Raw genomic sequence first — 72,089 nt, 5'->3', positions numbered from 1 at the left:
AAAACAAAAAACTAAAAAAAACACCTTAGTACTCACGTAGTGACAGTATGCTCCCCCTGGTCTGAGTGTCTGTGCTCTATGATATTCCCAGGGTCAGCCCAGAATGCATGAATCATTGCATGTTCATCATGTGTGGGTGACACTTTATTTTTCCATGATTGAGGGAAAAAATTATGAACATGACAGACCACAAGGTAGCCATCTAAGCAGCTCAGAATGCGCAGAGAGGGGATGTCTCTGGAAGAGAACGTGGGCAACGTCTGTCTGTGAGCTCATCCTCCAGAGGTTTCACTTGACTAAGTGCAAGCGCACCAGTGCCGATGGCAGACAGCCTCAGGGGACAACGGCTCTGCTATCTGTCTCCTCTCCTCCTCTCTTTCTCTCCTCCTCTCCTCCTCTCCTCCTCTCCTCTTCCCTTCCTCCCCTCCTTCACTTCCTCCCCTCCTCCCCTCTTCCCCTTCTCCCCTCCCCTCCTCACCCCCTCCTCCCTTCCTCATTGATGCCTCACGGCCCACCTTCATCTGCACATTCTCCAGACAGGAACGTGGAAGAGGAGAACAGAAGGAACGGGAACAGGCTGGCAGCCTCAGAGTGTAGGTATCAGCGCAAGATATGGGAGGACACACAGCTGCTGGATATGACTTCCCACTGTTATCAAGTTCCCTTACCTTGATTCTTTATCAAAACCAGAGGGCATGAATAAATGATGAGTGAGTGAATGAGTGAACAAATAAATAAATAAACACTGATTCCATATGAATGCAGCATAATGTTTGGAATGAAAGACTGACCTGGAAAAAGAGGAGGGTGTTTAGTTAGGACAGAGGGGTAGCGGGAGGTCTGCTTTTTTTTAAGATGGAGAAATTAATGTTGGTGAAGTGGCCAGTTCAGGGAGAAGAGAAAAGAGAACATTGTAGGGACTCTTGGTAGCAAAGGGTAATTATTTGGAGGGATACTATCACTCTTTGATATAGGGTTAAAAACAAAGCAAATTTAGGCTCCACATGCATGCACTGGAACAACTCATTAAGAGGCAAATTCTGAATCAATAAAGAGGTCAAGGAGAGGAACCAAGGTTCCCCATGTCTGAGATGCCCACGCTGGTCCCTGAACCATGAACCACAGGCTGCAGAGGAAGGTCAGAGAAGACAGTGGGCACTGGGATCAATTGCAGGAGGACTTAACTCATTTGACTGGGGTGACTGTAGATCTCAAATCTGTAATCTCCAAAAGCTTCTCATCCTGGCTGATGAAATGTTCAAAAACCACCAACTTGACATTGACTTCTAACTCTTACAGAGATTTCTGTCCCCTCTTCATTTTTATTGTTTTATTGAATTTTGTTTTCTTCTCTCACCTTAATTTCTTAGTGGTTCCTCTTATACCTCTTGTCTCTTAAGAGTAGGCATTCTTAGGCATTCTACAAAGCTCAGTCTTGGGATCATTCATAAACAGGTCCTGTTTGTGAATTTAATTAAACCTGTCACATGCTGTATTTTTAGACTTGTATGTCCAATAGGAGAAAGAGAGAGAAAGAGAGAAAGATTTAAACAAAAAGTGAGATCTGTTTTATATAATGAGAAAAATGACAGCTTCAGGCAAGGCTTGATCCAGCTCAAACTATACCACCAAATTTCTTTCTTTTTCTTCCTCATCTCTTCCAAAATGTTATCATGACCTTTAGACCTGACCTAGTTTTCTCTGGAATATCTGAGCTTGGCCTATATGATAGAAAAAATGGTTATCAAAGTTGCAGACCTCACCTTGTAAAAAAAAAAAAGAGATAGTCCCCATTTCACATAGTCCCACTAAATATCTATTCATACCTTACTGACTTTAATTTGACCAATCCTACAGTAATCACTGAGCATAGAACATGGTACTAATTTATTGGCTTAAGCAATTGGGTGAAGTTACCCCCATTCAATCCTCATAACTGATAACAGGAAAGAGTTCTTTGGGGGATAAAAAAGAACGAGTGTCAGTAAAAAAATGAAAATGTCCACTCTATGCCATTCCGGTTTTCTATCTGTAATTTTACCTTATTTCCTGATATAGTGCACAACTCCAGTTAAGGTAAGTCTTCAGAAAGTACCTCTCATCTTCAAGGACCTCTCCTTGCCTTTCACACTAATAATTCACGCCGTTGTAAAGTAATCCTGCGAGTTACATAGGGACAACAAGATAGGTTATAGGAGAAATTTTAGGAGGAGCTTTATTATTAAGCCGTTGACATGCACGGGGAATTATCAAACCCAAATCGTGCAACCCAGAATATAGCTCTGAGGCTGGTTTTATAGACATAATCACTTACTGGTTGGGGGGAAAAGGAGGGGGGGTATGGTACAACAATCATTTACTAATAAGCTTATTGAGTTTTTGCTATCTTGTTACAATGTTTACTATAGGATCTATTAAAAGGAAAACACATTTCTACACACTAAGACATAGGATAACACAGTAGTAATAAATGTTTTACATACCTGACAAAGACATTCCTAAACGTTGTAGGATTTACAACCTATCCCTGTCGCCACAATAGTGTGAAATGTTTAGTTTAGGTTAAGGAGAGAAGCTAAATGAAGTTACTTTTGCTAAGAGTCTTGGGGTTAGCTTATTAGAAAGTCTAAAGCTAGTCCAAGCTTGCTTAGTTTACAAGTTTTGCACATACAAAGAAATTCAAAATGATGATTATTGGAAAGCATATAAAATGTTACAGAGTACAGGTTTTCATGAGGGGTGGGGGGCTCGTGATCCCTTTGTTTAGAGGTATACATCACTCTCATGACTCCAGGATGGGAGGGTGAGTAAGGATTAGTGTAGGAATGTTTAATTAAGGTACATAAACATTGTTTCCTAAAGGCTCTTAAGAAAGGAGAAGGGGAAGGGGTTTTCAGATAGGTTCTATCTTCTTTGCTCTGTCTAGCAAGTGGCATCAGTCCTTCTGGAGAACTATAGGAAGTAGTTAAACTATGACTATCTGACTTTTGCCCCTGTAAGCTCTTCTTCATGTTTTTTTTTCCTCAGAAAGGAGGGTTTAAGGGGTCCTGACTCTTCTTTTTAAAATACTAAATTGAACAATTTTTACAATGCCTTGGCACCTTATCACATTCCCATCTTTTGGGTCTTACCCCACAATTGATCTTTGACCTTTCTGAATCACATTGTTCTTTCCTCTCAAAGTCCCTTTGGTTTGCATTATTCTTTAATTGCTGTATATATGTGTCTTTCTATCCAACTAGATTATAAGCACATGAGAAGCTCGGGATATGTTTTACACCTTTTATATCCTCCTTCAACACCAAATAGATTATCAAGCACATAGTTTGCACTCAGTAAACAATTGCAGGAGATGTCCTGTTATATTCAAAGGGCAGTATGTTGAAGACAGAGGAGTCCTGAAGTGGGAAATAGGCTTGGGCTTCAGTTCCAGCTGATCTTGCCCAGGTATTTAACCCATGACCCCTCCTCTATAAAACAGGCAGCAGGCAGATTTATACATGCCATGCTCATATTCCATCATGGAATCAGTTAAAATGAAGTGTTTTCCAAGGTAAAGAACATTTGTAAAGGAATTCAGAGGATCTGGCAACAAATTCGGAAGTTTTTAGGGAACTGATCCAGGGGAGCAGAGCTGAGACTGGGCGTGAGCACCTGTAGAATAAGGAGGTGAGAGAAGGAAGCCTTCCAGCTGGGGGAAGGGAGGAGAGCCGGAAGCTCAGAGATGAACATGGTGTTTTCCCTGAAGCCCAAGAACAGCAGCCTACCGTACTCAATCTGTTCAAATGAGATTGAAAGAGAAGCCATTTGTGGTCACTCTTGAGAGTTGGAAATATGGGGATTTTTTTCAGCATTTCCAGTGAATTCCTAACTCTGGTTCTAAGGAAAATCAAGAGTTAGTTGAGAAACATAAAGGTGGTCATTGCCAGTCAAACCAATTGCCTCACAGAGTCACAGAATCATCACAGAAGAGGAAGAAAAGGTAAAAAAAGGCTCTAGTTGAGGAAGTGAAGAAGATACCTCAACTTCCAGCCAAGAAGCCAACTTCTGATGTCTGCAACAGGCTTTTACAATCCCCTTTAGAGGTAAATTCTGTCCTGTCACTACACTCAGCATGATATACATATCAATGCATTCAGCTGGCCCCACATCCCCAAAAGCCTTCATTCTGGAAGAGACTAATTGTTTCTCAGACCTCAGGCTCTGGGGCGGCCATAGAGAGGCTTTCTGTGAAAATAGGCGTAGTGCTAACTAACCCAACACCTGGTTCTTTCCATTGCAATCCTTGCCTTGTTAGCGAGTGGTTAATGTAAACATGATATTCCTGAGAGAACTCTAAAATACCCAACAGGATTGTTACCTAACAATGAGGACAAACAGGAAAACAGAAGGAGGTCATTCAGATTTGTTTCAAATCCCTGGCCATTGGAGTCTAGCAAACAAACATAAGCCATATAAGAATAACACTATAGAACACCAATCTATACTTTCTCTGGGACTTGAGCCACTTAATTTCAGGAAAAAAAATTCTTAGCAGTTATTACCAATGAACTTAATAATCAAATGGTGGTAATTTTGCTCAGTCATCAATTGCAAACTTTCTTTTCTAATTCTACTCAATTAGCAAGTTTCTGGAACTCAATGGTACATTTTTATAAACTTCAATCTTACAACTATCATAAAATGAATAAATAGTATCCTTCTAAATAATAATAATACCAAATAATAAATATGTACTTATTTCCTTATTCTATTTATCCATATTACTTACTATGTGCATGTTTTATTTCATAAAATAGGAGTAATTTTAACAGCACTGTAGTTCCATACTTCTCCAAAAAAAAAAGGATTTTACTGCTAGTAGGAACCTGGAGAAAGACCTTCCCATTTGTGGTTAAATACAAAATAGTGCCACTTTCATAGATTATTTCATCCCACTGTAAAGCTTTACCCAGAAATCACACTGACAGAGGTTTACTTTATACATAGATACACAAATTGTATCAAAAGTATATGTATGGTCAGAATAACGGCGCGGTAGGAAGCAATACCAATAAATCTCCCCCAAAACTCAAGAAGTTCTTCAACCAGAAACAGAAAAACCTATCCTTGGAGCCTCCAGATGTTTTGCAATACACCCGAAGGTATGGTCAAGTGAAAAATTGGCTAAATATATAATCAAAGCCCGAAGGAAATAGGGAGTAAGAAATGCTCCGCCTTCCTCACTAACCTAAATAGGGCTGCTTTCACTGGGAACTGAGAATATAGAAACTAAGGCGGGCAAAGGGGGTGAATAGATCCAGGCCACAGCACAAATGGCCGAACCAGGCTGTGGCACAGAGATTCAAGCCGAGGAAAAACTGTGCCTGTGGCAACCCAGTCAATACAAGCTAACACGCGCACCAAATCCAGACAAAGAAAGACAAGTGGGGCAGCCATTTTCCCTGATTTCCTGTTCAGCGCACGCAGATAGTGGGCGAGAGATTCCTTCAAAAGCCCCGGGAGTGGGTGCCCGTGTTATCCCACAGAGAGGCAGAGTCAGAGGCCTCTGTGTGGGCTGAAAGCAGAATCTCTGGGCTGCCCCAGCGCCCTGAAAAAGCCGCGCACGGGGAGGGAGCAAGAGCCAATTACAACACTGGAACTTTTCCGTGCGGGCGGAAGTTTCACTCAAAGTGTGAGGCGGCCGGCCTGATATCCTGGTCGGTGCACATGGAGAGTGGGCAAGAGATTCCTCCCAGCACCTCAGGAATGGGAGCCCATGTTACCCCACAGAGAGGCAGAGTCAGAGGCCTTTGTGTGGGCCAAAAGCGAAATCTCCGGGCCGCCCCAGCGCCCTGAAAAAGTCACACATGGGGAAGGAGCGAGAGCCAATTCCAACACTGGAACTTTTCCATGCAGGTGTGGGTTTCACTCAGAGAGTGAAGCGGCTGGCCTGATATCCTGGTCTGCGCATGCAGATAGAGAGAAAGAGATTCCTCTGAGTGCCTCGGCAGTACGTGCAAATGTTATCCCAAAGAGGGGTAGAGTCAGGGGCCTTTGTGTGGGCCAAAAGTGGAATCTCCAGGCCACCCCAGTGCCCTAAAAAAGCCGAGCATGGGGAGGGAGCGAGAGCCAATTCCAACTCTGGAACTTTTCTGTGTGGGCGGGGTTTCACTCAGAGCGTGAAACTGCCTGATATCCTGGTCTGTGCACAGATAGTGAGCAAGAGTTTCCTCCAAGCACCCCGGGAGTGGGCGCCCACCAGTGTTACTGGACTGAGTGGCAGACCCAGAGGTCTTTGAGTGGGCAGAAGCCCCGCCTGATTATGCTAGCAGCTCTGACTGACTGAGCCTTACCCAGAGCCCTGTGCTGAGTGGAAATAGACTGGGGACTTGCCAGCTCTTTGAGCCTCTTACTATCCAGGCAGAGGCAGCAGCAACCCCATAGCTGGATTGTCAGGCTACTTATTGAGGAAGGAAAGACTAGGAGAGAGGCTCCAGGAACATGAACACTCTCACTGTCGGAGCCTATAAATGCTAATGAGCCTCGACTGCCAACGAGACTGAAGCACAATACATGACATCGCCATAGAGACTTATCAACTGCAAACCTCTACCTGAGCGTGGCAAAGGGGCAGAACCCGGGGTACAGAGTCACCGACCAGGAAGAGGGAGAGAAAAGAAAAAGCAAGAAGATAACCTCTCAAAATCAAGAATAATCAGCAGACTTTATAACCTATCCCATTTTATTATATTTGTTCGTTTGTTTCTCTTATCTTCATTCTTGATTTTTTTTCTCTCCTCCAATTTGGTCGTTTAACTCTCTGACGGTCTTACTCTCTCCTCTCCTTGAACTACACTACCTATAGGTGTTACATCGCCCATTATCTTTTCTTTCCTCTTCCTTTCTCTCTATGAGGGTTGCACTCCAAAACCCTTAATTCTCTCTCTCTCTCCTCTTTTTTCTTTTTTCTTCTTTTAGTGGTTCCCTCTTTTCTCTCTCTCTCTCTTTTTCTTTTCTCCCTCTATATTAGTTTCTTCCTTTCTCCTTTACGTCTCCTCTTATTCAAACCTCAATAACAAACAAATTATCTTATCTGGGACTCAAACTTATGTTTGTGGCATTTTGGGGGGTTTTTACTTCACCTTTTTAACTCACTAGCAGTGCTCCCATCCCTGGCTCTCCATTTTATCTAATTCTTGTTCCACTAAATAAAATAGTAATTTTTTAATTTGCCCCCCCATTTTCCTGTTTCCCTCTTATTCCTCTCATCATAACTCTTAGTCAACCAACACCTAAAGGCAAATCATTTTATTCTTGACCCAAATTTTTTCCTTATTTGCTTTTTGTAGGTCCATATCCCATTTTTTTTTCTTTTATTTATTTTTATTTATTTTTTTTTTGCCCCTTTATTACTTCTCCCCAATTCAGACCTTGCATTACGGGCATTGTTTGTTCTATTTACTACAATATAATTCACAGTTCACCACAAGATTTTCTCAAGAAAGAGGGGAGAGGAGAGGAAAAAAAAGGGGGAAATAATTTTCTTTTTTTTAATTTTAATTTTATTTTATTTTTCTTTATTTAATTACTAATTTTTTTTGAAAAACCACTCTTTTTGATTTTTTATTTTTTTAACTTTTTATTCTTTATTAAATCTCATTAATACTATCAACAAAACCACCCTCAGATGCCATTAAGGAAGAGAAAATTGAATATCATGGATACAAAAGAAAGAGAGGTAAAAGAGATAGATGAGGAAAAATCTATGGAGAAAAAAATTAATATATTGGAAACCTTGGAGTTAAATGACAGAGAATTTAAAATAGAAATCCTAAAAATATTCAGAGATATATAAGAAAACACAGAAAGGCAATTTAGGGAGCTCAGAAAACAACTCAATGAACACAAAGAATATATTTCCAAGGAAATTGAAACTATAAAAACAAATCAAACAGAGATGAAAAACTCAATTCACGAGCTGAAAAACGAGGTAACAAGCTTAGCAAATAGAACAGGCCAAATAGAAGGTAGGATGAGTGAAATAGAAGACAAGCAACTTGAGGCACAACAGAGAGAAGAAGAAAGAGAATCAAAAATTTAAAAAAATGAGATAGCCCTACAGGAATTATCTGACTCCATCAAAAAGAATAAAATAAGAATAATAGGTATATCAGAGGGAGAAGAGAGAGAAAATGGAATGGAGAACATACTCAAACAAATAATAGATAAGAACTTCCTAAGCCTGTGGAAAGACCTAAAGCCTCAAATTCAAGAAGCAAACAGAACTCCAAGTTTTCTTAACCCCAACAAACCTACTCCAAGGCACATCATAATGAAATTGGCACAAACCAACGGCAAAGAAAAAATTCTCAAGGCAGCCAGGGAAAAGAAGAATACAACATATAAAGAAAGGCCCATTAGATTATCATCCGATTTCTCAACAGAAACTCTACAAGCTAGAAGAGAGTGGACCACAATATTTAAAGTCCTGAAAGAGAGGAACTTTCAGCCACAAATACTATACCCATCAAAGCTATCCTTCAAATATAAGGAGAAATAAAAACATTCACAGATACAGAAAAGATGAGTGAATATATCATCAGAAAACCCCCACTCCAGGAATTACTAAGGGGGGTTCTCCAATCAGATACAAAGAACAACAAAAAAAAAAGCCACAAGTAAAAGCTCCAAGAAGAACACAATAAAACCAAATTTAAACTGTGACAACAACAAAAAGAAAGGGGGGGAGAGGATGGAGATTCACAGTAGCAAAGGATGATGGAGTGCAAAAGTACTCACAAAATAGTGCACTACAATGAACAGGGTAGGAACCCTTTTCATTACTTAAAGGTAACCACCATTGAAAAAACCACCACAGAAGCACATGATTTAAAAAAGATAGTAACAGAGGAAGGATGTATGGAATACAACCAAATAAAAACAAAAGATAGAAAAACGAAAAAGAAGGATCAAACAAGACACAAAACTAACAGAAAGCAATCTATAAAATGGCAATAGGAAACTCACAAGTGTCAATAATTACACTAAATGTAAATGGATTAAACTCACCAATAAAAAGGCACAGAGTAGCAGAATGGATTAAAAAAGAAAATCCAACTGTATGCTGCCTACAAGAAACTCATCTAAGTAACAAGGATAAAAACAAATTCAAAGTGAAAGGCTGGAAAACAATACTCCAAGCAAATAACATAAAAGAAAAGCAGGCATAGCAATACTCATTTCTGATAATGCTGACTACAAGACAGCAAAAGTACTCAGAGAAAAAATGGCCATTTTATAATGGCTAAGGGGACACTGAATCAAGAAGACATAACAATTCTTAATATATATGCACCAAACCAAGGAGCACCAAAATATATAAGACAGCTACTTATTGACCTTAAAACAAAAACTGACAAAAATACAATCATACTTAGAGACTTCAATACACCTCTGACGGCTCTAGATCGGTCATCCAAACAGAGAATCAACAAAGATATAGCGGCCTTAAACAAAGCACTAGAGCACCTGGATATGATAGACATCTACAGGACATTTCATCCCAAAGTGACAGAGTATACATTTTTCTCCAGTGAACATGGATCATTCTCAAGAATTGACCATATGTTGGGCCAAAAAAACAACATCAGCAAATTCAGAAAAATCGAAGTTGTACCGAGCATATTTTCTGATCATAAAGCCTTAAAACTAGAATACAATTGCAAAAAAGAGAAAAAAAATGCCACAAAAATGTGGAAACTAAACAACATACTTTAAAAAAATGAATGGGTCAAAGAAGAAATAAGTGCAGAGATCAAAAGATATATACAACTAATGAAAATGACAATACAGCCCTGGCCGGTTGGCTCAGCAGTAGAGCATCAGCCTGGCGTGCGGGAGTCCCGGGTTCGATTCCCGGCCAGGGCACATAGGAGAAGCGCCCATTTGCTTCTCCACCCCCTCCCTCCTTCCTCTCTGTCTCTCTCTTCCCCTCCCGCAGGCAAGGCTCCATTGGAGCAAAGATGGCCCGGGCACTGGGGATGGCTCCTTGGCCTCTGCCTCAGGCGCTAGAGTGGCTCTGGTCGCAGCAGAGCGACTCCCCGGAGGGGCAGAGCATCGCCCCCTGGTGGGCAGAGCCTCGCCCCTGGTGGGCATGCCGGGTGGATCCCGGTCGGGCACATGCAGGAGTCTGTCTGACTGTCTCTCCCCATTTCCAGCTTCAGAAAGAAAAAAAAAAAAAGAAAATGACAATACAACATATCAGAATCTATGGGATGCAGCAAAAGCAGTGATAAGAGGAAAGTTCATATCACTTCAGGCATATATGAACAAACAAGAGAGAGCCAAAGTGAACCACTTAACTTCACACCTTAAGGAACTAGAAAAAGAAGAACAAAGACAACCCAAAACCAGCCGAAAAAAGGAGATAAGAAAAATCAGAGCAGAAATAAATGAAATAGAGAACAGAAAAACTATAGAAAAAATTAATAGAACAAGAAGCTGGTTCTTTGAAAAGATCAATAAAATTGACAAACCCTTGGCAAGACTTACCAAGGAAAAAAGAGAAAGAACTCATATAAACAAAATTCAAAATGAAAGAGGAGAAATCACCACGGACATCATAGATATACAAAGAATTATTGCACAATACTATGAAAAACTTTATGCCACTAAATTCAACAATCTAGAAGAAATGGATAAATTCCTAGAACAATACAACCTTCCTAGACTGAGGCAAGAAGAAGCAGAAAGCCTAAACAGACCTATTAGTAGAGAAGAAGTAGAAAAAAACATTAAAAACATCCCCAAAAATAAAAGTCCAGGCCCAGACTGCTATACCAGCAAATTTTATCAAACATTCAAAGAAGACTTGGTTCCTATTCTACTGAAAGTCTTCCAAAAAATTGAAGAAGAAGCAATACTTCCAAACACATTTTATGAGGCCAACATAACCCTCATACCAAAACCAGGCAAGGATGGCACAAAAAAAGAATACTACAGACCAATATCTCTAATGAATACAGATACTAAAATACTAAACAAAATACTAGCAAATCTAATACAACAACATATTAAAAAAATAATACATCATGATCAAGTGGGATTCATCCCAGAATCTCAAGGATGGTTCAACGTACGTAAAACGGTTAACGTAATACACCATATCAACAAAACAAAGAACAAAAACCACATGATCTTATGAATAGACGCAGAAAAGGCTTTCGATAAAATACAACACAATTTTATGTTTAAGACTCTCAACAAAATGGGTATAGAAGAAAAGTATCTCAACATGCTAAAGGCCATATATGATAAACCATCAGCTAACATCATATTAAATGTGCACAAAACTGAAGGCTTTCCCCCTTAAATCAGGAATAAGACAGGGTTGTCCACTCTCTCCACTCCTATTTAATGTGGTACTAGAGGTTCTAGCCAGAGCAATCAGACAAGACAAAGAAATAAAAGGCATCCATATCGAAAAAGAAGAAGTAAAGGTATCACTTTTTGCAGATGATATGATCCTATACATCGAAAACCCCAAAGAATCCACAAAAAGACTACTAGAAACAATAAGCCAATACAATAAGGTCGCAGGATACAAAATTAACATACAGAAGTCAATAGCCTTTCTATATGCCAATAATGAAACATTTGAGAATGAACTCAAAAGAATATCCCCTTCACAATTCAACATATGTAAAAGAAGAAATTGCAACAACAAAAAAAATAAAATACCTAGGAATAAACATAACGAAGAATGTAAAGGACTTATATAATGAAAACTATAAACCATTGTTAAGGGAAATCGAAAAAGATATAATGAGATGGAAGAATATTCCTTGTTCTTGGTTAGGAAGAATAAATATAATCAAGATGGCCATATTACCCAAAGCAATATACAAATTTAATGCAATTCCCATCAAAATTCCAATGACATTTTTTAAAGAAATGGAGCAAAAAATCATCAGGTTTATATGGAACTATAAAAAACCCCGACTAGCCAAAGCAATCCTAAAGAAAAAGAATGAAGCTGGGGGCATTATAATACCTGACTTCAAACTATATTATAGGGCCACGACCATCAAAACAGCATGGTATTGGCAGAAAAATAGACACTCAGACCAATGAAACAGAATAGAAAACCCAGAAATAAAACCACATATATATAGTCAAATAATTTTTGATAAAGGGGCCAGCAACACACAATGGAGAAAAGAAAGCCTCTTCAATAAACGGTGCTGGGAAAACTGGAAAGCCACATGCAAAAGAATGAAACTGGACTACAGTTTGTCCCCCTGTACTAAAATTAACTCAAAATGGATCAAAGATCTAAACATAAGACCTGAAACAATAAAGTACATAGAAGAAGACATAGGTACTAAACTCATGGACCTGGGTTTTAAAGAGCATTTTATGAATTTGACTCCACAGGCAAGAGAAGTTAAGGCAAAAATTAATGAATGGGACTACATCAGACTAAGAAGTTTTTGCTCAGCAAGAGAAACTGATAACAAAATAAACAGACAGCCAACTAAATGGGAAATGATATTTTCAAACAACAGCTCAGATAAGGGCCTAATATCCAAAATATACAAAGAACTCATAAACTCAACAACAAACAAACAAACAATCCAATAAAAAAAAATGGGAAGAGGACATGAACAGACACTTCTCCCAGGAAGAAATACAAATGGCCAACAGATATATGAAAAGATGCTCATCTTCTTTAGTTATTAGAGAAATGCAAATCAAAACTGCAATGAGATACCACCTCACACCTGTTAGATTAGCTATTATTAACAAGACAGGTAATAGCAAATATTGGAGAGGCTGTGGAGAAAAAGGAACCCTCTTACACTGTTTTTGGGAATGTAAAGTAGTACAACCATTATGGAAGAAAGTATGGTGGTTCCTCAAAAAACTGAAAATAGAACTACCTTATGACCCAGCAATCCCTCTACTGGGTATATACCCCAAAAACTCAGAAACATTGATACGTAAAGACACATGCAGCCCCATGTTTATTGCAGCATTGTTCACAGTGGCCAGGACATAGAAACAACCAAAAAGCCCGTCAATAGATGACTGGATGGAGAAGATGTGGCACATATACACTATGGAATACTACTCAGCCATAAGAAATGATGAGCAAAATGGTGGGATCTTGATAACATTATATGAAGTGAAATAAGTAAATCAAAAAAAAAAAAAACAGGAACTGCATTATTCCATACGTAGGTGGGACATAAAAGTGAGACTAAGAGACATTGATAAGAGTTTGGTGGTTACGGGGGGAGGGGGGAGAGGGAGAGGGAGAGGGGGAGGGAGAGGGGCACAAAGAGAACTAGATAGAAGGTGACAGAGGACAATCTGACTTTGGGTGATGGGTATGCAACATAACTGAATGACAAGATAACCTGGACATGTTATCTTTGAATATATGTATCCTTATTTATTGATGTCGCCCCATTAAAAAAATAAAATTATTAAAAAAAAAGTATATGTATAAAAGTTTCATTTCAACATTTTTGTAATTGCATAAACAAACAAATCAGGATAAAACAACAACAACAAAAAAACAAGTGTTTCATCTGCAGGAGACTGATAAATTTGGGGATACCTACCAAACAATAGCTACAATAGAAAATACAAATGAGTAGTGGTCATGAAAGCTCTTCCAAGTACGGTACCTACTTAAGCTTCGAACTCAAGGTGTATCAACCAAAGTCACAGCAAGTACACAGACCCCTGTTTCCTTTTTTTGTTGTTTTTGTTGTTGTAAAAAGCTAGAAAAATTCAGTGGAGAAGATTAACACTAACTATCTGGAGAAGCAGAAGGAGGAAAATCAGAAGGAGAGTTTTATCTTTTAATTCTGGAACTTTTCGTAGTACTTAGTGCATGGTCCTGTATGCATGCTTTTTTTTTTATCATTGTTGCTAATTATTTTTAATTTCACTACCATTACAGTCAGATTATAGGCTATAATTGTTTTCCTTTTTGAATTATTACATGCTTTAAAAACAATGACAAGTCACAGATACATATTTTTGTCTGCACATATACAGAAAAGGCAAGTCTGGCTATTTAGGGCCTTGATTAAAGCAATGAGTGTGGGGCCCTCGCAGGAGAGATAGATGCGACACAACACATCTCAAAATTATTTAACTGAAGAACATTTTTAAACCAAATATTTACAGAGATCAATATTCCATGTCAGACATGGGAGAAAATTCTGACTTCGTCTTATTTACCAATTGAAAACAGCCATGAATGGGTCCTTCTTATTGTTAATTAGAGAGAACATAATAAAATGCAGTTGAGCTCTATGTCCTATAAAACTCCTTTTACCTTGATGTGTAGCCTATAACAACTAAATTTATAATTTTGTAGTTTAGAGCATTGACAGCTTTTGTTTTGTTTTGTAAGGAACCAGAGAGTACATATTTTAGGCTTGTGAGCCAGAGGGTCCCTATTGCGACTACTGAGCTCTGCAGGTGTAAGGGAAGCAGCCACAGGTGATACAGAACAATCGGACTTGCCTGTGTTAGTGACGAACTGCACCAGAGTGTTGGACCTCAGATCAGCAACCTCAGCTCTTGAGTTCTGCTGGGAAAGAATTCAGAGCCAAGGAACTCAAATACAGGGGAAAGTTTATTTAGAAAGTCACAGAGGTAGGAGAAGTGAGCCAGCTGGGCTGCGTGAGCTCAGGAAACAAGTTACAGTGGCAGAAGAGGGCCCATGGAGAAAGAGAAAACACGCCTGGGGGAAGGACGGGGGAAAAGTGTCTGCATGGCCCAGAGTGAGAAAGAGTGAGTCAGGGTCAGAGACAGAGACAGAGACAGTGAGAGCACACACTGGGGAGAGAGGGGGAAGGGGTGAGCAAATAGGCTAGAGCCTTCATCTTAAGGGTTTTCCCCTGGAGGTCCCAGGGGAAGATTGCAATAGAATATTCATCAGCTTTCCAGGTGTGTCCTTTCAGGGTTGTAGTCTGCACTGATTGGCAAAGGGTCATTAGTCATCACAGCTGAACCTGGTGTCAGTCATGGCTTTGCTCTGGCTTTGCTGCTTCTTGGGGCCTGGAGCTGCAACACAACTGAAGCCTAGATGTCATCTCTAGGTCTTAAAGCTTAAGGGAGTGGTCATGCAAGGGCTTGTATGGAGGTCCTATGAGGCTATTCTCCGCCCCCCTTGTTCCTCCTCTGTAGGGGTATATACCCCAAGACTAGTGACATGCTAGGAAAGGAAAGGTCAGAGGAGTGTAGGAACTGCATGACCAGTGATATGAAAGGTCAGGGCGAGATCCCACCCTACAATCGTCTGTTGATAGGCACCTGGGGCTTTCAGCTCTGGTGACCTTCCGTACCTGGGTAGCCATTCCTACTGTGTTCGTGCTTATCTAACTGCCCCACTGCATCAACTGTGGCCCCACAACGTTTTTCCTGCAGAAACAGATGGCAGTCTGGATTGGGCCCATGGGTCCTAGATTGCAAATCCCTGGTTTGACACTATTCTTCATGCACATAATTTAAATTAAAACCCAATGGTTCTATAAAAACACGTGGTATTCTGTACATTTGGATCATACAGTCTATAATACTCTAGGCAGCTCTAGCTAGCCGTGAGTAATTCCCACGGATTGCTGACTGCTGAGGGCTAGCAGCATTCCCAGCAACCAGGCGAATTCCTTCAGTCCTAAAAGGGGATTTGGGGACATAACACAATATTGACTGTTATACCTCTCTTCAACAGAGAGCTGAATCTGATTACTATCAATATATTTAGTTATTTGCTCTATGAGAATATACCAAAAGTAATTTATTAACTATTCACCTATGTTAAGGCATTTTAGATAGTTTTTCATATTTTATAATTACAAACAATGTTGCAATTCATAAATTTAAGCATATACTTATTTTTGTATTCTTGGAACTATGTTAATTCCTAGAAATAGGATTGCCAGGTCTTTTATGTTCATGGACTTTTTTTTTTAAATTTATTGTGTTTACATAGATTCTAGTGTCCCTCCGAATGCATCCCCCCTTCCCCTGTGTTCTCCACATCTCCCTTCCCCGCCTCCCTGCAACGCCCTCCCCCTTTCCCTCCAGAATTTGCTTTTCTGCTCTCTATAACATCGTGTTATGTGTGTATAATTTCACCAATCTCTTTCCTTTTTCTGATCCCTTCATGGACTTTTCAATATTGAACCCACTCTGAATTCCTGGAATAAATTTCATTTGTGTACAATGTATTATTTTACTAAAGTGCTGGTATATTCTAGTCACTATTATTTTATTTACTATCTTTGCAACTAAATTCAGAAGTGGCATTGCTCTGTAATTTTTTTTTATTGTAATGACCTCATCAGATTTAGGTATCGTCATTACATTTTTATCTAAAAAGAATTAAGAAAACATTTAACTCCCAGCCTTCCACTTCTGTTCTCCATCTTAATAAATTTTGTAGCAGTAGACATTGTCATAAAATACACATTTTGAAACCGTTTTTGCTGAATCAATTTAAAATGACACAGCAAATTTTAAAACATCTATCCGGGACAACAAGCAAATATGCTCTATATATTAATTTCATTTTAAATTTTCAACAATATCAAGGCTATTCTTGCCTTTTAATTTTTTCAAATATATTTGGTATGTCTTGAAAATTCCTTTCTATTCGTGTCTCAAAATTAATCATGAGACTCCCATTTCTAGGTACTCTTTTTTTGTTGGGTTTGAGAAGGAGGAATTGTCTTTAAAACCTTGAATTTTCTCTTAGTATAATCTAAGAAAAAAATTAATATTTTCTATTATCCAGTGTCTTTAATTTCACTTCACTTTTTTTTTTAAGTGAGAGGAAGGGAGATCAAGAGACAGACTACCCCATGTGCCCTAACCGAGACCCACCCAGCAACCCCAGTCTGGGGCAGATGCTCCAATCAACCAAGCCACTAACTGTGAGGGGGGAGAGGGAGAGAGGGCTAGATGGAAGGGGGAGAAGCATATGGTCACTTCTCATGTATGCCCTGACCAGAGATTGAACGCAGGACATCCATACACCTGGCCAACACTCTATCCACTGAACCAACTGTCCAGGGCCTAAATTTATATTTTAATCAGTATTAAAATTTTAAATTAAAAATATATTTTCTAATACTCAAATTGTTAACTCAGAGTAAATTTTTTAAAACTAATTGCCTTATTAAATATATCCTTTGAGTTATATGCAACAAAAGTTTTTTTAAACATTCTAATACAGACATTTTCGGTGCTATGTACACAATACAGAAAGGTGTTAATGACAATTTAGACACATATGCTAAAGAAAGAAAACATTACAATTAGGAAACCTGTCATAATAAATCCATAATTTTTTATTTTAAAAAACAGTAACATTCATGGTCAAATTTATATTTAAGAGACAAGCAATTAATATAAACATTTTGTATGTTTAACAGCATTATAGTTAATTATATATGTAATTAGTCTCATTTTTATTTGTCAAATAAATTTTAGAAAAATAAGTTTGTGCTAGATTATTTTCTCAAATAAATTACAAATTAATAAAGCAGAATCACTTTTTATGAATAATAGTTTTTCAAGATAATAACTAACACACCAAAGTAATATAGGTATTTTAACCAATATTCTAAACAAGTTTGCCTAGCATGTTCCCATTTGGGAAATGAGGGTTTAAGAAATATGGATTATACAGGGTAACCATGTGATTAAAAGTAATTTTGACGCTATTCACAAGTGATCACCGATTTCATAATTAAATTTTATCCTACGGGAATAATCACACATTCCTGATTCACTGAGAATCACACAGATGTTATTAGGACACATTAATCATAAGGATAAACACGTCCAAATTGTTCAGTTCATTTCACAGGCTCTCAAAAATAGGACCTTCTTTTCCAGTTTCTCTTACAATACATGGATCATACTTTTGAATGCTGATACATTTTAAATTATTTTTGGAAAGTAATAAATCTTTAAGCTTACTAAATTATCTCATTATATCGGTGCTTCTCAATAGTGAGATAGACAGAGCATGGGATAAGGTTAAATCTTTCCTTGAAAGTGAATTTATGTTTATCATTCAAACTTGCTGTTGCTGTGGCCACTGTGCCTAGTCTAGAACATCTGGAAAATACTTAATGCTTTCCTGCAGGCTGAAAATGTGACCATCTCATCTCTTTCCTGTTTGTTATCCTGGTAAAACTATACGTAGCAACTTCTTTCATCTCAGAGTCTGGGTGATGAATCTTATGGTAACATCAGCTATCGAGCAGTAAAATTGGGGTGGTGAGGAAGATTCCCCAAACACAAGCATTCAGATTCCCAGCATAGATCCCAGCAAGTCTGCCCTACCACAGGTCCTAGAAGCCTTAAGAATAAGAGTATAAAACTTGTTATGTAACTGACCATCTAAAGGCGTGACATTTAAAAAAAAAATGACAGCTGATAGACAATAGCCTCATTTTCTAAGAAACATACAAGTAGCAAGTGAAAGCTCTTCAACCTGGTGGTTAAACCTACTCTTGAAGAGGACTTTTTGGATTTCAATCCCAGCACCAAACACTTAATCTCTCTAAACTTCAGTTTCCTCGCCTCTGCAAAAGTAGATGATAATAGTTCCTATATACGATGACATGGAGGTCATGTGATGTATAATATATATCCTCCATAAAGAACACAGCTGACAAACAGGGCAGGAAACCCAACTTCATTCCTGAATATCTCAGGACAGAAATGCACCTTGAGAGCTCCAGTTTCCTTATCTATACTAGAGTAGGATAAACCCACAGTTAATTAACCAAAATCAAGGTAGATGTTACACAAAATAGGTATAAGTTAAGGTTCCGAAATAATTGAGTCATTTATCTATTTTTCATTTATTCAATAAATAGTTCAGAGCATGTGATAAGTAGGTCACTGTATTTTTTCATGAATCCTGGAACACTTACTTGAATTTATTCCCATCTCAAGATGAACAACGCAAATACAGAAGAAGTCCCTAAATTATTGCATAGCCTTGTTCAATTAGAGTTGTTCATTTTCTATAAAGAGGCACAACAGATATTTCATAAGTCGTTTCACATAAATCTTCTTAAATGCCTCAAAGATGAAGATCCAGAGAATAAGGGAGCAGAACTGACATTTTTTTAATATAAATTTGGTCCAAGATGAACTTTCAGTCATCAAAACTAAACAATTAAAACTTTCTTAAGGTTCTTTCTTTTAAAATAAAAACTTGAATTGGATCCTGAGATAGTCTATCTCAGATACAGTATCTAGGATACTACAGGGGTTGACGGGAAGGAGGATGAGACATTCAGTGTCATCCTAATGTCACTACATATCCTAACGGCACTAATGTCAGCGCTGGCCAACAGCACCATGCCAAGTGTTCACATTCTTCATGTTTAATTAAAGTTCATACATTGGCAACTAACAGAAAGAATAATGTTATTATGTGCTGGACATGATAATAACATGATGATGTTATTATCATGGACAATATGTGCTGTCCATGAAAAATAGACAACATAAATCTAAATGGGTTGGAAGCAACAAACCCTGTATAAGAGTTTAGGAAGCAGAACTCTCTTTGCTCACTAGATATCAATACATTATTAAAATTTCTGACAAGACTTCTAATTTTACTACTTTGTGTTTTTCAAAGTAACAGAAGCAAACAATTCAAGTTATAAAAGCTTGCTCATCTCTGTTAAAATATTTTGTATTGATTCTGATGTAACAATTCAGGTTGTTCTAAAAATAAGAACAAATTTATGAAATTTGATTTTCACTTATACATTTATCCATTCAACACACATTTCATGACATTTCTAATGTATCCTCTCTGTGGTAAATGCAGGACACAAATAAAAAGCACACCAATCAGGAAAGAGAAGAATAAATATATATTTATAATACAGGGTAATAAGCACAAAGAGGTATGTAGTTGCTTGAGTATATCAGATGGTACTCCACTAGTCTGAGTGTTTTGCCAGGAAATAACATCAGAGTAAAGCTCTGAAAGCTAACCTTGAATTACTCAGTGGGGAGGAGGTTCCAGGGACAGCATTCTAAACCAGGTCCTGATAAATTCTAAGCCAAGTCAAGACACTGGAGAGAGATTAGGAATTTGGAAAACAGCAATATTCAAAAACAGCCAAGCCTGACCAGGCAGTGACGCAGTGGATAGAGCGTCAGACTGAGATGTGGAGGACCCAGGTTCGAAACCCTGCGGTGGCCGGCTTAAGCACGGGCTCACCAGCTTGATTGCAGGGTCGCTGGCTTGAGCATGGGATTATAGACATGACCCCATGGTCGCTGGCTTGAGTTCAAAGTCACTGGCTTGAGCCCAAGGTCACTGGCTTGAGCAAGGGGTCACTCGCTCTGGCTGCAGCCCCCCGTCAAAGCACATATGAGAAAGCAATCAGTGAACAACTAAGGAGATTAAGAAGCCACAACAAAATATTGATGCTTCTCATCTCTCTCCCTTCCTGTCTGTCCCTAACTGTCCCTCTCTCTGTCTCTCTCTCTCTGTCTCTGTCACACACAAAAAAAGAAACAGCCAAGGCGAGCCTGCAGAAGTGTGACACGGATGCCATCTCATTAAGTCACATAGTGAGCTTTGTGCTTTAGAAAAATGATTTGGGCAGCAATGTGAAAAACGGATGTGCAGAAGCTGAGACTGAGGTAGGAACACCAAGCCCTTGGCTGTAGCGGCTGGACAGGGGGAGGTAGGGAGGCTGTGGGTGGGTTAATGGGCTATTATAGGGGTTGGGAACCTTTTTGGCTGAGAGAACCATGAACGCCACATATTTTAAAATGTAATTCCATGAGAGCCATACAACAACCCATGTACATTACGCATTATCCAATAAAAATTGGGTGTTGTCCCAGAGGACAGCTGTGATTGGCTCCAGCCACCCGCAACCATGAACATGAGTGGTAGGAAATGAATGGATTGTAATACATGAGAATGTTTTATATTTTTACTGTTATTATTATTTTTTTTATTAAAGATTTGTCTGCGAGCCAGATGCAGCCATCAAAAGAGCCACATCTGGCTTGTGAGCCATAGATTCCCAACCCCTGGGCTATTATTGGAAGGCCAAAGGAAGGGAGATTTGTAACACATTTAAGTTAATGGAGGGGAAGAAAATATCACAGTGAGTACTAGATTTTGGCCTAAGTAACTGGATAGTGAGGAAAACAAGGAAGACTACAAAGAGAGAAGATTAACATTCGAGTATAAGCTAAAATCAAAGGATTGAACTTTTTTCTGACACTAAATCTACTTAATATGCTGTAAAATCCTGTTCACTGGAAAGATTAATAGCATTTTCCATCTGATGTATAAATGGGCAGTGTTTTTCCTACTTCAGATTACTTAGTATTTTAGTCAACTGACAACTGGTCATTATGAGTTAATGCATTTATCATCTCCACAAGGTTAGTTAATGGAAGCTCTCATTTTTAATCTAATAACATTAGAGAAGTAATTTTCCAGAGGTCCTCCAGAGAGACTCTGAGAAGCCAAATTTCAACTTTAATTTTCTGAGTACTTTTTCTGCTTACAGTTACTGAAATAAATGGTCTTTTCTAAGAAAAACAGCCAGCCACTATCACTTAAAAATTTAATGTACTATGTAAATATTTCAGATCATTTAACCTTGGGGCAGCAATTTCTCTTACTTGAAAAGTATTTTAGCCTAAGTAGTCGTAGCAAAGTGTTAGACTCCATACTGCGTCTGAGCTACAAATAGTTTTGGGTTTGTACATACTCAGTCACATGGATATGGTTTTAAATTGGACTTGGTCAAACACAGATCTAATTTCTCACTGGACTGAAATTGTTTAGATTAATTAAGTGAACTAATTGGTTCTCTGTCATCGTATAGATATGACCCAAGATAATGTCATCTAATTAATAATGAATGAAACCAACACAAATGCATGGCTTTATGGCTCAAGAATACAATGAAATCTGTCATGATTTAAGGGGTGTATCCTCGTTCAAAATACTTATATGTAGACTTTACACATTTTGCACAAAATACTACTACTACAAAATAGTGGGCAGCTTCCAAGTTACTACTTTCTATGGATTATTCATACTAGTAATGTTCTTAACATTAGTTGGGATGCCATAGATTAAAATTTCACTGCCAGAATTTTATTATAATTTTCTCAGCCAGCACATCACATACATTTCTATAAATTTTTTTTTAACTCATTGAACTCTGCTTCTCCAAATTCTAATCCCCTCATCATGAAGAATGTGGGTTCCTAGCCACCATCTCACATCCCTCTCTGCTTCTTACTGTTCTGAACTCCACTTCCTGACAGCAGTGGGACTCTGGGCCCTCCATCCTGAAGGACGCCCAGCAGGCTGTACAGCAGGGGTCCTCAAACTATGGCCCTGCGGGCCGCATGCGGCCCCCTGAGGCCATTTATCCGGCCCCTGCTGCACTTCTGGAAGGGGCACCTGTTTCACTGGTGGTCAGTGAGAGGAGCATAGTTCCCATTGAAATACTGGTCAGTTTGTTGATTTAAATTTACTTGTTCTTTATTTTAAATATTGTATTTGTTCCCGTTTTGTTTTTTTACTTTAAAATAAGATATGTGCAGTGTGCATCGGGATTTGTTCATAGTTTTTTTTATAGTCCGGCCCTCCAACGGTCTGAGGGACAGTGAACTGGCCCCCTGTGTAAAAAGTTTGGGGACCCCTGCTGTACAGTATTGTCCTCAATGCAATCTACTCTTCTTCAATATAATTTTAACACTCTGCTCAAAGCCATTGACAAAGTTCCATGTCTACTCATATTTCCCTAGATTTGGCTGGACTGATTTTGATCATATTTTGGTTTCATAGGCAATAGAAACTAAGTAGTCTATTTCTGAAGGAAAGTCTAAGGCATTTCCGACATCACAAAAGTGATGTAGTATTTTCTGGGTTTCAGACAAAAGAATTAGCATTGTAAAGCACTAATAGTGCCTTTTTAGAGATGTAGCCAGCCAGCTACAGACACTAAGAAACCAGGTATCAAGTCAAAAGTACCAGGAAACCATGAACCACAGAGGCATCCGTGTAGCAGTGTGACATTATGACTATACGACGACACCCTATGACAACAGTACTTGATGGAACTCAGGAAATCCAAAACCCATGGCTTTAAAAAATGCTCTGCATAGGCCCTGGCCGGTTGGCTCAGTGGTAGAGCGTCAGCCTGGTGTGCAGGGGTCCCGGGTTCAATTCCCAGCCGGGGCACATAGGAGAAGCACCCATCTGCTTCTCCACCCCTCCCCCTCTCCTTCCTCTCTGTCTCTCTCTTCCCCTCCCGCAGCAAGGCTCCATTCGAGCAAAGATGGCCCGGGTGCTGGGGATGGCTCCTTGGCCTCTGCCCCAGGCACTAGAATGGCTCTGGTTGCAACAGAGCGACGCCCCAGAGGGGCAGAGCATCGCCCCCTGGTGGGCAGAGCGTCGCCCCCTGTGGGCATGCCGGGTGGATCCCGGTCGGGCGCATGCAGGAGTCTGTCTGACTGTCTCTCCCCATTTCCAGCTTCAGAAAAATACAAAAAAAAAAAAAAAATGCTCTGCATAAAGACTAAGAATCACTTTACCCTGGTGTCCAAAAGCAGCAGATGTGGGTGGAAGAGAGACTGGGAAATTTGCCTGTGTGGTCACAGAGCAAGTGCACAGTTTTGTTTCTTGAGCTGTAAACCAGTATTTGTGGAGGAAAACTGTTTTCCTTGTGGTAACTGTAGAAAGTAACCATCAATAGCAAAGGCAAAAAGTATTCTATTCTTAATAAAGACACACTTTTTTTTTTCCAACATAGCAGAAGGAAGAAGTTTACATGAATATTATTACAACTAGTTTTGTACATAGTAAGGAAGACTGAGAGAGAAAAAATTTCAAGGCAAATGGCAAAGGCTTCCTTTTTAATGAGTTGTTTGGTTACAACAAGTTTTGAGAGACATTGGCGTATGAACTATTAACTGGTTTTGCTGGTGTCTGTCCTGTTCTGGATGTCCACTGAAGACCAAAATAAAATTTATTATCCTGCGTTATTGCTCACAGAATATACAATATTTAATATAATTTACCTTGCTTTTATGTAAAATAGTTACAGAATGAAAAGATCTTTCGATCTGAGGTAGCACCTATTATTTACAAAGGTACTGTTGAACGTGTTGCTTAAACTTTTTATTCTTTGAAAAATAAAAACTCTGACGTTCTTTAACATGAAGCATAAAACAAAGCAGAAAAACAAACTCTTTATACATCTTCCCATGGCTCTTGGCATGACGCTTCTTGTTCACTGGGCCACTGATTCCTGAGTTACATAAAACAAAGTGAAATTTAATTAGCAAGTCCCCATTCTTCAATAATGACTTATCATCACGTTTGTAAAGAGAAAACTGCTGAGGGGGGGTGACCCAAACTACCACTAAAACTAACAGTTCCTGTTCTAACTATTCAGGAGAACAAGGCCGATGAACTGAGAAAATGTTTTATTCTAGTCAATAAAAAAAAAAAGTTGATATGAACCAAAAATATGGGAATGTGTGAGAATAAAATGAGAGAATCCAGAAAAATTGAGAGAGGAAAAAAATAAAACTAAATGAAAAGTTGTAAAAGAAACTAGCCTACGGTGACAAAAGAAAGAACATATATAGAGGCAATGCAATACAATTACTTTTAGACTGGGTCTCTGGTGGTAAAAAAAAAAGATATTTATTGCTGTATAAAATTATATTTTCTCCCATAATGTGGTAAATAAGCATATCCAAGCACATAGTGATTGACTAGGTCTTTAATAAAGCTAAAAAAAAGAAGAAAGAAAAAGTACCTCAATTAGTAGACGGCCTACGTATATTCAATTTTACCTTTTATTTGGGATACCATTAAGAAGTAAACTTACATTTTTTCTGTGCCTGGGAGCATTATTTTCTACACCATTGTTATCATCTGATTTCCTATATTGAAAATAAAAAAAAAAGAAAATCATTGATGTCTACACTGCATATAATTAAGTCAGGAATCATCTACAGTATGGCCATTAGATAAATACAGACAGAATTAATGCCTCTCAAACATGCTGTACTCAGAATGTTGATTTGTTGCCACAGATGACAATGACAAAGGCCTGTTTATGTTATTCTGAGGGAGAATTGCTTCTCCCTAAGGACATGTGGGGGCTTGGGTATGTGGCTGTAGCGTGTGTGTTGTATGACACACGCAAGCCAATCTGTGAGATACAGGTTTTGTGCTTGGACATGTTTACTCCATTGGATTAGAGGCTAAACATGGTTCTTTATCTCCCCAGTGTGCATCAGAGCAAGAAGACAAGTCTGGGCCTCAGATTGCTAAAACAGGAGTGATTAAACTAGATGACAAAGGTGGATAATGAGTGCCCTTCCAGGTCTGACAGGCAGCTTTAAGCTCATTAAGCTAATAACACCAGAGAATAAATCCAACCACCGAATCAATTATGTCCAAATTGGCAGGGGGCAGGTAGGGAGAACTGTGTGGATTAAATATCCAAGTGGATCAGATAATGAGTGAGCCCCTTATTGAAAAAGACTGTTTTTATGTTATATATTTAGTACTATGTTTAAAAATCATTTTCATCAACTATGCATCATCAGTATTTGACTAAACACACATACATATGAACATTGTAGATAAATAAACTGAGGCATAATATTTATTCTCTGTCAATAAATATGTATCTCCCAACTAAAAATTCTAAAAGGGCATTGGTAAAGCATTGATCTCCAAACCAGTTCAAGTGCCCTTAACACGTGTGTGCAATCTAGAGATACTACTATAACCTAAAGATGAGAAAAACAAAATAGTGTCAGTGACCTCTCTGGAGCAAGACCGGAGGAAGGAAAAGAATGGATGTGATCCCAGTTCTCAAAAAGCAAAAAGTCAATGCATTAGACTAGAGATTGAATCATTTTGACTTGCTAAAATATTCCAGCCTGACCAGGTGGTGGCGCAGTAGATAGAGCATCGGGTCTACGGCCATACCACCCTGAACGCGCCCGATCTCGTCTGATCTCGGAAGCTAAGCAGGGTCGGGCCTGGTTATTACTTGGATGGGAGCATCGGACTGGGATGCGAAGGACCCAGGTTAGAGACTCCAAGGTTGCCAGCTTGAGCGCGGGCTTGTCTGGTTTGAGCAAAAACTCAACAGCTTGGACCCAAGGTCGCTGGCTCGAGCAAGGGGTTACTCGGTCTGCTGTAGCCTAACGGTTAAGGCACATGTGAGAAAGCAATCAATGAACAACTAAGGTGTTGCAACGAAATACTGATGATTGATGCTTCTCATCTCTCTCTGTTCCTGTCTGTCTGTCCCTATCTATCCCTCTCTCTGACTCTGTCTCTGTAAAAAAATAAATAAAATAAAATATTCCAGAAAAAAAATTTTTTAAGTATTTTTTAAATAAAGTTGGCTACATAAATGAAAATAAAATAATTAAAAATGGATCATCTGCTCCAGGCTGTGTGTCTTAAACAAACCCAAAGGTACGGAGCCCTGAGCGCTCTCCAGCTGTCACCGCCAAGGGGCCACTGAGTTGGGAGAACAGGACAACCAGGCAGAGTTGTAGCTCCTTCCAATATCTGAATGACTGTCATGTATATTATATAACTCTAAGTATAAGAAAGGGACCCATATGTGGGAACCAGAAAGAAAGTTCCAATTTATATAAATAAGATGCCCAATTGTCCAGAAAGTGGAACAATTAATTCTCTCCCAATTGCTAGAGTCTGTGATACAAAGGTAACACAGTTTTATTCCTATCTAGGGTTATGAGATTCCTGATATAATAATTGTTATTATTTTAATTAAGTGAGAGCAGGAAAGGCAGAGAGACAGACTCACACATGCGCCGTGACCGGGACCCAGCTGGCAAACCCCCGTATGGGGCAATGCTGTGCCTATCTGGAGCATTGTTTTGTTGCTCTGCAACTGAGCTATTTTTAGTGCCTGAGGCAGAAGCCAGGGAGCCATCCTCAGCTCCCAGGGCCAACTCACTTGAGACAATCAAGCCATGGAGGGCACCAAGAGAGAGTATGAGAGGAGGGCGTAGGAGGAGGGGTGGAGAAGTAGATGGTCACTTCTTCTGTGTGCCCTGACCAGGAATTGAACCTGGGATATTCACATGCCAGACTAGTGCTCTACTACTGAGCCAACCAGCCAGGGCCCTGATATAATTATTTTATGTCCTTAATTTAGAAGCTCATATCATGTTGATTTATTTTACTTATCATATGTGAATTGAGCAAATAACTATTTTGAATAATGTCTGCAAACATCTGAATGACAACTATACAGTCCTGTCCTGCTCTTTAACTGTGGCTATAGCTCTCACACCTCACAGCACCTGTTGACTGACATACTTGACGTGTGGTATTTTTTTGGTAATGGCTCAAGCTGCCAATTTCCTAGGTTTCTTCTAGCTGATTTCATCATGTCTCATTTCCCTGGTCCCCAGTCCTTGGCTCTGTTACTTGGATTTTTTCTGAATACGTGTTGACATACTATCTTCTATATTATTGTTGTCTCAAGTGTACAATGTAGTGAGTGATTCAACTACACTGGATTGCTACATAAGGTATATATTTATATACCTTACCATGTGATCACCACAATATGTCTAGTGGTCATCTATCACCATACATATGAAGCTATTACCATATTGTTGACTGTTTTCCCTGTGCTGTGCATTACATCCCTGTGGCTTACTCATGGACCTAGACGGTACTGTGTCAAGTAAAATAAATCAGACAGAGAAAGGCAAGTACCATATGATTTCACTTATTTGCAGAGGCAGATTAAGGTCGGTTGAGGCCCCAGGCACAGAAGAAAATATTGGGCGCCTTACATTAAAGTAAGTTGGGGTTTTGTGAGGCCCTTCAGAAGTCGGGGCCCAGGGCGCATGACCAGTGCACCTGCCGTTAAATCCTCCTCTGCTTATTTGTGGAATCTACAAAAACAACACAAACAAACAAATTGAACAGAAACAGAATCTTGGAGAACACACAGGCAGTCGCCAGAGTGGAGAGAGGATGGATGAAAGAGAGGAAGGGCAGTAAGATGTACAAACGTCCAGTTATAAAATAAACGTAGCTCAGATTTTAATCCCCATCGTGGTCACCTCCGTCGCTGAACCCCATGCTCAGTTCTCCGGTTTGGGGGAACTAGCCACTCCCAGAGTCAGCACAACAAATTACGTCCCTGGTAACCTCCTTCCCATATCTCCCTATGCTCAACTCTCCACAAAGGGGGCTACACGGGAGCTAGCACTCATTCCGTGTGCTTTCAAAACCGATGACTACCAGGATTGTAGGCAAGTCTTTTTCAACAAAACAGGGAATCAGAATCAATGATTAGCATTTTAAAGAAATACAGATGCCCAGACACCAACGCCAGAGGTTCTGATCCAGGAATCCAATATGCTGTGAGTAACTGGATGTTTAAAGAGCATCCTAAGTGATCAAACTATAGCCACGGTTGAGAAAAAGCGCTTCACACCTGTGGGCATCAGAGCTCACGCTGGGCACCAACAGCCTTATCTTGCTAAGTACTATCATTAAACACACTTTTTGAGGAAAAAAATGGAAGCACAGAGAAATGAAAACAAGGCCTACAAACAGGGAATTCCCGTGTCAGCAGGCAAGCCCCAGATGCTTGGTCCCAACACAGACACTGACCGAACCGGGCGCACACCCTTGTGATTCTCCTCCTGTGAATATTTTATTCTATTTTCGTTTATTTGCGTTTCACTCAAGTGAAAATTAATCTATAAAAGGAGAATACTTACAGCTGTTCAATTTGTTCAAATTCTTTCCCATCATCTGTGTAACAAAAAAAGAAGATACATATAAAGATCGGTTAATTATTCTGATGGAGCATACATAGTCAATTCAGCGTTCCCTGACTTAGGAACACACTGCCGTTTCCTTTCTCCTGCGACACCAGACAGCACCTCCAGCACGTTCTGTCTCTCCTGGCTCTCCACACCTCGCCTAAAATTTCCATCAATGTGGTCTACTGCCTTAAATTTTAACAACAGGATTGGCTGATAGAGTAATTACAAAAGTATTCAAGCTATTAAAAATGTAGCAGAAAATCAGGGAGGAATACAGAGTTTAAGATACATTTTCTTAGGGAGGACTACTGTAATGGTTCCTCAACCTGTAATCCATCAGGTACAGGCTATGAAAACAGGAAACACACTGGACAATGTCTCTTTAATGAGAACGCCAGAATGCTTGATAAAATGTTTTTAAAAGCGTTATCTAGGTGTAAAGGTAACTGCCTTTGAAATCTTTTATATTATGCTATCACAGAATTCTCTAATATTCCAGTACTGAAGCACATATCACCTAATTGGTGTGTAGGTACCAGTAACAACAAAGAAAAGGCAAGGCAAAGAAATATGTGAATACTAAAACATTTTGTTTTAGTAAGTTGAAACAGGACAGCCATCTGTACAATCTCATAGCTCACCATCACCATTGACAGTAACATAAAGATCACTCCGAATAACAAAAACTAGATTCCCCCCCACCAAAACTCCAAAGCCTCTGTAATGTATTAAATTATAACATGAGAATGTTATTTGAAAAGAATAAATTCTACCTGGGGGGTTTCTTTTCTTTTGGGTGCACTTTTCAAAGAGCATAATAATAGACACTAAAACAACCACCTCAGCAGCTACTGCAAAAAATGGTTTGAGGGGCACCCAATAGCTCAGCACGACAAGTTCAATGGTATCTTCACTCTCGCCTAATTGGAATGTGGCATGGCATCGGTACGACCCCTGGTCCTCTTCTGAGAGATCCAGTATCCTGAGCTTCGTCTCACTAGCATTGGCTCCAGTGATCACATACTTATCGTTCTTCTGAACATCAACAGGAACCTAATATAAGAAGACATTAAAATCCATTTCTGTCACATTGCATACAAGATATGTGTTCTAAAGGATCTAGTTTTGAGTGAAAGCTATAAGATCATGCCAAGAAAACTGCTTACCAGAAGAGGGCATATTAAAATTTGTAAAAAAAAAAAAATTCTACATAACAGAGCTCGATTCTGACTATGAGTTCCATCTCCGAGAGGTCGCAAACAAAGGAAGAGTATCCTTTGCCCTGTGAATACTTAGCCCTGAATGTTTGAAGCGACAGCCTGTAGGTCATCATGGTTAAATGCCATGTGAGAATTAAAAACCCAGAAAATTCCCAGCCACCTGGGTTTCACATTCTAATTCTTGACAAGTTGCTCAAAGAACTGTCTCCTTGGCAAACAGAGATAAACATTAAATCAATGATTAAACTAATGAAGCTATTAAGTCTGACCCTTCCAATAAAGGTAGGTCACTGGCGCCTGACACTGGAAGTCCCTGTGATGGACTTTTCCGGCCTTTTCGGGGGATGGAGGAGAATTGGTAGAAGTTTCCCTTGAGTGTGGTGCATGTGGTGGTCTGTCCACTCTCCATCTTTCCATATCTGACCTTGCCTCTCTCAGGCAAGCTAGCTTCTGAGATTTGCTGGGTTTTCCCAGCCTCTCAAGAGCCACACAAAACTGTTTGGTGGCTTATTTATTTAATACACTTCAATTAAATTTTATTCTCAGGCCGCTCGATGCCTTCAGCGCTCTGTCACTCAATTGCACTGCTCAATAAATGCTGATCTGCATGCAAATATTCTTGGAGGTTTTCTGATGAAGAACTGTGAGTTTATTATTTGCCCCCCTCCCGCAGTATAAATAACCTGGCTCCCGGTGCAGAGCACAGCACTGTTATACTTTTTACAAATGTATCCTCTCTAACTCAGTGCTGATAAACCAAAGTACATACTGCATGAGTAACGAGTGTCCAAAGTGATTCTCATGCACATAGGTGGTGTACTTTTTAAGAAAACATTTGACCTAAAGTTTTAACCTGAACCCACTTCTCTGTATTTTCTCACCTCCTAATGTGACCTCTGTTTAGGGCAAAATGAAGAGAAAATTAGTATAACAAGTGGAGAGAAGCACAGACTACATTCTAAAAATTTAGTATAATTCGATTTAGGATAGTTTTTGTCAGTATCACACATGTCCAGATAAATTAGACTGCATATCTCCAATACCACAATTGATATATATTATTTTTAAAAATTTATGTTTTTAAAAAATATTTACATACACAAAATGATTGTCTTTCCTAATCCTAAAGAAAAAAATAAACAGAAATATTTGTGATTTAAGTCTATTAAGTGATTTGGAGCCATTTCTTTGAAAAACCAAACCGGTATGATCACAAAATCAGTTACTCTCATTTTTGAGTCCTGTCTCAGTCCTCCTTCAAACATCTATGATAGCATCAATTTTGTCTAAAAATAAATTTAATATTTCATTATAAGATCAGCACTGTCTCATATTGATCCCTCCAGAATTATAACTTGCCTTTACAGAATATAATTTCAATGATCATTAGCAGCAGCAGCACAATAAATGGGTGTCCCCTAAAGGACAATTTCCTAAATTTCCATGCTAGAAGAGGCTATCTGGGAGGAATAGAGAGAGCCGGAAATTATTTCTTGAATACTCCTATTTTTCTTAACATTAGCTCTTTGCATATCCTTTACTTCCTTAGTAGAAATTTTAAATATTTGACTTCTTTTAAATCTCCAGAATGTCAAAAGAGTTACTGAAAGACCCAAGGCCCAGGTTCAAATTACCAAGTTTTTCTTCCTTTTCTCAAATGGTGTCATTGTACTGCATTCTACAACAAGTGTTTCCAGAGACAGAAGCAGGAAAAGAAGATTGCTCTTTTAAATTACTTTCATGAAACGATAAAGGGAAAAAAATCATTTTGTTGGGTTATTACTAAAGTCGCCAACTAAAAAGGATTTGTAACTTCCTTTCAAAGAATTTAAATAAATTGACAAATCTAAAAAAAAAATGCAAAGTACCAGCTAATGAAACAGTAAGGGTATCCTCAGATGTATAATGTAATAAACTAAAAACATTAAATGACAACTCTATTGATCACTGTCTTTTCTTTTTGAATATATACTAAAGATAAAGATAACAGATTTATAAACAGTCCTAGCAATTCCGAGGCTGTTATAATTTTATTTGTGAAATAAAAGTTTTATTTGTTTTCTCCAAATTAAAGAAATATGGTCTTACCTGTGCACTCTCATTAATACTGTACCAGGTCCAATTTACAGGAGAACAATCATGGCATTTACATATCAAGAGAGCTGAATCCCCTATATAAGTGATTAATGATTTGTGTTTTCCATGAAGTTCAGGGACTAAGAAAAATTTAGAGAAAAGTATATTACTGAAAGAGTTTGAATAGGGAGGATATACTCCAGTTGAAGTTAATATCTTTCATTTTCTCATTAACATGGCTTTAGTTAGTTTTAGTTTTATATACAATGAAACTAGTTCATGGTAGTTAGGGTGTATAATAGCAACAGTAACGGTAGACAGACAGCTCAATATAATTGTGCATAATGTAGAAATAGAAGAATAGCCTTCCATTATTGAACCTAATACCAATCACAAGTACTGTCATAAGCTGCTACCTGCTTTGGATAGGAAAGAAACTTGGTGTTTCAGCCCTATTTCTTCCCACCTGCTAAATTACTTTGGAACAAATTTTTTTTTCAAAGTTTTATCCTTAGCTGGCATTTGACTGAGGTGACAAGATTTTCAAAATATAAACTATTTAGCTCAGGGGTCGGGAACCTATGGCTCACGAGCCAGATGTGGCTCTTTTGATGGCTACATCTGGCTCACAGACAAATCTTTAATAAAAAATAATAATAATAATGGTAAAAATATAAAACATTCTCATGTATTACAATCCATTCATTTCCTACCGCTCATGTTCATGGTTGCGGGTAGCTGGAGCCAATCACAGCTGTCCTCCAGGACAACACCAAATTTTTATTAGATAATGCATAACGTACATGGGTCATTGTATGGCTCTCATGGAATTACACTTTAAAATATGTGGCGTTCATGGCTCTCTCAACCAAAAAGGTTCTCAACCCCTGATTTAGCTGATAAAGATCTATGAACTATCATAAATCAAGGACTTGGAGAATGTGGGAACATGAAAAAAAAACAGTAGAAAAGGAAAAGAGGTAAAACAAACAAACAAAAAAACACTTTCATAAGGTTTTATAAAAAATGTATATTAATATTCATCACAATAAATTTCTGAAGAAAGTTGAAAGTAGATGTCATTAATAACAATAAAAATGAGCACTGAATTTAGAAAAAAAGTAAGTGTTAAGTAATGACTAACTTGGCCAATAAATTTTAACATAAAAAAAAAGCCAACATGGTGAAGCCAGTTCCTTCCGACTAGCCTCACAGGATATGCAGAACGAGCCACTAAGATTCCTTTCGTTGGTTTTCTCTTCCTTTTTCTTTGTCTCCTGGTTGCAGGTGTTTGGTTTTCTGTTTTGTTTTTCTTTTTTGGTTGTTGTTCAGTTTGTGAACAAATTATGTCTAAATTTTTAATACTATGTTGACAGATTTTATAGATATTGTTTGGTATGCATTTGTTATCCTATTTTAGATTTTATTTTGGGGGGAGAGAAAGGGTGGGGAATAGAAAGGTCAATTGAGTTATGAACATCAAGTTTCTAGATGAAACACGTTCCCCAGGTTCTCTTGGCTTTCTACTACCCCAAGATAATTTGGCCTGAGCTGGATGTATGAACTGTAAAGATGGAGGGGGGGGGGGGGAGGTAATTGGTAATAACTAGAAAAGAAACCCTGACTTGTGTAACCACCAGAGAAGCAGTAAAAGTGGAGCTGGAGAACAGGATTTCCTTATGGGTTCTGTCCTGAGGTGGTTACTGCTACAATGATCAGTAGTGGGAAGTCCTCTTTTTTTTTTCCTCATTGTTCAAATGGGACCTAAAACAATTCCATCGTCACCCTCTCCTCCCTCAGGACTGCTGACCAGGAAAATGTGAATGAGGCACTGCTAATAAAGTGAGGCAACTGACAGGCAGGTGTGTCACCCGCAACAGTGTCTGTGCTGCGGTGACCATAAAAGAGATAGCAGAGGGATCGACAAGTCAACGGTTCTCCACTGTTCAAAACCGAGGACATGTGTTTCGATGAAATTGAATTATCGGCAGTTTTACAGTAACCAAAGATGTGACTTTGCCAATCATGATTTATATTCATGCCACTGATAGTGTATAAAGACCTAGGAAGTTACCTCTAGGGTGTTCCTGGGAAACTAGAGAGATGAGTTATGTGGCTAGCTGGCCTGACGTCACTCCAACCAGAGGAAGCTGGTGAGCTGGCCTCATCTGAAAGTTTTTTTTTTTGTATTTTTTTTTTCTGAAGTAAGAAACAGGGAGGCAGAGAGACAGACTTCCACATGCATCCAACCAGGATCCACCCGGCATGTCCACCAGGAGGAGATGCTCTGCCCATTTGGGGAGTTGCTCCTTTGCTACCAGAGCCATTCCAGTGCCTGAGGCGGAGGTCATGGATCCATCCTCAGCACCCGGGCCAACTTTTCTCCATTGGAGCATTGGCTGGCTGTGGGAGGGGAAGAGAGAGAGAAAAAGAGAGAAGGGAGAGGGGAAGGGTGGAGATGCAGATGGGCGCTTCTCCTGTGTGCCCTGGACGAATATCAAACCCGGGACTTCCACTCGCTGGGCCTATGCTCTACCACTGAGCCAACCAGCCAGGACCTGAAAGTATTCAGAGCACTCCTCATGAGGGGCTGCTGGTCTTCCACACTCCCTACTGGTCACCATTCAGCTGAGGGCCGTTAGGGAACATTGGGTTAATGTGTGGCCATTTCAAAGATAGCACAATGTGACAGTGACGTGACAAAGATAAGATTTGGGTCCACAAAATATCTGAGTTAGAATGACGGCTCCAATGTGACCAGTATTGAGGACAAAGGCAGGCTGTGTCCCCCCCACCCCATACTGCTGTACAGGACATGAGAGCGTAAGTGCTTGGTGCAGAGTAAACACCACAAAATTCAGGTTGTTGTTGTGATCATATACTGGCACTGCTTTTTCTAACTGAGCAATTTGTAATGCTCATGGCCTTTCTCCATAGCGGTCGTCAGCCCGCTTGATAGGATGAATTACCGTCATATGCAAGAAGAACTGGGCCAACTGACCGCGTGCAGCAGGGAAGGAATAAGACCTAGAATAAAAAAGGAGCACCGGAAACTCATCTGAATTCATCTCAAAGCCAACAGAATGTAGGACAACAACCCAAAAGGAGGAAAAGGCTCCATCCAAATCGAGTCCTTTCCAGACCACCCTGCCCATTTGAGGAAGGGGATGAAAACAGAAAAAGGATGAAAAAGGAAAGATGAATTCATAGGAGGCAAGGCCCAGAAAATGAACAAATAGTAGCTTGGAGATGCGGGTGAAGGCACCCACCCACACCTGGAACAACTGTTCAATGAAACTATGAAACAAATTCGACTGCTTGGGGCACAGAGTCAAGTGCTTGGCAAAAGCAGTTGCGTTAAATTTTGTTTGTTTGGCCCTAGCCAGGTGGCTCAGTGTGGATAGAGCGTCACCTGGGCACACCAAGGTCACGGGTCCAACCCCCGGTCAGGGCACATATGAGAAGCAACCAATGAGTGCACAACTAAGTGGAACAATGAGTTGATCCCTCTCTCTCTCTCTCTCTCTCTCTCTCTCTCTCTCTTCTCCTCCCTCTCTCTTAAATCAATAGAAAACATTTAAAAATATTTTTTATTTAAGGATTACAATTTAAGTATAAATTGGAACTCTTTAAGACAGATTGCCTCAACACTGCTCCTTAGCATCCGAGAAATGAAATGAAATTGGTCAAAACTTAAAAGGAAAATCTTATTTTTCACCTATGTAGTATATGGCACCTATGTAGGACCCTAACTGTACATATTATTATAAAACAGAAGAATAAATGAAATGTCCCATTCACCATATAACTGGCTTTCAATAAAAAAGGCAATATAAAATAAATATTTTGAAGCAATCATAAGCGATCATTTTAAATCAAGAAAATAATTGCTACTCACTTGCCATTTTAAAAATAAAAGTAAAGATGGTGTCTTTCCTAGGGTCAGCACTGACATTTGTTTTCTTTTTCTTTTTCACATGTAAGTGCCTCACTTGGGCTTTGATTGTGCAGGTACCCACTTCAAAGATGGCTGTCTGAATACATACCTGCCAACCCCTGGGCTAGGTAACAAGCCATCCCCACCCACCAGAGGCTCCCTTGTTTGAGAAGTGTTTGTTGATTTCAGTAACTGACCATGTGGGCCACTTGTTGGTTTCCTCTTCCTGGGCTTTATATTCCCACCTCTTTTCTTTAAATTCACTAATAAGGCATAAGCCCGAGAAAACCTAGGCCCCTACCTATGACCCCAGCAGAAGTAGGACCCCAGGCCCCATGATCACTTGTTCTCTCTCCATGACCTCTGTGTAATTTCCAGGTCTTGTGAGTAATATGCCTGCATCTTTTCAGAGTTGACTGATGAAGAGCAGGTGTCATGTAAGAACCACAGTAAGAACCACAAGGGTTGTTCTTGCTACAACACTGACTACAGATGGGCTGACACCTGTACAAACACTTCTCCATAAATGCTCTGCCTCGTGAGGCCCAGCTGCTCTTGTTAGTTGGGTTCAATGTGCTCAGTTTGTGGCTACCCCTTCAGGGCTTAGTGGCAGACTCAGACAGCATGCTCATGGAGGGAAATAACCAATATAAGAAAATTAGACGCAACTCTAGGATCCAAGAGAATGGGTTGGCCATCTGTCCTGATGTTAACACAATCACTAAAATTTCAGCCCTCAAGAAATGAGACAGAAAGTTTAAATGTCGAAGTGGTAAAAGCCTCCACGAGTCTGAACCGCAGAACATTTAATTGTTTTGTTTTGCTTATGGTAGAGCCAGTTTGCTCACTAGACACCGGACATGGTGGCGACCAAGGGCTGAACAGTGGTCTGTGGACGTGAGTCCCCGGGGACCTTGATATAAACTCCCTGGTCTCATTTAACCCGCTGGTGTTCCGGCCCTAGAGGAGATAGACGGTCCTGGACTGGTCGTGTGGCAGGGCAGCCCTGCTTCCTAGGGCTGGGCCTTTGGGGGGGGGAAATAACTCAGCCCCAGGCTCAGCATGTTTTTCTGGCTCATGAGGGCGTACCTGCTTCTCTGCCATGTAACCACCAAATTGAGCTTGGGCAGTAAAGGGGCAGACAGATGTTTCAGTATAAGGCTAATAAGACCTGAGAAACAAGAAGCCATCTGTGTGGTCAAGCCTTCCGAGGATGTCAGAGAGGTTTGTGGCCAAGGCTGGCTAACAACAACAATAATAAAATGTTACTTTGCTTTGGCTGTCTCTTTTTTGTGTGTCTATTTCTATATCTGAGATTTCGTTGTGAGGAAGAATGACTGGACCAAGTGAGAACCAAGTTATTCTCGGGTTTCCTAACATCTATCAGCTGAACAGCACTCTCTAATCACACGTCATTCCAATGTACCCAACGCCTAGCCTAGTTTTACTACTAAATGAAGTGTAAGAACGCAGAAGGCGCTTGCAATGTAAAATCCCACTTGGAAAGGTCGACCCACTTGAGGAGGGGCCTCCGCTGAAGACGTGCCCAATTAAGCAGAGGTCTAAAGCTTGGCTAAATAGAGATTCTTTTCTGACACCGCGGATTCCTGCAAACCACCAATGGTGCTGGGCTGCACCCGAGTACGACCTGGAGAGATAGCGCATGCGCATGCTCGGCACCGCTTGTCAATAACGCAACTGTGAGGCGCACCCCAAACCCAATGCTGCTGCTCGAAAGGCAGACCCTGAACTGGGCTGGGCTGGGCACGGCCCGGGACCCGAGCAGTGCCTCTGGTGCCCCTGCTGCCTTGGCCTGTTGCTTTCCCTTTGGCTCTCCCACCTCTCCATTTCAGCATTTCTTTCTGCACGTGGGTTAGGTCCTGACCCAGCAGGACAATCTGTGTTGCAATGTGATGGAAACAGGGAAGCTGACTCACAGGCTAAGACTGAAAAGTGGGAGAGGAGCAGCGTTGTGGGGGAGCACGAACCCGGAGACACTTCTTCAGCCAGTGACTAAGAGGCACAGGCTTGTGGAGCACAACTGCAAGATGGAAGGCACTTTTCAAGGAACTCGGGGATTTTATGAGGGTCACCATGCGATGCTGTTAAGCCATCTCAATTAAATATTTAGATCAGGATACAGGCTGCAGGTAAGGGGCAGGGACAGGAATGCCAGAGCGAAACAAAAGCAAAATTCGACTTTCTTTCATCTCTCCCGTTATGGTTGCTGTTGTTGTTTTTACCGTCCCCAAGATTAAAGGCTAACATGACAGTGACCACTGCGCCCCTGTGTGCTATATGGCTGATACCAGCAGCGTGGATCTACATGGGAAAAGGCACGATGCTCATTGGAAAAACTGCTCCAGAGGTCATGGGTGGTTCTGGGCTGCTCCTAGCGTTTGGAAATATTTATGACTAGGAGGACGGTAATATGGTATTCTAACATGTCCTGTTGACCTTTTTGGCACTTTGGATAAACTAGGACATCTGAGAGGCTTGGCCCTGGAAGAACCTTTTTTTTTTTTTTTTTTTTTTTTTTTTTACAGGGACAGAGAGAGAATCAGAGAGAGGGATAGACAAGGACAGACAGGAACAGAGAGAGATGAGAAGCATCAATCATCAGTTTTTCGTTGCGAGACCTTAGTTGTTCATTGATTGCTTTCTAATATGTGCCTTGACCGCGGGCCTTCAGCAGACCGAGTAACCCCTAGCTTGAGCCAGCGACCTTGGGTCCAAACTGATGAGCTTTTGCTCAAACCAGATAAGCCCGCACTCAAGCTGGCGACCTCGGGGTTTCCAACTTGGGTCCTCTGCATCCCAGTCCAACACTCTATCCATTGTGCCACTGCCTGGTCAGGAAGAACCCATTTTTAAAGACGGTGACATTGCTGATTCAGATTACTCTCTAGAAAAATGGGGTCCAGGGTCTTAACCAATGAAAGTGAAAGCCCAATGGAGTCGTAAAGTTGGAGATTTCTATCTGTATATCCATAGACTAGGAGAAAAATCAACCTGGCCATTTTTCGCTGAAGGATATTTATGTATTTTCAAATTTAAAAAGGATCCTTCTATATGGTCAAAGACAGCAGACTTCCACATCGGGGTTGGAAGCTGACGTTCCAGCAGATTCTACTGTGCTGCATTGACTTGTTGGGGGCTTCCCAATGAAAACAGAGGGCCTGGCCAAGACAAGTTTCCTAGACCTCGTTAACTATCAAAATCTCAGCATGATTTCCCCAAAGTTCTATGTTCTATTACATGTCTCTTACCACCTAAATTCCTGCATCTTTCTACTAAGATTTTAACACTAATGAATAGTATGGACATTTTCAGCAACTTCCTTGGAATATCTGACCCATTATGGACAAACACTGTGGTCATCATTCATCTTTCTTGGGTGAGAAGTAACCACCAATGTTCCTTGTCGTCCATCCTGGCATCAGCATCCAAACATACCAAGTCAGCAGGTTTTCTGCATTGTACTAATCAGGGAAATTACAATCTTGTAGTAATAAATCAACCAGCTCCCATAGAGGCAGAAGCAGGGACTTTGCTGATGAATTGTTCTGAGAACTTGGGCTCGTGCGGTATAGCTGACTCAGGCAATGAACAGCAGACTTTATTCTTTTTGGAGGGGGCTCAACTTAAAATAGAGGATAAAGCAGGCCTGTCTTCCACCCTCAGTTGTAGTGCTGCTAACAAAAGATCATCTTTCTTCTCAGGAAAAACCATAAGCAACCCAGGTGGAGAAAGCATAATAGGACAACGGCAAAAATATACGGCATTCTATAAGCCTTGGAGTGCTAATTAAAGAACTATGATGAGTTGTTCTGCAGATGCCAAATATCTTTAGATCATAACCAAATGAAACTATTTCTCCAAACAATATTAATTTAGATGAACTACCAAGAATTATTATTTCACCAAAATGACCTAATGGGCTCAACTTATCAATTGTATAAGTCTCTTCATGGTATAGTTACAGACTTTAAAGTTGCATTAATGTTAAATGGGCTTTAAAAACTAATAAACTGAACTAAACTCCTTCAAGAAAACTATTTTTAAAGTAAATATGAAGGGGCTCTGTCATCCCTCAAACACTTGATTCCAAATCTAGTACCAGCCCGCCAGCCAGTAGCAGCAGTCTAGATGTGAAGTCAAGAAATCTTCCTCAAGACTGCCTGACATTAGACCCACTGGTCTACTGCAAAGGAAAATGCTCCTGTTAACCTTCACATCAGAGGTAAGAACGATCACTCCCAAATAACAGCTTAGGTAACTTACTATAAGAGCTAATAAGAAAAATGTAGGATATGCCATATTTAAACTTTTAACAGGCATCTAATGCCTATTTCTAGAAAACAGAACCATTCAGATGGGGGTTGGGAGAAGAAGCAATTTTTAAAGCTGCGTTTCCTGCCATCACAGTAAACCTCACGATTCGAGGAATATGTCTTTAAAGCTTATAGGTCTTTTTTTACATAAATATTTTAAGGAGATTCAGTAAAATGTTTACTAGGATTGTGTGTATGTGTGTGTACATGTGTTCAATATCCTTCTAACTCATTGTGAAGGAAGGAAGAGGGGAGGGGGGAGGGAGGAGGAGAGAGAAGGAAGGAGAGACAAAGAAGGAAAGTAGAGGAAAGGGTAAAAGGAAGAACTGTGTACAGTTTATCCTTTACTAAGTTAAATCAGGCAAAGAAGGAAAGAAGGTTAAGAGAGAATGTTCATGATCAAAATCAAAGGATAATAACTGCTTCTGCTTTTGCAGGGACCAAATTGCACAAACAAGACAATTTATTATACTTACCAGAAGAAACATTTACAGAATCACTTGAAGGAAATGAGTCAGTGAGTGCAGAGGGAAAGCAGGGAGGGATACAGGAGCAAACCATTGTAAATCACAGCGATGATGAAGCCGACCATTCTGCTACTGATGGGACCTTGGGGATAGTATCTAGATTTTGTCAGAGCAGCTGGTCAGACTTAACAATTTTTAGGAAAAGAAGAGAATGATTTCTTAAGTATCCAGGGAAATTAATGTGAAGCAAAGCCCAAAATAGTTAATAGGGCAACAGATCGCATTTCTCAAATCCCAGTATGGACACAGACTTCACTAATCTATCACAGAATGTAGGCTCCTATGAAGATAATTATTCAACTTGAAGGACTCGTCATTATTATGAGCTTGAGACTTTTAAAGTTTTGGTTTAATGATAGAAAGAGTAAAATACTTTGCTTTGTCATTCCCACGAGGGAGAGCCACTGACACACATTCTCACAGTCTAGGAGTGTAGTAACTCACACACCTGGAGGGCAATTATCAAAGCTCGGAGTTTGGAAAGATAGATGGACAGGATAGATAGATAGATAGATAGATAGATAGATAGATAGATAGATAGATAGATACATACATACATACATACATACATACATACATACATACATACATACATACAGAATCAGATAGATAAGATAATCCATAGATTCAAGAGCCTGCTATGATTCACAAAAACCTGGCAGTCTGGTCCTCCTCCTCCTCCTCCTCCTCCTCCTCCTCCTCCTCCTTCTCCTCTTTCTTCTCCTTCTTCTCCTTCTTTCTTCTTCCTCCCCCTCCTCCTTCCTCCTCCTCCTCCTCTTCTTCTTCTTCTTCTTTCTTCTTTCTCCTTCTTCTTCTTCTTTCTTCTTTCTTCTTTCTTCTTCTTCTTCTCCTTCTTCTTCTCCTTCTCCTTCTCCTTCTCCTTCTCCTTCTCCTTCTCCTTCTCCTTCTCCTTCTCCCTCTCCCTCTCCCTCTCCCTCTCCCTCTCCCTCTCCCTCTCCCTCTCCCTCTCCTTCTCCCTCTCCCTCTCCCTCTCCCTTTCCCTCTCCCTCTTCCTCTCCTCTTCCTTCTCCTCCTCCTCCTCCTCCTCCTCCTTCTTCTCCTCCTTCTTCTCCTTCTTCTTAGAGAAGGGGAGATAGAAAGTAGACTCCTGCATGCACCCTGACTGGTATCCACCCAGCAACCCCCGTCTGGGGCCAATGCTCTGCCCATCTTGGACCATGATCAAAACTGAGCTATTTTTAGCACCTGAGGTCGAGGCTCCATGGATCCATCCTCAGCGCCCAGGGTGGATGCACTCAAACCAATAGAGCCATGGCTGCAGGAAAGCAGGAGAGAGACAGAGAGAGGGGGGAGGGGAAGGGTTGGAGAAGCAGATAAGTCACTTCTCCTGTGTGCCCTGACCAGGAATCAATCCAGGGACATCCAAATGCCAGGCAGACACTCTACCACTGAGCCAACTGGCCAGGGCCCAGTCTGGTCTTTCTAACTAAAATCTGTGCTTCAAACTGGGGCAGGAAGCCGAGTGAGAGAGGACTGGGAAATACTGATCCTACCACTGGGAAGACACTAGGAATCATCATTTGAAAGCCTGCCACTTACGATTCAATGGAAAGCATAGAATTTTCTTGGAGATGTATTGTTTTGTATTGTAATAATGATTTAAAATTGGGGGATTCAGAATTCTAAGACTAGAACACTGACGTTAGAACTGTAAATTATTAGTACTGACCTTTGAAATTAAATGTGCCCCTTTGTTCCTTTTCCTCTTGAAGGAAACAAGAATAATTTCCCATTTGTTCACTATTAAGGATGGTGAATCTAAAGATAATTTAAGTTATTAATATAGGCTTAGTTCTCAAAACACTTAATGAAAATGAAAGACATAACCATTCATCAAAGTTCTAAAATAGAAAATAATTCTGTAAATATGCAATTCAAGTATTAGCAGAACAATCAGGTGACAACAAAGGAAAGAATGCCAGTCAACAAAAAAGATTTTGAATTTAGTAAGTTCATGTAAGCACACAGGTTAAAATGTGGTCTACTCACGTGTATTGGGTATATAGGACGTTTCCTGTTGCGCCGATGAGATAATTATGCTTAAGTAATTTGTCATCTTTCTTCCAAGTCACGTTGACTGAATTTACATCCCCAGATGTTGTGAACAGGCATGTGAGTTCTATATTAGAAGGTCTTTGCAAAGTGATATTTTTTTCTACTGCAGCATTGGAATGTTCTAGTAGCCACAAATGGAAGCAAACAAACAAAAAAGAAGATGATGTTTTAAAAGCTACGTTCAGGAGAAATCCAACATATAAGGCAGCTGAAGTCATCAACAGCAATGTTTTCCAGACACAGTTTCTTATGGTGACATTCCCTTCAAAGATTATTTTTCTGTCAGGTGACAGTCTCTGCAAAGATTATTTCTCTGTTAACACATATGTGGCTCCTTTTTCGCTCTCTCACAGGCACAGCGGAAGAGAAAGTTTTGTGCAAACAGTAAGAGAATGGTGGAATCCTGAGGCTGTGATCTTAATCTCCTTAAAATCTCCAGCTGAAAAGGACACAGGAGGAAGAAAACACACAGAGCTGGCCCGGCTCTGACACAAGCAGGGCAGTTGTGACACCAAACAAAGCTAGTGGGGGGGGGGGATGGCTTTGGTCTGCGTTCTGTAGACAAGTTACTCCGTTACCTTGGCTGTTACAAGAATGTTGGGTGTGTGGTGTGGGTGTGTGTGATATGCTAACCCGAGCCTACCCAGACTTCCTGCTCCTTAAGAATGTGAAGGAACTGAGTAAAGATAGAGATCTGAGACAGAAGAATTTAAATATGCATCGGTAGTTCTAAATTTTTACTGAATTTGAAATATCAGTTCAAAGCCACAGGTAATGTATCTATAGATAAATCTATAAATATAGATAACCCACTTATGAAGGATACATGGAACCAACTTTTTTTTAAATAGTGACATATTAAAAAAAAAAAGAAAAGCAAGTATACTGCTCTTTCTAAATGTAAATGAACCAGTGGTAACCAAATATTGGGAAGGAAAATGTTCTCTTCATAGAATTCCAGAAAATACATGAAGACTATAATACAATGGTGTAGCAACATCTAACAAATCGTGGACCTAGGTATAGTGCACCTACTGCTAAAATCTCTACAAGAGAATTGTGTGTTGTCTACAATAGAACTGTCCCTTGGAGGAGGAACACCCCACTACCTAGGAAGCAATCTGTAAATAAAGGGACAGGGAGGTCCGGAAACTAAGTGTCTAGATCCAGTTACCAGTTTATAGGAAATACAGAATATGGGATGTTAAGCCAGTAGCCAGGGCTACCATCACAGCTGCCTGGCCCATGCAGGTTCGCATTGGATTCGGACATTCGGTAAAGAAACAACGGAGCCAAAAACTGATGGGCCATCATCTTTGATCCTAGCTTGCACCCGGCGGGCAAGTAAAAACACACACTGGGCTCCAAAACCCACTCACATTCAGTGCTCACAAAGCTACTGACTTATCCGAGTTTCCTAGAATCAAAGGTTTCTAGCTCACCAGACTTATTTACCTCTGTTCCCCATCTCCTTCCTTCTCCCTGCACAAACTCTGCACAAACTGGCCTCTCACTCAGCACTCCACCATCTTGGCTGCTTTTCCTGACTTCCTCCACGTGGCCCTTCTGGGCTCACCTCTCTGCTCTCCCCTCTAATGTTAATCTCAGGAACCAAGAGTGTAAGCTCCCGTTCTGCCTCCATTTTACAGTGTAGAAATCAAAACCTTTAATCCAATATACAAAATAGGGAAGTCTCTAATACAAAGTCACTTTCTAAGGCATGATGGGATTGCACCACTCCACATCAAAAAGGGTGGGAAAGGCTTAGTCCTAAAACCAAGCCCCAGGCTACAAGGATCCTGCCTGCCCCCAACACACATTAATATCACCTGGGCAATGGCTTCTGTGTGGCCAGCACCATGTTTAACAAAGTGAGCATAATATATTTTATCTGCCCAACATGGGAAAACAGGTTAAACTACACCCCATGAAAGTAGTCAACAAAATCCGATTGTGAGAAAACTCCATAAATGATCTGGGTTGTTTTTTTTTTTCCAACAAATTAATGAGAAAAGGGAGAGAGATAAGCCTAAAAATGATAAGATACTTTGAAAACATGCTCTCAAAAAAAAAAAGGAAAACTAAATTATAACATTTACAAATGTACCCCTGGGTAATAAAAAATTTTTGAAAAGCAAGGAAGCAGCCATCTAACAATCAGTGGTGCAGTGGGTAGAATGTCAGTCAGCCTGGGACACAGAGGACCCTGGTTCAAAACCCTAAGGTCGCAGGCTTCAGTGTGGGATCATAGACATGACCAGAGTAATGATGGCTACTCTTAAGGGGAAGGACAGTGTTAAGCCAAAAATGAAGCCAGGCCAGACTTGGGGATAAAACAACTTATTGATGCATCTGCCTATGGATAGGCAGAGACCCTAAGTGGCCTCGGCCCTAGAGGGAGAGAAGCCCTAGCTTATACAGGACAGGATTTGGTGGTAGTTCTGAAAGCCACAGGGCAAAAACAATTCTGTTACCTGTGGCCATTAAACAATGTGGGAGGGGTGTGATTAATGACTAAGTAACAGATTGTTCAGATAAGTGATGGGAAGGTCCTAACTGGCAGAATGTCCAAGGAAACAGGTATCAAAGCCAGAGGCCCAATTCCCACGGGGGGGGGGGGGGGGACACACACAGGTGTGCTTTCTTCTGGCTGACCAGCCTTAAAGAAAAGGTTGTGTTTGTGAGAGCAGACTGCATTGTATAAACTTATTTCTCAACCTTGTGTTCAATAGTATGGCATCATTAAAGTAGAACACAGAACCAAATGTAGAAAGAAAAAGAATATACAATTTAAATAAATTAACATGAAGTCACTTTATTATATTTCAAACTTCACAAAAATGCTTCCTTAAGCAATGTTCAGGTGCAAGTTTGCAAACAGTTAGTCCAGCGTGTGTGAATTGCTTTGTGAGTACACGCTGGAAATAACTGCTCGTGGAATTCCAAATTTGCTGAATTGAATTTTATGGTCAAAGGGAAGATAAAAATAACATCTTTGGTATAGTTAGACTTCAACAAGATTCAATTATATAGGGAAAAAACTGAGTCAGTAAAACAAAAACAATTTACACATTTCAGCATATTTTCTGAGCATCTACTCTATGTTTAGAAATTATACGAGGCACTAGTAACAGGAGAAAATGTTGCAAGATTTACTGTATTTAGTCCTGAGTTTGTTTCTTTTAAATTTTCCTCACTTCACCTTTAGCTCTGGAATACCCTGGAAAAAGTAGTCCCCTCTCTCTATAAGAAATACACTTCGTCAGTCAATTCATGCAGGGGTTCTCTGTCTTCACCCGCATTCTCACTTCAGTCTATGTCCAGGCATCTAACACACACTGCAGAACGTGCTTTCTCTTAGGTTCAAAATGGCCCAATTGTTTCACCTGGCAACTTCTTTCCAGAGCTGATGTTTGATGCCCCTGAAATGAGACATTGCCAGAAACAACTTTACTCCTGGAAATTCCCTTCACTCTGCTTCTATTTCACAACCTCACATTTGGCTAGCCCCACCAGCAAGCATTCCCACTTACCAGTGAATGCTGATGTCCACTGGGACTTTGCTTTCTAGCCTCTTTACTTTTCCGTTTTACGTCCCTATGTTGGATTTAGTGATTATCTCTAACACCCTATATTTACAAAACTCGTAGCTCCATTCAGATTTTCTTCTTGATCCCCCAGGCCCCCTAGCTCCAGCTGTCTCCTGAACATCTAAACACAGGTATCCTATGGGCACCTCAAACCCGCTCTATCCAAGGGTGATGCATTCGCCTCCTCTTCCCGACCCGTCACACTGAGTCACATTCGGCAGAATTCAGTTGATTCTACCTCTGAAATGTCAAACCAATTTGCCCAGTTGTCTCCAACCCTCCTTACTATAGGTCTTTGATGGGATTCAGGTCACACTAACCCCAAAATAATGGCACCTTGGTATACTGAGAATTCTAAGCCGGAGAAGTCAGAGAAAACAGCAGAAGCAGAAAAGTCACTCTGGTCCACCTCCACTTCTCCCTTCTCCCCCTGAAACAGGTCATAGAACTCTCTAGTGAGAGGTGCTTCCCTACACTTGGAGGCAAAGGGGCACAGAGAAGAACCCTAACAAGAGTCCTTGCAAGGTTCTCCCCACTTCATTGCACTATTCTCATACCCTCTGACCCATTCTGCTCCTCCCTGACCGTCCACTCTTCACCAAACCCAGCCTTACATACTCAGGTCTGACTGTTTCTTTGGTCCACCATTTCCTTATGAATGCGCCTGTGTTATGTACAATTTACATTAAATCTGTATGCTCTGCTCCTGTTAATCTGTCTTCGTCAGTTTAATGTTGAGACCCAGTGGGGCCCTAAGAGGGTCTAAGAAAACGTTTCTAGCCTTACACCTCCATTACCTCTCACCAGGACAATGATCTCCTAAGCTGTCCTGGCTCAGTTTCTCTTCCTCCACATATTTTTATAACAACACCAAAGTTGTGCTTCTAATGCAAATCTCAGATTATTTACTGCTTTGATTAGATCCTTTTCTTTTGCAACAGTAAAATAAAAATGTATCTGGGTTTTTTTAAATTGCAGTAACAACACAACAGGAGTTCTTCTGTCTTAGCAGATTTTTAGGTGTACAATCCAGTTTTATCATGGAGCACACGGTGTACAGATCTCCAGAATTTACTCATTTTACATAAGTCTCAGTTACTGCAATTTAAAAAAACCCATAGTGCCTTTGACTAATACCCTCTCATCCATCCCCCACCCCTCGCCCTGGCCCTGACACTACCATTCTATTCTTGCTTCTGTGAGCTTGACTATTTTAGATTCCTCATCTCATAATAGCCAACATGTGGAAAGAATCCAAACGACCACTGATGATGCGGTAACCCGTACACACAATGGAACTTCACTCAGCCTTTAAAGACATGGAAACCTGGTAACAACATGGGAGGACCCCAGGACACCACTACAAGTAAGACAAGCCAACCACAGGAGGACAGACTCTGCGCCATCCCACCATGGCGAGAGGTCTGCATTGCCGCAGGCGGGGCACTGCTACTGCACGGGTCCTGGAAGGCTGAACTGGTTTGGTTTATTGCCTTGTTGGGTGCAACAGGACATCTTAACTTACAAAGAAGAAAGGCGGCTCAGGAGGTCAGCATGCCTAGGACCTGTGGTTAGATAGACCAAAATGACTGTAATAGAGCTCAAATACTCCTTTGAAAATGAATGGATGGAGCAATCAACCTAAACAACTAACGGAAGACTAGCTGAAGAGCAGTCTTTTTTCTGTTTGTGTGTGTGTGTGTGTGTGTGTGTGTGTGTGTGTGTGTGTGTGTCAGAGACAGAGAGAGGGACAGATAGGGACAGACAGGAAGGGAGAAAGATGAGAAGCATCAATTCTTCGTTGTGGCACCTCAGTTGTGCATTGATTGCTTTCTCATATGTGCCTTGAGGGGGGGTGGTACAGGGGGAGCTACAGCAGAGCGAGTGACCCCTTGCTCAAGCCAATGACCTTGGGTTCAAGCTGGTGAGACTTGCTCAAACCAGATCAGCCCGTGCTCAAGCTGGCAACCTCGGGGCTTCGAACCTGGATCCTCTGTGTCCCAGTCCAAAGCTCCATCCACTGTGCCACTGCCTGGCCAGGCGAGAAGTCTTATAACCAGGGATTCATAGAAGACTTCACATCAAGATGGAAAGGAAATTTGCTTCTAGGCATGTTCAGAGGAAAGACGACAGGAAGACGCAAGAAAAGGACATCTACAAGTCTGGTGGCGAGATCCTGGAACAGACCTTCCCTCACAACCCTCAGAAGGAATCAACTCTGCCAACACTTGATCTCAGACTTCAGACTTCTGAACTTTGAAAAAATAAATTACTATTGTTTAAGCCAGCCCCTCTCCCCAACAAAAAAGAAAAGAATAAGAAAAAACTATAAATGAAACTTCTTCACAATAAAGACCACACATAAAGTTTACAGTAGGAGACATTTGCAACTTGTATAAAAAGTACAGATTAGTATGTAAAATTTATAGCTGTCTAGTTTACATCAATTTAAAAAATATATAAACCCAATAGAGAAATGAATAAAGAATTTTAACAAAAACAGTCACATAGAAGTATGTCCAATCCCCATATGCAAACTAAAACAACAGTGATAGAGCTTTTCACACTCATGATGGCAAAGATAAAAAAAAAAAAAACTTTAATGATATCAAGTGCTGATCAAGATCTAGAAAACATACATACTCAAATATGCAGGTGGGGGACAGGTAAAGTGTTAAGATACTCTGGAGGGAAATTTGCAAGAACCTATTAAAATAAAAATGCACCTGATTTCTAACTCAACAAGTCTACTTTGTGGAATTTATCCAAGGGAGTGCTCCCACTGATGCCCAGAGAGAGAGATGAAGTGCTCACTGCTGTATGGTTCACAACAGGGAACAGTGGAAACGAAACGAACTAGACCCATTAAGAGAAAGACGTCTAAGTAAGCTGGTATATTTTTTATACTGTGTATACAAGAAAAGAAACAAGCTAGTTCCATGTAATACGCTAGTTCTCCAAGAATTAGTGATAGTGATAGCAAAAAGCAATTTCAGAACAATATCCATGGGTTGATATCACTAACACCAAAGAATACAAAACACTACTGGATAGTAGAGTATGACGTCTAAGGAGACAAACACATGCCCACCTTGAACAGGGGCAGAGAGAGCTGAGACAGAGCAGCGGGTGGTCAAAGGGCCTTTGGCTTTCTCCGACACGTTTCATTCTTATCCCCAGAAGTTCTATTTGGCTATTTTATTTTTTCAAACAAGTCTTGTCATTTTTTTCTTTTTTTGCTAGCAGGACATTATTTTCTCGTGTGTTAATATTTCTTCTTTTATGTCCTTACCTAGAATTTCTACATCTAAATTTCTGGGCTGTTTATTCCTCCTGCTTCTTAGCTCACACCCAGTGTTGGTGCTGCTTCCTCATTCCTTGCATTTCTGTCTTGTGAGCTGATCCTCAGTAGGGACTGCATGGTGGGGGTGGGCTAGGGAGACAATTCATCCTTCCATAGGTGTTTTTCATTTGCTTTCCAGAAGAAGTATCACCTACAAATGTCATTTTTGTTTTACCAGCTTGGAAGTGCCTGTGTTATGCGGGAAATGTAAATTTGTGACCTATACCTCATCCAGAGCAGGCCTTTGTCTCTGAGTGCTCAAGGGACTTCTTGTTCTGATGGATCAGAAGACTAAAACCTAGACTCCAACTCTCATCGCCCTGTGCTGATCACCTAATTCCCCCCTACCCCAACCCAGCCCCGGGTCAAACCTTTCCTTGTGTTTACAGCTTAAGAAGGATCAGCACTCTGGGGTTTTCAACGCTTTATTCCTACATCTGTGTCTCTTACAACTCAAGTGTCTTAGCAACAAAAACAAAGAAAACTAACATGACGTCAATTGACAGGTTTAATGCCTTGGTTACCAGTTTCCATTCAAGGAAATTGTCTTTACTTTTTTGTGTACTTAGCTATTTATTTTAAAAAAATGTTTGCGACATTTTATATTATTTTCTAGATGTGACAGGAGGATTTTTAGATTCTCTAATTTACTAGACTGCTGGAAATAAGATAACACTTTTAATATTTTTAAATGAACTGCTTTTTACTTATGGAATTAAAAACAAATCAAAATATGCTGAACACATAGCAGAGAAACAGAAACAGCACTTCTCTCTCTCTGCTTGATGGAAGAGGTAGCTTTTGACTTAACTCTTAGAGATTGGGAGGCTGTGAACCTCAGCAAGAGGGAGGGGAAAAGGAGGTACTACAACCAATCAGGTCCCCTGTCCCACTATATGCTAGGACTCCCACACTGGTTAGTGGGCACCATTATCTAACTTTAGAGAGATTTTTTTATTACATGTTAACAACCTTGTGATTATTAAATCACTCATCTTCCCATGTTGAGGGCATGGGGGACAGTTAAGTCATCTCCTCTCTTTTATGTACAGAGCAGTGGTTCTCAAGGGGTATTGTGCCCCCCAGGGGACATGTGGCAGTAACTGTGAATGTTTTCAATTGTCACAGTGTGGTGAGCGCTACTCCAGCCTAGTGGGTCTAGACCAGGAATGTGGCTAAGCAATATTCCCAACCCCACAACCCTGCAACCAAGATTTACCAACCCAGAACGTCAGTATTTCTGCTCGTGAGACTCCTGGTGAGAAACAAAATTTGCTTGCAGCTACTGCCACTGTGTCCTGTGGTGGATCATTCATCTGTCTTCTCTCCCGCTCACTCTCTGGGAAGGTTAGGATTCACTTTTTAAATCTTCTCTGTACATCAATAGTCGTTACACAAGATTTGATGACTGGGAGCTGGTCGTCTGCCTTGAAGAATCATCAACATCTGCACTTTGTTGGAGTCAGTCTAGAATCTTCTCTGCAATGAAGTATCTGAGCAGCCAAACAAAAGGGACCCTGGCTTCTTTTCTTTTTTTCAGGCTCACTGACTGGTAGCTAGCCCCCGGTCCAAGCAGTCCTAACCCATCTGGCCTGGATGACTCTTGAGCAACACGGCTACCTTACTTGATCTTCTCAAATTTTACTCTACACCTTACTCTACATATCGGTATCTCCAATGACTGCTTTGTCTACGTCATGCATCACCAGGACCATGCCAGGTCAGCTGATCACAACTCAAAACAGTGAATAAAATGAGACACTGAGGAGAGCCTAGGCCAACATTATCAGAGCAGGCAAGAAACTGTCAGCTGATGTTTTGATTTTAATCTCTGGTTAAACTATAACACATTGATTGAGATACCAAACACCACAATATGCAGAGGGAGAGACAATTAAAGGATTAAGAACTCACCTTTGGAGAATCTAGATGGATAAAATCTCCCCACTTGGTAAATCTACATTATACCAGAATTACTTAGCTGTCTTTAACATTATTTTAACAACAACAAAAAAAAAATTTCCATTGAGAGAGAGGGAAGGGTGGAGAGAAAGTATCAACTCATTCCACTCAGTTCTGTTTAGTTGTGCACTCATTTATTCTCATGTGCCCTGACCAGGATTAAACCAGTGACCTTGGTGCACCTAGATGACACTTTATCCACTGAGCAACATGGCCAGGGCCTTAAAAATGTTAATTTTAATTTATTAAAACTGATTTTACGGTGAGGGAAACATTGATTTGTTCCACTTAATGCGTTCATTGGTTGGTTCTTGTATGTTCCCTGACCAGTGATCACTCACAACCTTGGCGTGTTGGGACGATGCTCTAACCAACTGAGCTAGCTACCCATCCATGGTTATTTAATTGGCTTTATTTTTTAATTCATTAAATATAATATTTCACTTTGATTTACAGCAAAATCTGACAAATTAGTTACTATCCACCTTGTAATTAGACACCCATCAAAATCCAACCACCAGAGTGAGCCTTTTGTTCAAATTAAGAACCTACAAGGATACGTTGTTACCACCCAAAGTCCATAGTTCCCAATAGGGTTCACTCATGGACAAAGTGTATGATGGAGTCATTACCATTGTACTATTCAAGATAGGTTTGTTGCCCTGTGTTACTTTTTCAAAAGTTAACAGAAAACGAGGGCAAATTTCTAATGAAATGTCCATATTTCCCCATCTTCAAACAGGCAGACCTGAAGATTTCCAGGTAAGGCAGTTTTTGTTATTTATATTAAGTTAGAATGTAACCAGTGATGTGATGATTCGGCCAAATGAAATAGAATGATATCACTCATAAAACCGTTCCATTTTGATTCTGAGGTTACTTTAGTAACAAGCATCACTCCAGCTCTCTTTGCCACCATTAACCTGTACTCTTTGCTTTAAAAAAAAAAAAAAAAAAAGAAAAGAAAAAAAATAAAGAAAAGTAACAATATGAAACATTTTAGTTACTGTAAACAAGCAATGAATTCCAGATATTGACAGTGGCAAACTTAGTACAGTGTAGTACAGTGATATACTAAAAGTAGTCCCTTGTCAAAAGATCAGTTTTAAAAATTCAAGGCCCTGGTCGGTTGGCTCAGTGGTATAGCTTTAGCCTGGCAAATGGGCATCCTGGGTTTGATACCCGGTCAGGACACACAGGAGAAACAACCATCTGTTTCTCCACCCCTCCCCCTCTCCTTTCTCTCTATCTCTCTCTTCTCCTCCTGCTGCCATGGCTTGGTTGGAGCAAGATGGCCCTGGGTGCTGAAGATGGCTCTATAGCCTTGCCTCAGGTTTTAAAATAGCTCGGTTGCCAAGCAACGGAGCAACAGCCCCAGATGAGCAGAATATCTCCCAGTAAGGAACTTGCCCAGTGGATCCCAGTTGAAGCACATGTGGCAGTCTGTCTGTCTGCCTCCCCACTTCTCACTTAAGAAAAATTAAAAATAAATAAAATAAAATAATCAAATAAAAATTCAATGATAACAGAAAGGGAAAAATTGTTGTATTCATAGTCAAGTCAATTATACCTTGACAATATATTCATTATCTCAGTAAATACAGTTTCTAAACAAACCTAATTATAAATAACGGCAGTTAAAATAGCTTCATTTAGCCCTAGCCAGATGGCTCATTTGTTTATAGCATCATCTCAAAGCACAGAGGCACCGGTTCAATCCTCAATCAAGGCACATACAGGAATAGATCAACATGTCTCTCTCTCTCTCTCTCTCTCTCTCTCTCACTTCCTCTCTCTCTAAATTCAGCAAATAACATTTTTTTTTAAAAATTGCTTCATTTTCACTGTTTTTGAAACTTTATACATTATTTCAAACTAGCATAAGTTCCCTTAAACTTGGTATACTTATTTTGAAGATACCATTAAAAGCCAGTATACTTAAGCAGTAAGAAGAGCTGCATAATACAATGGTTAACAGCATGGCCCCTGGGGCCAGACACCCTGGCGTCAAAACTGAGCTCGACTTGCCACCTGTGACCTTGGTCGGGTCTCCTTGTGCCTCTTCTCCATCACCTGAAAATTATAAATAATAATAGTACCTACTGCATTGGGTTGTTATAAGGATCACATTAAGTTTCATTCAGAAATAGGTATGGTCACACGCCACGTAAGGACTTCTCGGTCAATGATGGACCACATATGCCATGGCGGGAGACCACAGCCGGATGGCAGGCTGTGCCGTCTAGGTGTGTGTGTAGGGACACCCTATGAAGTTTGCACAAGGCTGACACTGCCTAACAACACATTTCTCAGAGGACATCTGGGTCTTTAAGCAATGCATGATTGTACATGAAACATAGTTAACACCATGTTTCTATTAAGTAAATAATTAGCAATACTTTAAGAACACAAAACAATAAACAACCAGGCTTTCATGGATCAAAGGTCATGTTGTTCATTCCTGCAGGCGCAGAACCCTGTGCTTCTCAGTCAGCCTAAAGCATCTTTGGATAAGTTAAGAATGGTAAGAACCAGGCCAATGTTATCATGTTGGTCCAAAATTTGCAACTAATGTATTACACTGGAATTTCTCTACAAGAAACATTTCATCTTAAAAGATAGATTGGTTGGTAAAAATAGCCAAAGCGAAACAGAAAATAATATTAAATATAACTGTTGTAGGGCCCAGTTATTGAAGAACTTGAGCAATGATCTAGTCAATATTGGTACAAGTCAAACGGGGTTATGACAACATGAAAACATTCCATTAAGAGGGTGGGTTAAAAGTCCTAATCAGCCCTGGCTGGATGGCTCAGTGATAGAGCATCAGCCTGGTGTGCAGGAGTTCTGGGTTCGATTCCTGGCCAGGGCACACAGGAGAAGTGCCCATCTGCTTCTCCACTCCTTCCCCTCTCCTTCCTCTCTGTCTCTCAATTCCCCTCCCGCAGCCAAGGCTCTACTGGAGCAAAGCTGGCCCGGGCACTGAGGATGGCTGTATGGCCTCTGCCTCAGGCGCTACAATGGCTCTGGTTGCAACACAGTGACGCCCCGGATGGGCAGAACATCGCCCCCTGGTGGGCATGCCGGATGGATCCCGGTCGGGCACATGCGGGAGTCTGTCTGACTGCCTCCCCGTTTCCAACTTCAGAAAAATACAAAAAAAAAAAAAAGCCCTAATCAAAGTAGTGAGAATAAAGCCTATTGTTCCTGATATCACATATCCATCTTCAGGCTTGAATTCTGTATTCCAGCAGAGCCAGTCCCTAAAACCAAACTTCTGGAGGAGAAGGCAGCCAGGACAGCAACCTACTTGTTAACGTAACCATCTGAGTCACAGCCAACAGATCCAGGTTTCCCAAATGGATGGCAAATCTTACCTTTTGTTAAAGTGAGAACAAATCCAGACTGAAATGAAGAGAAACCTAGTGTAATGGAGAAAATGCTCCAAACTTGGGATCCGAAAATATGTCAAAACGAAATCAAAACAGGCAGTGGTGGGATTCAAATAATTTGACAGCTGGTTCTCCGCTCTAATGACCATTTTAAGTATAAAAAAAAACAAAAAACTGGTCTACCGAAAGGTAGTTTCTTATCTCATTGCATGTGATACTTAAGAACAACAAAAGAGGTGTACAAAACTAGAGTATAAGAAAGTTTTAAAATATTACTGAAAAAATATTAAGTAATACCTGACAAAAAATGACAAAACTGTTACTTAAGATATTTCCATATTGCTTCTTGATTGGCGTCCTCACTTATAATTTTCTTCACCTGTGGACGGAATGAACATGACTACAGGCACTTAGACTACGCTGTTGTGCAGATGAATGTCAAAAAAGAGTAAGGAATGTCAATGTGTGATTTCTACATTGGGCGGCTGCCCAGGCAGCCACCTCCGAGAGAACCCTGAAGACAAGTGCCATTTTAACAACCGGTTCACCCAACTCAACAAAAAAGTAGGGATTGGTTCTGCCCAACCAACTGGTGCAAACCAGCTGAATCCCACCACTGAAAACAGGTATTTCTCACAGGGAGGGGGAAAGCAAGTGAGCAGGAACTTTTGAAAGGAAATTGGGGAAATTATTGGGTGCATGCAGATAGCACAAATGGGCTGTGCCATGCATTTAGTGACTGCCAGGTTCAGGGGCTTGGAGGAAGAGAATATGGCTTGACCAGAGTTCATCAGGTCAAGGTGAAGGTAAGGACGCGATGCGCTGTGAACTCTTGATCTCTTCCTGACAGTGGAAGTATTGGTTTCTATAGCACTGGTCAAATGAAAGAGTAGTTAAGTTAAACCCTCTGAAAAGGTTAAGGAAGCAAATCACCAGCCTGGTATCATCTAAAAAGTCAATCCTCATTCTTGCCCGGGCACCTTGCTTGCCCAGGCTGGACTGGCAGATGAAGGGTGTAATGCTGCCCACATTGCCTGCTGGTCAAAGGATTTGCAAACATCTGTTTTCACAAGAATTTCTCTTAAACATTTCCCCCTGACAGAGGAAACCAAGATCTAGAACATGCCAAAAGTAAAAATCAGCAGCTAACACAGGAGTGTTTTAATCACTTTCACAAATAAGAATGCACTCTAAATATTGGAATGGGCACTCTGGGGACAAACAGTAGTTGCACATTGTCTCCTATAAATGCTTTGCACAAACATCCCAGTGTTCAATGCAAACATTCCGCTGGAGTGAGATGGAGTGGAGAAAGCACACCTTTTATTACGTGAAACAGAAGCACAGAAACAGCTCTTTTGACGAGAGGAAAGGTAAAGACTGGACAGGTAACTGGATAAAACTTGCTACTGACTCGATAAACAGGTTTAAAATCAGAGAACTCTGAGATTACTTCTGAGACACTGGAATCCAACACCGTGGCAAGAAGCAGCAGAGTTGAGCTCTGCTTCAGAACTCCTCACTTGTGTTTCTACAGCACTGTGACTTACTCACAGACAGCATCTTTAAATGAGCCACCTAAAGGTCTTTCACTAGACACCTAGATTCTCCTCTCAATGCAGAGTGATCTAAATGGATACACCAGCAAGAACTGATAAAAATAAATAAATAAATCAGAGGATCTGCAAGTCAAAATGAACCCCTGCTCCTCCCAGCTGTCCCTTCCTAGGAGCCTTTCTTAGCCTCCCACATCTAGATTAGCTGCCTCCTCCCTGCACAAGACACACCATCCTCATGGTATTAGAGCCCCACATTCCATACTGTAAGGTATCGGGTACTATATATAGTATACTGTACATATACTGTAATTGTGTAAGGAACTGGTGTGTTTCTACCACCAGACCACAAGCAGGGATTAGTACTTCATAAGGCAATATACAGTGGCTTAATTAAAAGTAAAAAGTTGGCCCTGGCCTCTCTCCCTTTCCTCTCTAAAATCAGTCAATAAATTAAAAAATAAAAACCTATTTCAACAATATATATATTACAGTAAATATGCTGCATTTACCAGTCAGTGATATGTTATGACTCTCCAAGGAAAGGTTGAAGTATCGAACCTGCATCTCTTCTCGCCCAGCTAGACTTGGAAAAGGTGAAGCTGTAAGAAAAAGAGCATGTCGTTGTGTTTTCTTAACAAGATTCAGTGACAATCTAATACAGTGGTAGTCAACCTGGTCCCTACCGCCCACTTCCAGCTTTCATGGTGGGTGGTAGCAGAGCAACCAAAGTATAAATAAAAATATAGATTTAACTATAGTAAGTTGTTTTATAAAGATTTATTCTGCCAAACAGTGAAAATCCAACATAAAGTACTTGGTAAGTAATTATTATTATATGCTTTAACTTGCTGTAACTCTGCTTTATAAATTTTATAAAGTAAAGTTACTTCCCTACTTTATAAATCACCATTACTGTGGAACCGGTGGGCGGTTAGAAAATTTTACGACTAACAGAGATACAAAAGTGGGTGGTAGGTATAAAAAGGTTGACTACCCCTGATCTAATAACCAGTCTACAACAGCTAAAATGTTATATACGAGTACTGAAAAATTAATATTTTCAGAAAGATCAGATTAACTAGGTCTCAAATGCTCCACAGATATTCAGAAATACATCGGGCTATCAAGTAAACAAATTTCCAATTGTTTCTATGTTCTTTTCTTACTAAAACATCCCTATTGATTTACATGAAGTAGCTTTTTTTCTTTTTTTAACAAAAAACTTTCAAATTCTTATCCTATACTTTGTAGTTTATTTATAAAACGTGAATGAAGACGTTGTGGAATTCAGTACAAGCAGTGGGAAAAGAAGGGCATGAAGAGGACAGGGGGGCAGATGAGAGACAGAGGGGCAGGTGAGAGACAGAAGGGCAGGGAGAGACGAGGGCAGGGGAGAGTCAGGGAGCAGACTGGCCATCAGGAAGGCCTGAGGAGCATGAACAAAGAGCACCGGGCACCAGAGGGCAGGGGCAGAGGGGTGCACAGTGAGTTCCTGCTGCTCCTCCTTCCAGCTGTGGACACAGTTCCGAGTCCTCCACCAAACGGACTTATGGATTCCCTCCATCACCACATCCTCTTTTGAACACTTTTATCAAAGAAATCAGTTTGCATCTCCACCTCTCGCTGGTCTCTGAGCTTCTTTTCCTTACACTGGCCACTGTTTCTTTTATTTGAGGTCCCCAGACCTTACCTCCTATGAAAATGATTCCAACTCTGTCAATCAAGTCAGAGAAGAGAAGGAAAGGCTTATTACTGACATATTTAATTTGGGGGCCTATTTAATTGAAGTAAATTGGGAAGGAAAGAAAGAATAAGTAACATTAGAAAACTGCCTTGAGTGTTAAGATTTTCTCTTTATCTAAATCAAAAAATAAGTTCAACTGTACATCTGTTTAAGAATAGCATTTTCTCTAAATTATCCCTCCAATTTATGATACTTAAAAACTATGGAAGGGCCAAGACTTCATTTAGAGATGGGTATAAGAAAAAGGTATCATTCGGATAAACATCATTCTCTCTCTCTCTCTTTCTCACTCACATAATGTATTGATTGCTATCAATATGAATGATTTAAATTATTTTAACAAATGTTAATCTTAGCATTCTGATACACGACAGTATAAATGTGCAAACCAATTATAAAAACACTAAAACCTAGAAATGGATAATAAATACCATTTATAAAACAGATTTTTAAAACTCAAAATATATTTTCTCATGGAAGCCATATATATATAACCCTGTCAAGCTGTAAAGGCCATTTAAGCCATGATATAGATGAACTATAGCACTAAAATAGTTAACTACCAATTTTGCTTATAAGCAATGTATTTACCATATTTTCCCATGTATAAGACGCATATTTTGGGGGAAAGATTTGGGGTCTATAAACTGGGTGCATCTTATACAAGTGGTTGTGGCATTTCAAATGCCATAGATGGAACTGAGGACAAGGCAATACATGAAGATAGTGATTTGTCATCAGACACAGAAGAGGACAAGCTACTGGATGGGAGTTTTTGGGTTTTTTTATTGATTTTTTGAGAGAGAGAGGGGAGAGAGAGAGAGAAGGGGGAGGAGCAGGAAGCATCAACTCCCACAAGTGCCTTGACCAGGCAAGCCCAAGGTTTCGAACCGGCAACCTCAGTGTTCCAGGTTGACGCTTTATCCCACTGCGCCACCGCAGGTCAGGCTGGATGGGAGTTTTGACAGTGGTGAGGAACTGTATGAATTTTAAGATGAATAAAACTTGAGTTCAATAACTTTATGCAATACTTTTTTCCCCAAAATTTTGGACCCCAAAACTAAGGTGCATCTTATACATGGGAGCATCTATATACATGGGGAAATATGGTAGTTCTCCTTCTGAGTTCTGGGAAGACAATATTCCTATCCCATGTCTGTAACTGCAATGGAAGAAAGACGAGGAGGAGGAATAAGTGTCCCTTAATTCCCAGACCCTGTACTCCGGAAGGAGTTTGTCAGGAAAATTAGCTTCCTGATGGGGATTTCTAAGTTGGGAAGTTGGGGTCAGAAAACCATTCAGACAAGAAACTCAAGGTTGTTTTTTTTTACACAGTATGGGAATTATTGGCCAAGAAGGACATTTTAGTTCAAATAAATTAAGGAACAATGAAAAAGCCTAATGCCAAGAGCCATCTGCATTTCTACACAGCCTTGTCAAGCTATTTTTTAAAATTTAGGTCATTTAGGAATATAAATATATCAATCTTTTCTTTAAAATATCATTTTTGCAATAAAATGTAAATTCTTATGTTTCAACCTACCCTTGCATAGATCATTAAAACACTGCTCACAAAAATCAGGGGATCGGGGAACGTGCAGATCCTCCAGGACTTTCAGCCTTTTGTCTAGTGCATTTTCACCAATGAAATAAAAGTTGGTTTTGCACCTCATTTGCATAATTGGACAACTTTGACTTGTTTACTTTTCTGATGTTCTTGTTTAATAAAAGAAAAATCAAATGCTTCTTTTTATGGCTTCATTTTGAAATATCCCCTATTTTTTGTGAGCAGTATATTTTAACAGTGAAACTTATGCCAAATCAAACTTTTTAAAAAAATAAAACCCCAAAATTGTGACTAGGATTTCTGTTCCTTCTAAAGACAGTAGGTTTTTGCCTGACCAGGTGGTGGCGCAATGGATAGAGCGTCGGACTGGGATGCAGAGGACCCAGGTTTGAGACCCCGAGGTCTCCAGCTTGAGCGCAGGCTCATCTGGTTTGAGCAACAGCCCACCAGCTTGGATCCAAGGTTGCTGGCTCGAGCAAGGGGTTACTCAGTATGCTGAAGGCCCGCGGTCAAGGCAAATATGAGAAAGCAATCAATAAACAACTAAGGAAGGTATCGCAACAAAAAACTAATGATTGATGTTTCTCATCTCTCTCTGTTTCTGTCTGTCTGTCCCTATCTATCCCTCTCTTTAGCTCTCTCTCTGTCTCTGTAAAAAAAAATAAAGTTAAAAAAAAATAAAGACAGTAGGTTTTTAAATTGTTTCAACCTCTAGCTTAGTCTTTGATAAGACTTAGATTTTATTCAGTGTGTCACAACTGAGGATGATTTTTGCCCCCGGTGGGACATTTAGCAATGTCTGGAGACATTTTGGTTGTCAAACTTGGGGAAGGTCAAGTACAGCATGTTAATTTCCTGGGGCCACCATGACAAATTACCATAAATGTGGTGGCTTAAAACTACTGAAGTTCATTCTCTCCTGGTTCTGGAGGCTAGAAGCCTAAAATTAAGGTTCAGCGCCATAGCCCCGCTGGAGGCTCCATGGAGAACCCTTCCTGGCCTCTCCCTCTCTTCTGCTGGCTGCCAGCAATCCTTGGTGGCCCTCAGCTTGTAGCTGCATCCTTCCAGTTGACTGCTTTCATCTTCATCAGTCATCTTCCCTCTGTGTGTCTGTGTCTCCGTATCCAAGTCTCCCTCTTCGGCCTTTCATAAAGCCCATGGTCACGGGGTAGAGGGCCTACCCTGATCTAGCATGACTGAATTTTACCTTGATCACATCTGAAAAGACTCACTCTCAAATAAGGTCCCTTTCACAGGTACTAAGGGTCAGGATTCAGACATTTCTTTTCATGGAACACAACTTAGCCACTATGTAGGGATGTTGTTGAGTATTCGACAATAACAGCCCTCATAACAGAGAACGACCCAGCCCATGATGTCAGTAATGCCACACGGCTGAGGAACCCTCATTTCAAAACAGGTATGCTCCCAGCCCTGGTACTTCAGCAGGATGATTTTCACTAATCTTCAATGGCCCAGGGCCCTGAGGTGCAGATATTTGAAAGCATGAACTTTTCTGGCAAACTTTCTTTGCATTTTCTCCACCTACCCCCCCCCCAAAAAAAAAAAAAAACCAGAAAGGGGCTGGAGCTTCATCATCTTCAAGCTGACCCACCTCGAGCAGAACCTTGGTGAGCCGACCACCACCCTCCTCCTCTCCTGAGCGGGCCTCCTCCCCTACCTCTACTTGGGCCCCACCCAGAGAGGGGGAGGCCACAAAGATCTGTCTCCCTCCTCAGCTCTCTGCTGACAGGGGCCTATTCTCAGGACCTTTCAGGAAGAAGCACTAATTGCTGGATACACTTTTCAAATATGAAACAGGAAACCAGTGAGAGCTATTGGCCAGCTCCAGGCTCTTGGCTACATCACAAAAGCACTGGGGGTTTCAGTATCAATCAAATATTACCTCTAAATTCCCTTTCAGGATCTCAGGAGTAGCTAATTATAAAGGTATATTTTAAAAAAAAGATTCTGTCTTGGGAGTAAAGATATATTAGTAATGATACGACCACAAGAACTTTAAAAACGCCAGAAAAAATAGTTTTCAATTAAAAGAACAACACCATTTTTTTAAAAAAGATAACACCTATTATTTCTATACTAACAATAAATTAGTTGGGGTTTATTTATGCGTGGATAGTGACTATTATTAGGAACAGAGAGTTTATTTTTAATAAAACACTGTGAGGTGTTTTTCCCTTCTACGTCAATGTGTGGGTCCCAAATGATTTCTTTCCACATTTCACATTCTGTTACGAAATGTGTGAGGCCAGCTATACAGAAGAAACTTCAAAAGATGGCCATTTAGGACGAGCCACCATAACACATAGCCTGTCACTGTCTGAGAATAAATACTCCTTTCGAAATTGGTACCTAATCAGAAACACCTGTGACCATTTCTCAACTATCCCCTCTTGTTTAACACCAGGCTTCCTCAGAAAGAGTAAAAAGATGTTTTGCTTCTTTTCAAATAATCTTGAACTAAAACTTGCAAGTACAGAATGAAGAATTTTCCCCCTGGACCATCTGAGAAGAAGTTGCTGACCTAATGACCCATTCCCTTCTCAAACATCACCGTGCGCTTACTGCAAAGGACACCTCCCAATACAGCTGTTCACACAGGGGAAGAAGCATGTCTGTCTTACCCCCTCACCCCACACTTTATCTGCATTTCAACAGAAGTCTTTTTCTCCCTCCATCTGACCACCTTGAGTCTCTCCTGACTTGTGTGACCTTGTGCTTATGGAGGTAACAGGATAACTACGCTGTAACATGACCAGGTTCAGAGCAGGCACCCTTGGCAGGAATATCACAGAGGCGATTGTGTTCTCATGGCATCTTATTGGATGGCACACCACTTTTATTTCTCTTTCCAGATACTGTCCGCTTTGACCATGTGATGGAAGCAGGATCTGGCAGCCTCCTCCGCTATCAATTTGCTCTTTTGCCCTTTTGGTTAGTAAGAATTTTGCGTGACGTTCCTTTGAAACTATATAATATGCTGGGCCTCATCAAACTTTTACTGGATCCATTTAATTAATTTATACCAGTACGTACTTACAAATACCTATATTACCCAATGACAATTATTTGGTGGGTGCTGATGTTCAGCGTGTCGTAGCTTTGCCTAGTGGGAGCCTCCGTCTGCCTTCTGTACCCTTTGACATGACCCGTCCTTCTTTTAGCACGTCACTGCTTTCTGGCACAAGATGTCCCAGGCTTACCTTACACTTCCCCCCACCCCAGTCTTAGCCTTACCACCTTTCCCTATTTGATCAATCCCCCTGTAGAGAGCTACTCCCCCACTGCCACACCTGGTCCCGAGGTCGTCTGATCACTCAGGCTCCAGTGCCCCGCACTGCCTGCTCGCCCCTGACCAAGATCAGACACCACGTGAGCCATGCGGGCTGCCCTTACATAGAGCCTCCTCACTCTGCTCAGCTCGGCAGCCCAACGCCAGGGACCCCTCTCTGCAGGGGCTCTCACCTCACTGTGCTGAGGCTCCGGCCGGCCAGGAGGGGCCAACCTTCTCCCTGGACACCAGCCCACCTCAGCTCAGCCTCTAATTCCCTTATAGGGGTCCCTTTGGCTTCCACCATCCAACAAGAGAGGGTGCCTCCCTGCATCCCCCCACTTTATGGCTACAGGACCCATTCTGGGAAGGAAAGGAAGAGGGGATGAGATATGGAGTCAGAAGACTAGGAAGAGGAAGAGATAGTTTTCTTTAAAAACGTTTATATGATGTAACTTTAATTTTAAGGTAGAATTTTTGATGTGGTAGCCTAGCCGGATAGCTTGGTTGGTTAGCGCATCATCCCAATACACAGAGGATGCAGATTCGATCCCCGGTCAAGGCACATTCAGGAACAGATCAGTGTTTCTCTCTCTCTCTCTCTGTCTCTCTTTCTCTCTCTCTCTCTCTCCCTTCCTCTCTCTAAAATCAAACAATGAAAAAAACAACTTTTTTGAATGGGAAGTCACATGCCTTCCGTAAAAATAGTCTTTCTGATGCATCAGATACAACCCTATTAAAGATAAGATTCTGGTTCCTTTACACATTTTAAAGGAAAGGTAAAAACTGCTAAAGTTTTTTATGTAAATAAAGACTAACCCACCATCACGCACATCTAAGTGCTTGAATAATATTTCTTCCAACAAATATTTGTTACTAGGCAGCTGCTCCAGGGGGAAGGGGAGGCATGGAGCAGGAAGGGGCTTCTTTCAGGAAGCGTGTAGGCCACGTGACTCTAGAAGCTAAACATCATTTCAAATTACTCCCCCGCAAACATTTTTCAAAGGGTAAACATGACCCATTCTCTCGATGTGTTCCATATAATAGTAATAACATCGATGCCTGGATATTCCTGCTTAAGTCACAGGTCTCCTTTGCAAAGGGATTTCCTATTTCTTAACAGAAACAGGTTAAGGGCGAGGGTGAGCCTTCAGCCCCAAACAAGCACGTAGCTTGATTCCAAATGTTCACAGACATACTCAGTTATCTTAGAGCCACAACTATGCACTGTGTTTAAGAAAACAAGCTCTGCGGCTGGATTGAACCATGCTAAATTTCCTGCTCTCCTACTTAATTAATTATGTATACTTGGGCAATCATTTAACCTCACTAAGTTCCAATTTCCTCATCTCTGAGTCAATAAAAACTAACTCAGAGTGCCATAAACGGCCTAATGCAATGTGTGCGCAGTGAACACCCTTGTGTTCTATAATAAATATGAAAAAATCATAGCCACCTTTAATCTTCAATTTGGCCCAAAATGGCTGGTGTATATAACACCTAGGTATCAAAGTCGTTCAAAGCATAAACTAACAGTAAACTTCATCATGACCTTGAGCAAAGAGGAAACTGAATTTCACAGAGACTGAATACAGAGTCTATGAAACCAGATGAGGCTGCCTGACAGTGTTTACTTAATTCTTCATTAAAATTATATGCTAATTCCATGCCATTTATATGGCACGTGCCTCCATCATTTTGGCAGAAGAGAGGCTGAACACATGTCACTGACACTGTATACAAGTACAGACATTTGCCAAAACATATATGTACTGTTTCTGCTAATTTGCTCCACCTTCTTGTGTTGCTTTTGAGAGGTCTACTCTGAACGTCCGCTGACACCTGACTCCCTGGTGCCAATGGAATAAACGACTCCCCAACAGTGCACCCTCTAGGCCACATCCTTGTAAAGCAGTGGCTTTCCACCCACTTCAGTCACATGATGAAAATCACAGAGGATTTGAAAAGCTCCTGAGGTCCAGGCTGCATCCCAGGCCAGCTGAATGGGAACTTGTGAGGACGGGATCCAAGAAGTACTTTCAAGTTCCCTAGTAATTCCAACAGGTAGCCACATCAGGCACCCAAGTTCTGAGACTAACCCAGAACACATTGGTCCTCATAAGGGCAGTAATCTGGGGTGCATGAAGGGTGGTTCAGGAACAGAAGAATCAAGGACAACCTCAAGGGGAAAATGTCCTTGACAATCCTTTATAGGTGGTCTGAATGAAAAAGAGACATGAGTTTAGAAACTGAAGCAAATCAAATTGTTCTGTCCAACTTGTGGACAACTAGGTTATTTGAAGGGTATTTGTTTAAAAATGAATAATCAAATCCTTTGATGCTCTTTCCATCTTTACAGTATATTATGAAAAAGCTACTATAAGCCCATAAAAATGAATTCCTATAAAAAGCTGAAAACCCTGCATAGGGTAACCCTGATTTTAGTTAACTGACAGACAATATACAGCAACTTGAGAGGCGGTCTGTTAGCATAATAGGCTGCTAACACTGAAATTTGTGACACAGGAGAGTACATTAGAGAATAAGTTAGATGAAATATTTTCAGTGTAAAAAATAACTACAAATATGTGAAGCCAAAAATGGCAAATTTAGTATTGGTTTTGAGAATGTTTTGCCCCCAAATCCCTCTTTTAAAGTGTCTTTTTTTTTTTATTAAATGTAATAGTGGGCGTGACATTGGTCATTAAGAGTATCTAGGTTTCGCCTGACTTGTGGTGGTGCAGTGGATAAAGCGTCGACCTGGAAATGCTGAGGTCGCTGGTTCAAAACCCTGGGCTTGCCTGGTTAAGGCATATATGGGAGTTGATGCTTCCAGCTCCTCCCTCCTTCTGTCTCTCTCTTCTCTCTCTGTCTCTCTCTCTCTCCCTCTCTCTCTCCTTTCTAAAAATGAATAAATAAATAAATAATTTTTTTAAAAAGTATCTAGGTTTCAAGTGAACATCTCTATAGCATTTGAACTGTTGATTGAATTGTGTGCCCATCACCCAAACTCAGATCATTTTCCCTCACATACATTTGTCCTTCTTAATTCCCCTGACCCCACCTCCTTCCTCGGGTAACCATTTCACTTTTATCTATGTCCACGAATCTCAGTTTTATATCCCACCTACGTGGGATATATGCAGCTCACAAAAATTAGGGGATATTTGATAGCTTCATATTCATTTTGAAATATCCCCAATTTTTGTGAGCAGTATATACTGGTGTTCCTCTTTACTCCCCTCCTCCTGGTAACCACTTTGCTTTTATCTATGTCCATGGGTCTCGGTTTTATATCCCACCTATGTGTGAAGTCATACAGTTCTTGGCCTGAGTTACTTATTTCTCTCAGTGTAATGTTCACAAAGTGTCTTTACCAAAACAACAAGCACAAAAAGCTTCACTGTCCAAGACCATGGTGTAAAAGAATTCCCTCTCTCTCTCTCTCTCTCTCTTTCTCTCTCTCACGCACACATTCCAATGAGTTGTGGCTTTGTTTGGTTGTTACCTTGTTTCCCATCCTCAAAGTCAGCCCGCCCCCAGGGAGAGCGTAGGCACTATTTCAGCCTTACCATCCATTCCAGTGAAGGGAGGTGGCCTTGGTGGAGGTGGCTTTCAGAATGCTGCCACTTTCGCAGAGGCCGGGCCGCACCCCGACATCCTAACGTCCTCTCCTTAAGAACCCTGAGACGCTGCCCTACTGCCAACGTCCTCGAACGCCGGGCACTGCAGGTTCCAGACTCAGCCGTCCCCCCCACCCCACCCCACCCCGAGCGATGGCACCTGAGCCGTCTCAGTCCCCTGCTCCGGGTTAGATAACTGAAGCGTGGCCAATGCGAGGCAGCGGCCGCCGCTGTCCCCCTGCGCCGCTAGCCACCAAGCACCCCTCCCCAACACGGTGCCCGCGCGCTGGCCCTGCCCCCCCCCACCCCCGCCCGCCGAGACGACCTCCCCGCCGACTCCCGCATCCATCGCACCTGGGGACTGGCCGTCCGGCCGGCCTGGGCGCGCCGCGGCCAGCAGGCACAGGAGCAGCAGCGGCTGGGGCGGCGGCGCCCGCGGCCCCCGCAGGCCGAGGAGGGCGCACATGGTGCCGGCGGGCCCTCTGGGTCCTCGGCGCACCACCTCCCGCGCCTGGAAGAACTGTGCACACTCGCCGGCGGCCTGGCGCTCGATGCCAGTCTCAGGAACCGACATGCGAGTCAAGGCGGAATGGGAGGGGCCGGCGCTCTGCCCTCCTCCCCGGGTCGCCCTCGCCGCACCCGCAGCCGACCCACGGCTGTGCCCGGCCCTCCGTTAATTGCGCGGCGCGCGGCCCGATCGCTGCCGACGCTCCCGGATGTGCGGTGGCCCCTGGTCGGCGCCGCCCCTCCCGCTCCCTCCCGTGGGGCGTGGCAGGTCTGGGGGCGACCTACGGCAGGTGATGTCTGTCTACTGGGGGAGAGGCTGAAAATTCATCGATACCATATCCTTATCCATAATATCTGCAGGCTGTTCTTTGCAGTTCGTTTGAAGCAGGTTCACATATTTGCTTTGATGGAACAGATGGGAGGATGGAGAACACTTTTCTTAATAACCCACATCCCGGGGGTATTAAAGAGACTTCAGTTTCCACTGGTAGAGCCGCTGTCTAGCTGCCCTGCATCCCGGACGAATCTCTGTCCCTGCTGGTGCCCACTGCATACCGCCTCCTCTCTGGTCCCTGAAGGCTCAGCCAGTTCTTTCCAGATGAGGAGTCCCAAGGACTTAAAGTGTGTTTAATTTTTCTTTCTTTTTGTTTGCTTAGCCTAACAGGTGTTGAGGAGCCACCTAGAGCTCACTCCAGAAACAAAAACTACCAAAAATAGTTACTGTAAACTCTGCAGCTGTTGAGCTGCGCCAGGCTGGACACTGTAGTGCTGTTTATGTGGCTTGGAATTTTCAGTGCTCCAGACCAAATCAATTAAAACAACTAAAAGCTATGGCTTTATCAGAGAGGGGAGGAAGAATATCCATTATAACATAAAAGACTAGTAAATTCTAGTCTTTTTTTCCCCCCAGGATGAGATAACACATTAAAAGATGTAGGTTTTAGGCTCTAGCCAGGTAGCTGAGGGTGGTCCCAATACAGCCTGGTTGCTGATTGATTACAGTCAGGGCACAAAAGAGAATCAACCAATGAAGCTTGAATTGGTGGGAACAACAAATCATTCTCTCCCTCCCATCCTCTGTCTCTAAAATAAGTCAATAAAAAAATTTTAGACCTGGCCAGGTGGTTCAGTGGATTAAGCATCGTCTGGACATACCCATGCTGGGGATTCAATTTCCACACTTGAGAGAAGCAATCAATGAGTACACAACTACATGGAACAACTAGGTCAAACTGACAAGCTGATGTTTCTCTCTCTCTCTCTCTTCCTTGCTCTCTCTCAAATCAATGGGGGGAGGGGGATATTTATTTATTTAGTTCTATGAGAGAGGCAGAGAGAGACAGAGAGACAGGAGCATCGAGTTGTTCTTGTATATGCCCTGACTAGGGATCGAACCGGGATCCTCTGAGCTTTGGGAGGACACTCCAACCGACTGAGCGATATATCCGGCCGATATTTCTCATGAACTTTGTTTTCTCCCCCTTTGTTTTTTTGGAAGTCAGGCTTGATATTCATAAATTCAAAATATATCCATGTCCAAAAAAAAAATAATAAGAAGAGGATTAAAAGAAAATGTTACATAAACATTTTAAAAACTGAAGTGGTACACAACAGGTGTGCTCACTCCAGGCAGGACTGACTAAGTTTTAATTGGTATATATTACTAAGATAGTCTCTGGTGTCTGGTTTATGATTATATGGGCAAACCTGTGAGAAGGGATGCATGTTATTTAAATTGGTGCTGAGACACTCTGTGTAATACAGTTCACTAAGCAATAGTAAATGTCTACCAAGTGTCAGGCAGTGTTCCGGAGTGGGCTGCCTGTACCGCACAGAGCTCATACACGCCAGTGATTACTCATCTAGAGATATTTATCTACGAGCTCCCACTCAAAGAAAAGCCTCTTCTCAGTCAGAAGATAACGGTTATAATGATTAAGGCTTTCTAAACAAAGACTTATGAGAGATCCAGAAGGACTAAGCATTTAAAGTTACAGCTGTCTCAGGACCTTGGCCCAACGTGCTAACCCCACAGTGCCTAACCATGGGTTGCTAAAGCACAGCCCTTTGCTACCTGCCTGCTTCCTGTTATAGGACTAACTGCAAACATTTCCCAACACCTTTGAAGAGTGTTACTGAAATGGGCCTTCCCCAATAAGCCCTGTAGAATCCTTCAGCTCAAATTCACCTTTCTTCACAGAAGCTGACCTCACATAACAGAAAATTATCTTTTTAGTCGCATTGGCCTTTTTATTCACAGAAAAACATAACTTGCCCAAGTTGAGGCTAATTGCGAAGGTCACTTTTTGTTGTTAGAGCAAAGCAAGTTGAAAAAGAATTCTTGCCTTGCTAAGCCATTTGGAAATCTTTTTCCCACTGCTTCTTTCTATATTTGTATATCGGTGTGTTTCACCACATTCTCACTCCACTTTTTTCAAATGCTCTATATCCTTTCAAATCATCCTTCCCTTTGTGGCATTTTCTGACCATTCTGGGCCACACTGACCTCCCTCCATGCTCCATGGTGAATTTAGTATGGCCTAAATGCATTGAAGCTCTCCTCATCACGAGGTGTTGAGGAGGAAGGAGGGTGTGTGTCCTCGCCTTGGCTGGGTGGGGTCTGTGACATATAAATATTACTGAAGTAACACTATGTCAGTTTCTGGATCCAAACCACAAGCGTGTCCACTTCCTTTCTCCTCCCCTGCTGCGAGAAGCCCAGACTGTGTGGAGGCCTCAGAACAATGCGTTGTCATGGGGACCAAGCAGCCCAGGAGCAGGAGGGCGCTACATTTGTGTGGGACCCTCCTGGCAGCTTGTAGGTGCCGTGGAGAGCAGGTAGCATTGCCTGGCCTCTGCTCGGGCCTCTCAGCTCTGAGGGACAATGGCACTGCTGTCGTTTAAGCCACAGAATTTGGGGGTAACATCGCCACAAAAATCAATAATCCAGACACTCTCCTCTGAACTCATACTGTCTGTAGAATTAATCTGACAATGAATAATGTATGGACTTGTGACTTGGCCTTCATTCTTGGCTTAAATTTCCGTTTCAATATTTTATTGGTAGTCAGGGTCTGTGATTCCATCATCTCTCCAAGCTACATTACAACGCTTTTCAGTACCTGCAAATAATTCTATAATTCTTTATATTTCCTGCAGTGCCTTAACATAGTACCTTTAGTGTGCTCTGCTCTTTTGAAATGTTTTTATTGAATTTATTGGGGTGATATTGGTTAATAAAATTACATAGGTTTCAGGGGTACAGTCCTATAATACATCCTCTGTACACTGTATTGTGTGCTCACCACCCTGAGACAGGTCTGCTTCCATCTCCATTCATCCCTTTGCCCTCCTCCACCTCTGTCCCTTCACTCTGCTTGTTTCTGCTTACTTGAAAATTAGAGTAAGGAAAACATTTTTTTATAACTCATGTTTATAAAATAATGCTATACAATTTTACCTGTATTTCTTTTAAGATATAAGTTGTCATTGAATAAAAAGTGTGTGACAGTTTCCTGGAAAGGTCTGAAATAAGAATAAGAATGTGGATATAAGTTATCTCTTATTGAATATAATGATATTTTATTTTAAAAAATATATTTATTGATTAATTTTAGAGAAAGAGAATAGGAAAGAGGAAGGAAGAGAAAGAGAAACATTGATTTGTTGTTCTACTTATTTATGCATTCGTTGGTTGATTCTTATACATGCCCTAACTGGGGTTTGAACCCACTATCTTAGTGTATCAGGATGACACTCTAACAAACTAAGGTCTAATATGCTTTTTTTAAAATTTTTTGGAGAAAAACTATATCAGACAGTAGTATATCTGTACTAAAAATAAAGGAGAGAAATTTTTACTGACAATTAGTAGAAAATGAACAAAGAAAACCCCAGAGGTACAAATACAAGTCATGGGATATGGCAGGCAAATTCTGCAGTAGCGCCAAGATTCCTTCCACTGTGGTTGCATGCCCTGGCTCCTCTTAAAAGTGGGCAGACTTGTGAATATGATGAAGTAGTCACTACCTTTATCAGATAACATTTGATAAGACTCCTGGCGAGAAAGATGCCGTCATGCTTATTTGGAAGAGACAAACAGCCAAATTGTGAACTAACTGCCTGTGGAGAGAAGCAGCAACCTTTGGGAACTGAGCACGTCAGTCCTGCAACCCCAAGGAACTGAATTCTGCCAACAATCAGTGAGTCTGGAAGAAACCCCCAAGCCTCAGAGGCAGCCCCAGACAACATCTTGACTGCAGCCTAGGGTTTCTGACCCATGTAATCTGTGAGATCATAAATTTGTGTTGAACAACTAATTGTGGGAATATGTTGTGCAGCAATAAAAAAACGAATACAAGAGGCCTGTCAGATGTGAGTCTAGTCACATTGTAAGAAAATAATTCTGTACTTAAACAAGGTCAGGAGTGGATATGGAAGTAAAAAG

The 72,089-nt window shown here is 40.9% G+C and overlaps 1 protein-coding gene and 1 non-coding gene across 3 annotated transcripts; one reads left to right on the top strand and one right to left on the bottom strand.

The window, feature by feature from the left end:
- Positions 1-17,398: 17,398 nt before the first annotated feature.
- On the bottom strand, positions 17,399-68,782 carry EMB (embigin). 2 transcript variants are annotated; one of them, XM_066377939.1, is made up of 9 exons: positions 67,490-68,782; positions 57,419-57,508; positions 42,998-43,184; positions 42,678-42,766; positions 32,202-32,329; positions 29,667-29,946; positions 28,846-28,879; positions 24,933-24,987; positions 17,399-24,344 (listed from the first exon to the last, which is right to left on the bottom strand). In XM_066377939.1, exons 1-9 carry the CDS (start codon positions 67,707-67,709, stop codon positions 24,327-24,329), a joined length of 1,101 nt encoding a protein of 366 aa, XP_066234036.1. In that variant the 5' UTR covers positions 67,710-68,782; the 3' UTR covers positions 17,399-24,326. The 2 variants fall into 2 exon arrangements, with proteins under 2 accessions (XP_066234036.1, XP_066234046.1); XM_066377949.1 differs by lacking the exon at positions 67,490-68,782 and adding an exon at positions 67,085-67,224.
- LOC136389797 (small nucleolar RNA SNORD47) lies at positions 52,759-52,836 on the top strand. The gene has a single exon (XR_010748369.1). It is a non-coding gene; the product is annotated as a small nucleolar RNA SNORD47 (small nucleolar RNA).
- Positions 68,783-72,089: the final 3,307 nt, after the last annotated feature.

This window comes from Saccopteryx leptura, chromosome 1, assembly GCF_036850995.1.
Source record: "Saccopteryx leptura isolate mSacLep1 chromosome 1, mSacLep1_pri_phased_curated, whole genome shotgun sequence".
In the NCBI taxonomy this organism is placed as follows: Eukaryota; Metazoa; Chordata; class Mammalia; order Chiroptera; family Emballonuridae; genus Saccopteryx; species Saccopteryx leptura.
This window is presented reverse-complemented; position numbering and strand designations above follow the sequence as displayed.

Excerpts from the sequence above, each read along its gene's own strand:
- EMB (XM_066377939.1), bottom strand. The coding sequence starts at position 67,709 with ATGTCGGTTCCTGAGACTGGCATCGAGCGCCAGGCCGCCGGCGAGTGT. Across the intron at positions 32,330-42,677 it reads GGGCACATTTAATTTCAAAG|TCCCTGAACTTCATGGAAAA; the intron begins GTCAGTACTAAT and ends AATTTTTCTTAG. Across the intron at positions 28,880-29,666 it reads AAAGAAAAGAAACCCCCCAG|ATGATGGGAAAGAATTTGAA; the intron begins GTAGAATTTATT and ends TTTGTTACACAG.